The sequence below is a fragment of the Myripristis murdjan genome, chromosome 3 (assembly GCF_902150065.1).
Source record: "Myripristis murdjan chromosome 3, fMyrMur1.1, whole genome shotgun sequence".
NCBI classification, from domain to species: domain Eukaryota; kingdom Metazoa; phylum Chordata; class Actinopteri; order Holocentriformes; family Holocentridae; genus Myripristis; species Myripristis murdjan.
The window spans coordinates 40,804,155-40,875,898 of NC_043982.1; the positions used below are offsets into that span (position 1 = coordinate 40,804,155).

A 71,744-nucleotide genomic window follows, 5' to 3' on the forward strand; every position below is an offset into this window, starting at 1 on the left:
GGCCAGTGTGTCCAGTATTGTGATGTCTTTTTCCTTGGATCTACTGGTGAAGCTTGAGTTGCTCTTTTCTTTGTCTCCAAACTAACTGCTGTTGCTGCTGCTGTAAAACCAAAAAACATCACCTCCTGTGCGCCAGAGGATTAAGACCTACCTGCCATTGAGTGTTTAGAAAAGCAAATATAAAGCCAGTAAAGCCTTTGACTGAAGTGCTGGTGCCTATATCGATGTAAGATATAGAAAACTGAGCAGCTGCACACTCTATCTACACTGTCTATGCAAATGTCCTCGTTAAATACAAGATTGACAGCTTTACATTTGATTTTCTTAAAGCTTTCATGAAACAGATATCGGTTTAATCAGTGTCCACATAAATATTTTGGACTGTTTAAAGCAAATGTTACAGTAATTCATTGGTTTAAACATGAATGCTCATTTTTGACCACTCATCATTCGATTGCATGTGGGTTGTGATTCTGCAGAGTGGGAGACATTTTTCTATTGCAGTAACAGCGATCAAAACTCAGCCGTGCACAGCTCTCTTCAGCACGATCAATAAAACATCTGGCCTCTCAGCTCACTCTCTCCTCTTCTCTGTGTGTGTGTGTGTGTGTGTGTGTGTGTGTGTGTGTGTCTCCCTGCCAGGCTGCAGTCTCTTTGAAAACTGCAAAACGTGCCACAATGGAACTTGGCAGGCCAATGATGACTTCTTTGTCAACGGGAGATTTTGTACAGAATGTCGCCAAGGCTGGAGTGGAGGCGACTGTCGAAGTGAGTTGTTTGGATGAAGGCCTTTTGATGCTATGGAATAATATTCTCAATCCTGTTGTATATTATGGTTTAAAAATAAAATATGTGGGTGGATATGCCACAGTAGCTGGCAGGATAAAACATGGATATTAATATACATACATAATTGTAAACAATTCTCTTGGAAGCAGCTATAAACCTACAGTGCTACTACCTGGCAAACTCATTGCTATGAAGTAGTTATGATACATGGCCACTATTTGTATCTTCCAGTACATTCAAAATGGATTATGCACTGAGCAAGAAAATTCTCCATCTTCTCTAATTTGTCCAACACAGACATCTGTTACTTATATTTCATACAGAAACACTCCTTCTTGAAACCTCTAATCTTTCCAACCCCAACCCTTAACCCTAATTTCCTCCTAACCCAGTTTGTAATATTAACCCTTTGCCCTGGTCACTTTCTGCAGTGAGGTTTGACAAAACTCAATCTGGAGGATTTTCTGTGTCTCTCTAATCGTGTTCTGATCTGCTCCTTTGAAATACACACACACACACACACACACACACACACACACACACACACATGCATGCACGCACACACATCCTGCAGAACAGACGAACGTAGCATTAGTAATCATGGTTATTCAAGATGTTGCATGGCTGGGTGGATCGTGCACGAGTGATGGCTTCCTGTCATGTCATCATTTTATTTTGGAAGTTGTCTGCTCTTTTGCATGGGATGTCACGCTACAACAACAACAGCAACAAAAAAAAATAACCCTGTGTTCAACTCAGCTCTGATGAGCACATCTTTCACAGGAACGTGCACTGGCTGTGTCAAACTGATTTCCTTGTGGTCTTGTGGTTAGCGTGTGGAGGAGTCCTCCAGCGGGCCCAGGGTCACGTGGCACTCGACAGCTACCCGACTAACGCCCGGTGTGAGTGGAGACTGGAGGTGCCGCGAGGCCACAGCATCGAGCTCCGGTGGGTCCTGACTTTCTCCGTCAAGACATCGAGTCAGTTCCTTCACCTGGAAGGGGGGAAAATGTTCCAAAGAGGAAAAAAATGAATTAAAATCTCAAGAAGAAGGCATTTTCACTGATTAGTGAAAGATTCTCCTTGTGGCTGAAGTTGTGAAATCACCTCGGCGCTCATTTATCAACATTGCATATACATCAAATGATCTCTGACAAGTAAAATTTTGAATGCTTGCATGTGGAAAAAAAGGAATTTATGTAATTGTGCCTATACAAACACCTGTAAGTAATCAGCCTTGATAAATACCACACCTTATAAAGCAGCTGTACACTAGAGCTAGATGATACGGATAAAACCAAACATCACGTTATGCTTGACAAATACCTCGAAATCGATACTGTGATGGTATTTCGGGGGTGACTGTTGGTGTTTTCATAAGGTATTTAAACACAGGAGATTTTCATTAGTGATGTGGATATGATGAGTAAGCAGGTTAAGGCAAATAACAGGAAACAGCCACAACAGTCAAATAAGTTCAGAAAATGTCATTTCCTTACTGTGTTGCAGTCTTTAAAACCAGGACAAGACTTCTGTCAGATTGTTTTACAATGTTCAAAATCCCAGATGATATCTAGTCTCATATCATGATATATCGCCTAGCCCACTTTATGCTCATGCACATCCACTTATTGATATAAATATGTGTCCCCAGTTGACCGTATATGGTGAGAACTTTCTTCTATAATGGTGCAGGAAACCCCCACTGTGCTGAACATGGCTCAGGTGAAGAAACTGACCAGCAAGTAATACAGTTTTTTTTTTGGCAGCAAGTTTCAGCAAACTCCATTTCAAAAAAGTTTTGATATTACATTTGCCAAAAAAATAGACTACATTCAACATGAGGGAATTGCTGCAATAGGAAAACTGACAAGTGAGACCAAATGTGGACGAGGCACTTACCTCCTGTAGTGATAACTAATTATCATTTAATTTTTTTTTTTTTTTTTAAAGCTTTGTGCATCAAAATATTACAGGCATGCTAATTAGTAAGGCATCCACAGCTCCTCCACAAAGACAAAGCCGGGAGCCAAGGTCCAGCAAAACAGGCGTTGGAAAACAAAATCTTCTGAGGAGCAACCCAACACTCGATTATGAAGTTGGCACACACTCTGAAAGCGCGCTGCAGGCAGAATACACTTTCGGTCTCAAACACTGGAGCCTGAGCACGTTTATATTCATCATGAAAAAGTTTATTTGATTGTCGGTCCCTGTCTCTTTCAGTGGTTTGTGCACAAGCTTGGTAAGAGCTGCCAGGCTCAGATCCACACTGATCCACCGCTCCTCGCTAAGAATAGTTCTTACAGTTTAAATACATTTTTGTATTTATGCAACATTGAAAAGTGATAGCCCACATACCGTGTTTGGATCTAAAATACAGTATGAAACACTGAAATGATTCATACTTGAGTGATTCATCACAGAATGAAAAAAAGAGGGTAGCACTCGACTGGCCAATAGAGTAACCATCATTAACAAATGGTAAATTATAATTTAGTAAACTTTAGTAAATCATTATTATACAGTTAACAACAGTATTTGGATGGCAATTATAAAGTTGCAACTGATGACCATAATACCTTATTAAATGGTTAATATTTGGATGGCTATTATATAGTTGGATATTTTTGGGATATTTTCAATTAAGCGGTTGAAGCTTTCAACTTCTAATGTCCGATATAGTTACAACAGCTGCTTATAATAATTAGTTAATGAATTCAGCGGTGATTCTGGCTTCAAGTCGACACAGACATTAGAAGTTGAAAGCTTCAACAGCTTAATTAAAAATATCCAACTTTATAATAGCCATCCAAATAATGTTTTTAGATGGTTTACAAAGCACTTATTACCCACTAACAAAGTTTAATAAAATGTCTGTTCCATCTGTCTATGTGATGTTTGTAGATGTTTAACAAATGAATATTAAAAGTTTATAAACCATATCATAATCACTAACAAATGTTTCATATAGAGTATAAAATGTTATAATGTGTGCAACAATAAACTGTTAATAAATAATTTGCTATACATATAAGCAAACATTATTATCATTTCTTTGTTAAATAAAAATACGTATTAACTAAAGTTCACTATCAATTCACCATTTATTAATAATAGTAATTATAATGTGTTACCAAAAATTTTATAAAAGCTTCTTTTTGCTTGTGCTGCAGGTTTTCGAAGCTCAGCTTAGAGCCCGTCCACAACTGTCGCTACGACTACGTGGAGCTGCGTGACGGCGACAGTCTGAGCTCCCCTGTGATTGGCCGCTTCTGTGGCGACCAGCTGCCTCCTCCAGCGAGAAGCTCCGGGAATGTCCTGCACGTCTTGTTCGCCTCCGACGGCTACAACAACTTCGACGGCTTCGTTTTCACTTTTCAGCAGAGCTCAGGCAGGTACAATGACGGTTAGCATATGGCACATATGTGTCTAAATATCATTATAACAGTTATGAAGAGATGAGAAACAAACTAACCACACGATATTTTCAACATATACACTTTGTTTAGATCATAGTAACTTGATTAAAATTACAATACATATATGTATATGTATATATATATATATATATATATATATATATATATATATAGATAGATAGATAGATAGATATAGATAGATAAAATTATTGAGTTATTTGGCCTTAAAATTAAATTTGCTTGAAATGCAATGCATAAAAATTGTTATGCAATGCAAACCTTATTGTGATGTGGAAAGATGTATCTCTTGATGTCAGAGTGATATATGTGATGATGCAGATGATCTGAAGTCGTGCTGTTCTGACACAGTGTGCAGCCCCTCGCCCTGTTTGCACCAGGGCACCTGCATCCCCGATCCACGTCATTCGTTCCGCTGTGTGTGTGCAGACGGCTACGCAGGGCAGCGGTGTGAAAAAAAACGGTCAGTTACACATTTTCACACAGATACACACTCTTTCATTGCCATCTCTGATGCTACTCCCCCATTAGGTAACAAACTGAGCACCTCCCTTTGTTTTCCATCCTTTTCCCTCAAACACTCCCGTCCACTAACTTAAGGACATAATGTTGATCTGAGGCAATCACATCCTTGAACATGTGCTAGGTTATGCGATCACACATTTAATTCTGGCCTTTCTTCCCTTTTATCAACAGATTAGAAAATATCATGCATAGTCTACATACATGATGATTTCTGAAATCACTAGTAACCAATAGGGGTGGGGCAAAAATCGCTTCACTTAAGTGTTGTGATTCTTTTTCTTAAGTTTTTTCTTCAATAGTTTTTTTTTTTCATTCCTGAATAGATTTAGGGCCCTATCTTGTGCCACCCGCCATCCGCTGCCACTACCCGCTACCCGCAAATTGCGGATTTAGGAACTTCCGCTATCCTTAAACGGTATCTTGCGCCACCCGCTACCCGCTATCCGTTATGCCGACTCCGTCATTTGCGCCTGGAGGTGTGTCCGTGGGCGTGTTTCATGCGCTATCCCTAAAGTTGCTATCTTGCGCACACACTTTAGGGAAAGCGGATAGCGGGTGGTCCTGACCACCCGCTATCCGCTATCCCTAAAGTTTGGGCTGTTAGGAGAGCGCGTCCAGGCGGCTTCAACGCGCGCCCCGACGGAGCCTCGCCACACACACGGTCGGACTGATACCGGGACGCCGCCGGAATGAACTGAGTATATTACTCATATAGACTGTTTAGAGGAAAGACTGTTTTAATTGGACACTTACGCCAGCACGTTTTATTGTTTTATCATAAGCCAGCAGCTGTGCTATTTTTTTATTTTTAATATTTTATTTGCCCAATCTACCTTGTCAATAAATTAGTTTACACATAGTTCCACCTCTGCCTCTTGTGTGTGTGTGGTGTGGCCCAGGGATTTTACTCAATCAGCACAACCTTGTGACACGTCCACTTGGACACATGTGGACGTGCACATGTGGCTCCACCTCCCGAATTAACTCGCCTATAATATAATATATAATATGTATATAAAGCCAACTTGCTTTAGCCTCAGTAAGCCCTGAGAAAATCTACCTCCCTCTCTTCATCGCGGGTTTAGGATTTAGGATTTAGGATTTAGGATAGCGCAGCCTGGTGTAACTGGCGTAACGCCCAAAACACGCCTATGCATAATATAGCGGGTAGAGCAGGTGTTTTGCGGATAGCGGGAGGTGCACAAGATAGCAACTTTTACGGGGGAACGCCTCTTCCTAAATCCTAAATCCGCAAATAGCGGGTTTAGGGAGTCTGGCGCAAGATAGGGCCCTTAGAGTAAAGATGCTGGTATCATATCAAACAAGACAACCCAAGGAATCATTTGGCGCCATTGGTGTATTTCATGCTTGACTGCTGGCAAGATGGCAAAATATCACTCCAAAATTAGGCTAAATTTTATCGAGGGAAAAACTGGCATGGTCATTTCCAGCAGGGTCCCTTGACCTCTGACCTCCAGATGTCTGAATGAAAATGGGTTCTCTGGGCAGCCACAGCTCTCCCCTTTGCAGACATGCCCACCTTCTGCTAATCCCATGCAGTTTGGGCCACAAACCCTGCAGTCCACATGTGTTCTTGTGGCCTGTTGTAAAATGGTGTGTTTGTGCAGACTGGAGCCTAAACAGTCTTGGAGTTGCATCAGTTGGCTTTGACTGGAAAGCTGAGACTCTTGTTGATTCAGTGAGCCACATCTGATTCATGTGTGATGATGGAGTGAAACTTGACATCACTGTATAAAATGGCCTATAGTGACCTCTAGGATAATCACAGCCTCATGAAACTTTACAACCACAAACTAGAGGAGAATTCCAAAAACAGAAATCGCAATAAATCATACTGCATTATAGTACTTGTAGAATTGCAATACTAAAGAATCTCAGTACATATCAAATCAGCAGGCAAGTATCGTGATTGGGAAATAATCATATTGTCCCAGCCATAGTAACTAATGTCGTCAAGTGTGTGTCACATATGTAAAGTGGAGGTGTGTAAACTACTGATGTAAAGCTCACTCTGCAAATGTACTTAATTACTTTCTCAAAACACTCTCCGGACATGTGCTGTTGGTGAATGACAACAGGATTAATCCTCAGTGCCACACCCTGTGACTCTGTCTGCCGTCTGATTCAGTTTTGACCCACCAGTGCAGGACTGAGCCATGCACAGCTGCTGCCAATAATGACATCATCCAGTCCTCCTAATCCAGTGGCTCTCAGATGAGGGTATGTGCACCCCTAGGGATTTAAAAAATATGCATAATTCCTAAAATCATTAGCCTATGCTATAATAAGTTCAATAACAAGTGTAAATGTTAAGTTTGATTCAGTTTTCCTGCCGGGTTTCCTGTTTGTAGTTTAAATCTGCTGCGAGGACGTTTATTCACTATGACCGGGAAGCCAAGACAAAAAAAAAAAAAAAAAAATCCTGAAAATGGATTAGTGTTCAAAACGTAGCAGCGATGCAGCTGAACACAAGGAGGAAGAAGAGAAAAAGAAGCAAAAACAGAAACAACAATCTGTTGTTATTTCAGAGGGGGGCCATTACTGACAAAAGTGTGAGAACCGCTGTCCTAAACTTTCTCACAGTGAAAATCACCGATCACATCTTTTGCTGTTTGCAGTCATGATCACAGATTGAAATTTTGGCCTGATAGCGGCGCTGGAGAAACGGTGATGGGGTCACCAAAATCAACAAGGCTCTTCCTCTAGGGATCGTAAATGCACAAATTAAAATAATTGATAGCACATTTTTAAAATCTACCACGAGCTGAAATTTTCTCCACAGTTGCTATTGTCGGGAGTCAAACCTGTGAGTCCCCGGAGAAGCCGGTGAACGGGGACGTCCTGACGGTAAACGGGCCGCGGGGGGAGCTCGTATCGGTGCGTTACCGGTGCCACCCGCCCTTCACCCTGACGGGCAGCCAGCAGAGGAGCTGTCTGCCCAATGGCACTTGGAGTGGCACAGCGCCCGCTTGTGTTAAAGGTATTTTTCACTGGTTTTGCCTGATGCTTTCTTCTTTTTGCTTCCGTTTCTCACTTTGTCAGTGTCCATTGGGTCCATTTTCCTTTCAACTCTCCTTTCTTTCTCTCTCTCTCCCTCTCTCTCTCTCTCTCTCACACACACACACACACACACACAGTGAGTAACACTTCCAAAGTAAGTAGAGTGCGGTGTTCCCGTCCACCTAAAGTGCTCCACGGCTACCACAAACCTGCTGCTGGCGCCGTCGGCGACGCTGAGACGATTGAGTTCTTCTGTAAAAGCTCCTACATTTTGAGTGGAAACACTCAGAGCACCTGCCTGCCCAACGGATCCTGGAGTAGCAGGCCGCCCAAGTGTGTGAGAGGTATTTGTTGCCCAAAATACTTTCAAGCTGGGAAAAAAAACACTATTAGGCACCAAGCAGCTGCTTTTTCCATTGCATCACCATGTGGGGTTGCGCAAACTGTTTCTAACATATAACTCCCACTATTTGTTTGTCTACTTACCTGGAAAAATTCCCTATTTTGACCACAAGATGCAATTGGAAAAATTACAGATTTGGGAGATTTGGTGGTATCATGAGTGTGCAGTAATCTGGGCAGTTTGCTTTTAAATGTGGAGTGGTAATGGTTTTGAATTATTCATGATAATTGACATGGCTCTAAATAATCTTTACTCTCACATTTTATGAATAGTCTATTTTAATAACTATATATTTTGCTCAAAATTATTCACTTTCCTGTAGCCCAGCTATTCCAGCGGCAGGAGCTCAGGTGCTGATTGTGCTGTATTTGATCCTCAGCTGTTTGATTTGTCTCTGCAGCCTGTCGAGAGCCCAAAGTGTCTGAGCTCGTGAGGCACACGGTCGTGAAGCCGCCCCTCACATCAAGGTATGCCACTATCACATTGTATTGTGTGTGTTTATATGTTTGTTTGTTTTTTTATTCCAGTCAACCGCCAAGAAATAAATATATAGGCCTGTTAGATCTGAAGGTTTTCCTTAAAGCTAAACACAAAACACAACAGGGGAGAATTATGGACTGTTTTTTGTTTATAATGTAATTTAGTTATAATGTAATTTTCTAGCAGCGTTGTGAACCACTTTCCTATCCACAAGGTCACAGTGAAACTATTACATTATAACTGTGGATGTTGCCAAGCTGTCACTCCAATCAAGACTGGCCAATAGAGTCGTGTTTTACATAGTGCTGGGCGGTATACCGGTTCATACCGAATACCGGTGTTATTTATTTATTTTTTTTATGATATGAATTTTTCAGATACCCCAATACTGGTGTGTGTGTGTGTGTGTGTGTGTGTGTGTGTGTGTGTGTAGCGCATATAACGTTGAGAACAGCATCGTTGGAGGGGGGACTGTTTTTGCAGTTGCACTCACTAAAGCTGAAGAACTTTTACCAAAAAGAGGAGCTGTGTTGGCTGATTGGAAGTTCTTCGGCTTCAAAAAATCCGTCTGGCAAAGGCAAAGAAACTTTCCAGGCTACAGCAGCGCATTGACATAGATTGTGTAACAAAGTGAAGAGTTGCCACTCTGCTCTATTTTCACTGGCTAACAGCAGCACACTGGCTTAGCTTGTCTATTCAGAGAAGCGGTATCACTTTGGCTTATTTTTCAATCTATGTTATCACATGCATACTACTGCTCATTCATTGGTAGCTGAATTGTAATGTCTATTTGATAAGTAATTCACATTTTTAAAATAATAATACTATTTTAACATATTGTTAAATCAGTCAAATCAGTCTGCATTTTAATGCAAGTGGCCTTAAATTTGCATAATAAAAAGGTTCTGTATTTTGATTGCAGCTGTCATGCATTCTGATTCCTTCACTTCATTAGAATCATGAGTGCCACCTCTTTGCATCATTTTGTGTTGCCATGTAAACCTGTATTAATATTAGGGTGGACAACTTGGACATTAATGTCCAGTTGTCTGGACATTAATGTCCAGTATTCATTTCTCATGACAGTAAAATAGGTCATTCTAAGTTAATTTACTGCAGTAATTCTTCTCTAAGATGAGCCAACCCTTTGTACTTTAGCAGCTCTGTTCAAAATGTGGTCATATGTTAGGGAAAAATAGTTAATTTCCTTTCATCTCCCCCTACATCTGAGCTGGAGTCATGCTGGTAAGGTCCTACTGAAAGGACTAAAAAGCACAGTGTGTCATTGCGCTAAATAGGCACCCATTTATTTGCTGCTGTGATTCAAAATGTGAAAAACAACTCATTTTACTCTGATGTGAATTTTTATTAGCCTTGTTACACCTTCAACCAACGAGGAAGAAAAAACGAGCAAAATCAGCTGCTGTAGTGTTTAGTTGTTAAACACTGTGGAGTTAAATTCTGCATACTAATGGATCTTTATGTCACAAGGTTGAGAAACACTGACCCAAATGTTTATTTACGCAATATCACTTGTTATGGCTGTGACTCAGTCGTGGTCGTGTTGAAGATTATCGCAGCCGTACTGATATTCAGTCTAACAGCACAACCTCAGGTGTGATATTGCCTTTATACAACAGTTCTACAAACAACATCTTTCAAACAACGGAAATGAGACACAACAGATTATGATTTACTCATTTAATCCATTTTTCAGCTCCGCCGACACACGTAGTTCTGTCAGAAATCAAGCAGAGCGCTGTAGCTACGTGACTCGTTCCTCCCGCCCATCGATACTGAGCATGTGCAACAAACATTTGATCTGATAAAACCCTCAACAAAACAGTGAAAGCCTGTAATCTGCCTCTGATCACCATTCACATTTTAACTCCATTTATTTTTAGAAACGTGTCCATCTCTGTGCTGACACGGTGCGAAATCTTTGTTAACATGACATTGCAGATCCCGGGTGGCAGAGTGATTCATAATGCTGTTATATATATCAGCATGCATGGCACACCTCTTCAGAATCAGAATCAGAATCAGAAATATTTTATTGATCCCTGAAGGGAAACTGGGTCAGCTGCAGTTGCTCAGATTCTCAAGAGAAGAGTTAAATTATGACCATAAGTGAAATTATAAGATATAGAAAAAGAAGTAAGTAATATAAAGATATGTGCTTTAGAAAAAAAAAACTATGTGCATTATGTATGAATATGTGTATTAATCCTACAAAAATATTACAACAATAAATACAAGAAGAATTGAGCATTTGCAAAAAGTATACCTACATACATCATATACACACAGGGGTATTGTGGTGTTGAATAATTATAAAGTCCTACAGGTGTAAATTATTGCACAGTTCTCTTGTCCAATCACATTGCACCACAGAACTAACTGCTGTATGCCTCTAGTAAACTTTCTTGTTAGCTGGAACGAGTATGAAGAGTCATTTTGATAAACCGTACGGGTTTGCCGCAGGGAGAGCCTGGAGGGAAGACTCCACCTCTCGTCCAGGTATAAGGCGTACGATTTGTTGGTGCCTGGCTTGATCCCACACACACCGGACAGGCAGCCGGAAAGTGGCACCGCGGCCTCAGAGGAGCTGCCTCGTGGTTTTCACCGACTCTACACAAGCATCGAATACAGGTGTGCCTCCCCGCTGTACCAGCACAGCGGCAGCTCCCGGCGCACTTGTCTGAAGAGCGGCAGGTGGAGCGGCCGTCATGTCTCCTGTTCACCAGGTGAGCCGCTCAGAGCCACACTGAGGTGAAGCACTGTTTCCCCCATGGTCGCTTTTTAAAATCCCTTTTCACCTTGTTAGCCAATTCTCCACATTACCCCACTATATTTACCTCCTGGAAAATCATGGTGTTCCAGTAGGCAAACCTAAAAAAATGCAATCAATAAAGCCATCACAGATATTCTGTTCCTTTTTAAACTTTTGAATGATGCCTCCCTGCATTATGATTTGTCATAATATCCAGTTTCATCCAATATCCAGGAAATAAGTCAAACTAAGGAACTGAGCTTCTTCCAAAATGCTCTTTCATTATGACTTTCAGAGGATATTTGTATCCTATTTTGCAGCTGGTCTGTTACAGATTTTTCTCTGTCAAGGTTTACAAAAAAGGAACATTTAAACACGATGCATTGGCTCAATGTTTCAAAGAAATGCTCCCATTCAGATATCCTTTTCAGTCTCTGAAGATTTATCAAGTACTATTGAGGCGGCTTGTAAAAATTCAAAAAGATATGAAGTGTCTTTTCCTTTTTTTTTTTTTTTTTTACCCAAGCCGACCCCCTCCTTCTCTTGCTTTCTCTCTTTTTGATGCATTCTTACTCCCACTCTTCCACTCTCCCACAGTGTGTGGCAAATTTGCCACTTTCAGCACACACAATCTCACAGACACCCAGTGGCCATGGCATGTGGCCATTTATATCCGCTCACCCTCCAACAGCCGGAGGGACCGTGTCTTGAGCATGTCTGACCAGCAGGGGGCCTCAGAGGAGTCTGGATTCTGGTACCTGGCCTGCAGCGGGGCTTTAGTCACACAGCGCAGCGTCCTGCTCCCAGCTCAGTGTGTGGCGGAGAGGGACAAGCAGCAGCCGCTCAATCCAGAACATGTGAAAGTGGTGCTGGGCATACAGCAGCAGACGGCCCAGGCTCAGACCAAAAGCCTGCAACACCTCAGGGTACAATAAGACTTCCCACCAAGCAAAAATGTCATGCTTTGACTTTTAGAGTTCAGTGTCACAATCCATGATACTTGCTTTTAATTAGCTGAATCCATAGAACATTGAGTCTAGTGTTTTTTCACTGTGGTGAAAAAATACTAGCTACATTTTTTATCAGTTTGCTTAATGATGTTTGTACATGTGGGTCATCCCCATTTCACAGCTTTTACTTTAAATAGCATCGAACTCTGCAGCCTTGAACGATATGATTAATTGGTTGTTAAATGATTTGTAGTCCCACAGCACCAACTGGAGCCCGGTCTGTGGGCGGAGTGATAATTAAGGCAAATGATTCAGCATCACATGCATCAGCATGTTCTCTTTTGGTAGAGTTTGCACCGGTAAAACAAGAAATGATCCTAATAATCAGTTAATGATGAGGATGAATGATTGATTTTGGTGCAGGCTTCCTCTTTTGATTTTCTGACAGTGGCTCTGTTTCAGATAAAATGAGTGGACATGTTTGAGAGTTTCCAGACCTGGGGACAAAAAGGTGTTTGACTTAAGTTTGAATTTGAGCTACTTGAGGTGTGTACTTGGTTGGTCTTGACAGATGTTTCAGCAGGATCAAACGTGGGCGCATCAAGTGAAATAAGATCAAGCTTTCTCAGGTATTCCTTTGCTGTTTTGCCTGCTAGGCTGCCACTAGCTTCCATCTTACATCGATTTTCACTCACTGTCATTTGTCTCTCTCTCTGCCTCGCCAGGTTTCAAATATTTTAGTGCATCCGAATTTTTACTCCAGGATGGACTCTGATCTGGCTCTGCTCAAGCTGACGGACAAGGCCAAGATCAGCGAGCGTGTGCTGCCAGTGTGTCTACCCAGAATGCAAGGTGGAGAGGTGACGGCACGAGAGGCCTACACGGCAAGGTGGACTCCAACACGTGACCAGCAGCGCCCGAGTCGCTACGGCCTCTCAGGCATGACTGAACTTGTTGAGTTGGCTGATGTTTCTCATTGTGAAAGAGAATTCGCTCAAAGAGGAACACCTACAGCCATCACCGACAATGTGCTGTGTGTCGTTATAAAACCATCCAGTCCTGACGGCGCCTGTCCCGGAGATATCCCAGGCATCACAGCCATACCATCTGTGGCCTCCTCCACAAACACTTTTGGGTCGAGTCCCACAGAGGCACAGGAAGCTTCCGGCACTGTCTGGCAGTTGCACGGTTTAGAGAGTTTTAACCACGAGGACAGGAACTGCCATCGAGATACTTACACAGGTCAGACACGAATAATCAACTTCCGAAACTGGATCGACGAAAACATGAAGTAGATGTCTTTATTAAAATGTCATGTAAACAGGATTTTTCAGCTACTTTCATCTCAAATGTTTGTTTATTTTTAGGTGCACTAAATTTGCATTGTCAAGTTTTGATTGGATTTATTAAACTCCAACATCTTTGGCAAAATACCTTTTTTTTTTTTTTTTCAGACTTATCCAGACTGAGAGAAGATGTTTGATACCATTTTCACCTCTGTATGTCCAGTTGTCTGGTTCCTATCTGTAGCATTTCATGTTAGTTTGCATGAAGACTTGAAGTCTATGGGAGTCATTAGCCTGGCTCTGTCAAAGTGAAAAAAATAAACCTTACAGCAACTCTGAAGCTGAAGCTATACACAGTGTATCATGTGGATTTGATATACACATATTGGAATTGAAAGACAAAAAACAAAAGTCATTTCAGGAGAAGTTAGATGGTGGAAGGTGTGTTCAGACCGAACACAAAGTGAGCCTTTAATGTGGCGTGATTACATACAAAATTAATGCAAAGATGTGAATAGACGTGAATTCGTGTCAGACAACATAAATGACGCAAATTTCCGTGTCGCAAATGAGGAGAACGTGAAATTGGCATCATTCACATATCCGTGTCAGTTGAAAATTTTCAACTGGAGCGAAAAATTTGTGGTCGTGTTCGTGCAACTCTGCGATGCTTCGCACTTGGTCAGAACATTCCCTAACCGCTGAACACATTTATCCTTCCAGCACAAATCAACTTCTCCTAACACAACTCTAGTTTTTTTTTTTTTTTTGTGAATTTTTGTGAACTTGATATGTGTATATCAAATTCGCATGAGACACTCTGTCAATAAGACAGCTTCGGAGTTGCTGTAAGGTTTATTTTTTCACTTTGATGAAGCCAGGCTAACGACTCCCATAGACTTCAAGTATTTATGCTAAGGTAACACAAAATGCTACGCATAGGAACTGAACCACTGGGTGTACAGAGGTGAAAATGATATCAAACATCTTGTCTCTGTCTGGGTAAGTCAGAAAAATGGTATTTTACCGAAAACGCCAAAGTACTCCTGTAAGGAAGGGGGCCTGTTTTGTACCTAGTGCTGTCGGTGCCGTATGATGTGTGAATAGCACATAATGTGTGAAAATGATGTGTAGATGTTATTGTACTGCATGTACTTGCACCATCTCAATCATGTGAGCTGCAGAAAAGATTTTCCATCTGTGTCAACATTATAAAACTAAGAGGTGGTTTTCATGTGCACCGTTGCATTGAGGCTGTTCTCCGTGCCCACGCCATGATACGTCCAGACAAGTCACTGTGTGTCGGCTGAAATACACAACAATGATGTTTTTTTTTTTTAGACTTCAGATTCCAATGTAGGCGGTAACTATATTGCATTTGCTCGATATAAAACATTCCTACAATGTCACCACTGGGAAATCCCTGGAAAGCCTTTCTTTGCACATATTTACATGCATGTTCAGAGCTGCATGAGCGCATGTGCATATTCAAGTACAGCGCGTTCAGGCCGCAAGTTCGTATGTTCTGGTGTGTCTGCGGTGCGTTTGCATGTGAGGTTATACGTTCGTGAGTTTCTCTGCAGACTGTCCAACATGTGCTGTCATTGAGAAACACACTGAGAGGATTTGCTAAACATAGCTCTTACTCCTGAGACGCAAACGCTCGCTGTGCTCTCTTGCAGCTTTGCTCAGGACACCTTTTAATCCTGGCCAATTAAACAATGAGTAGCACAGTAGTTCACCTCTGCAACTTGCAAACTGCATCAGGAACAAAGCGGGTGATGAATGGCAGCCCGAGTTCATTATTTCTCATATAAAAGAATGACTTGGCAATTGCAGGAAATCGTGAGTGGAGCTGGATTTTAAAGGGCAGCACATTGCACACCGTGAAAACAGAGACTGGAGCCACATCAGCAAACACAAATAAATGCCATCGGTGGACATGCAAGTGCATTCAAAATGGGTGTTTTTGCTATTTGCAGGTGAAGGGACTTATTACCTGTGGCCCAAGAGGAGGCCTCCATGTTACTTTATGATGTCATGATGACCAAAAACAGTGGAGGTGAATGTGTACTAATCACCACTCCCCCCCAGTACCTGCTCCACAGCACAGAGGATGCACTGACCTCTCATCTCCAATCCCCCGCCCCACCCTTTTCTCTCTGTGTGTGTGTGTGTGTGCTGTGTCTGCCCGTCCTGGCTGCAAGGGGGAGGTGCAAGGATTTCCATGTCTTACAACAGGGCAACACTTGAAACCTGCTGCAAGACCTGAATGACTGGCCTCCCAAAACTCATGTAAAGACTTTCAAAAAGAGACTATTATAAAGCACACGTGCACTTGATTTTGAGGCAAAATGGCATTCTCTCCGAGTAACAAAGCCCTACAAATGTACGGAGGACAGGACTTCCACAGGTGAGTACCATTCGATTAATACAAGGACACCGATACTGGATAATCACACATTATCCCTTCATTAATATATTTGTAGATATCTTAATGGGTATAGATTATTTACAATTTTAAGTAGAGAAAGCCTGCCAAGGATTTGAAAGGTTGAGATTTCCCCTTCATGGTGAAACAAACTGCATCTTCATTAGTGTCATATTTATATTAATATTTATATATATATGTATTGGTGTGGCAGGAATTCCTAGAAGAAGCCCTTGGCCTGTCGAGGATAGTTGGTAGTTCAGTCATCGTAGGCAGCCATCTGTTGAAGTGTTAAGTTGTTACAGCGGCGTTGGTGTGACCTAGATCTGAGCATACCTGAGCATAACATGGCCGCTGCTAATAAACCCACGCAGTTGTCCCGTCCAAATGGCTCACAGGTCAAACCAGGATTCTGGCAAAACGCCTGCCAGTGAAAACCATTAGCACACAAACAGTTGAACTCCTGTACATTAGAGTTGGTCCATTTCCACTTGCATGTGTTATTATACGGCAAAGGCTGCTGATTCTGAGGATGACGACGTTTATTTGAGACGCCCTGTTAAGCGTCTGAGTGCATCTCAGGACAGGAGCAGCTGCCCTCTGACATGAGACAGCGCGGTTTAAATTATTTTATGGACGTGAGAAGTTTTCAAAGAGATGAAACCTCGACTATTGCCCTTTCATCACCGTGCATCAGTGTAGAAAGAGGGGGGTTGCTGTGAGATTCAGCCTCACCGTGGACCGCTGAAAAGCAAGAGGATGCAGTTCAGATTCAGAGGAATACCCCAAAGGGCTAAAAACTCTGAGTAAAAATTAATTGGACGGGTTGTGCTTGATAGTTTCCTGGCTTCACTATAAACTAACTCATTCTGACATCCATGCATTTAAAGTTTGCACATAGGGTAAAAACAAACAACTTTGATGAAATGCAGTAGAATACAGCAAAGTATTATGCTCGTGTGTCATATTTGCTGTATAAATTTGCAGCTCGCTGTGGTTGTTTGTTTATAGTGTATTGTAAGGAGAGGAATAGGATTAGCGTCAAAACAGGGTCATCAGGCATGCATCATGTTTGTAATCCATGTCTCGGTGATGCTAAGCATGGCTGCTATTGACCCGTGAGAACAGTGGCTGCTTTTTTTTTCTGCCTCACCGTGTTCAATCAGACTTTATTTGCACGGCACTTCAATGCAACTCAGCGTTTTGCGCCATAAAACAGAAACACAATAACTTACAGGAATAATATAACACAGACATCATTTGTTCATTTTATTTCTGCAGAAAACTCAGTTCTTATTTACAGTATGGCGCCATCTGCTCAAACACTTGTTGTCCCACTACCACCATTAACCACACTTTGATTTGTTGAACCGTACATCTGTTTCAGGCTGTAAAGGAGCTGTTTGTGCTGTGCTGAGGTAAAACAGGCTCATTATTGGGTTTATATAATGTCTTATGTTTATGAAGTTTGCAATAAACACATTAACAGAGAAAGTTTTAAGCTCATACTGTATGCAATTAGGGTTGGTTTTGTTTTTAATTGGCTTTTGAAATTGGATTATTTCCAACAGTGAAGGTGGAACAAAGTTGTTTTCATCTCTTAATCTATTTTCATATATATTTAAAACAGAAACACATGGATTTAGATGAAGTTTGCCGGGCGGATGGCTCTGGAGGGAGTGATCACAGTTCGAACCAGAATGTTTTTACTATTAAAAAGAATTCTTACAAAATGCAAACGCAAATGCAAACCTGATACTCAATATTTTTGAGTCATGTGGGTCAGGACTGAACAAACGGGAAATCTAAATCTCTTCCTCCGAAATTTCTCTAATGCAGAGCTTCTCACTCTGGGTTTTAATTCTGCATTCATTTCAGGCCGAAACTTGGATTTTCAGACTTTTAAATGTCTGACCCGCATAGCATTGTGTCAGCTTGGGATGCTAACAAGAAAAAGAAAATCTATATTTCGCTGCAGGGGGAACATCAGCAGTGTATGCAGCTAAATTAAATTAAAAGTAGTGGACTCTCTCTGATTCAATTCTTACTGTAAACTGCGACTGGTGCTTTGTTTTCATGCATTTCTGTGTGCTCTGACGTCACTCGAACTGAAACCGGAGAAACTGGAGCTCTGAGGTGATACCTAAATTCCTGAGGTTGTGAGTTTAAATTAACACAGCACAAGGAGCCGGAGCACTGCTGGGTTTTCTTTCACACTCCCAATTGCACTTAACTGCATTCAGCTTGCATCCCAGGTGTGTCTCAGTGTCTGGCTGGAGGCGAAAGCAGCAGGACTCCTCATCTGTAGGGCTGGAGCTCAGATCACGGCACTGCTACTGTGTTTCTGTGCCAAAAAAAAAAGGAGAGAAAAAAAGGACCAACCTTGAAAAAGAGCAGCCTGGTCTGGTGGCTTCATTCTCTTTTATTCGGCGTATAAATGGGTAGATACTCAGAGTAGAAAAGCCCCAGTTACCGCAGATGAAGCCTCAGCTCTCTGTGCATGATGACAATTGCTTTTAAAATCACACTGAGTTCAAGAAAAGCCTCAATTTCACAGACATTTTATTTCATCTTTTTGTGACAGCTGGCTTGTAGGTCTGGCTCCCTGGTGAATGGCACCCTCAGAAAACCCTATTAATCCTCACTGTTTTGGGCTCCTGGATTACCACCATTTTACCCACTGGGATTGTGGTCGCTCCCTACTGTGGAGCAGCCATGTTGTGTAAAGGGTTAGTGCATGATAGTAATTTTATTTGGTTTTAACTTGGATGTATGTAGAAATGTAGGGCAACTCATGAAGTATCATGCAGAATTATTTTCTATTTGGTCAGAGTGAGTTTATGGTTGGGATTATGACTTTTAGGGCATGAGGATAACTGAGAGGCTGGAGTAGCCTGAGATCAGCAGCAGGCATGAAATGCCATCATAGCTGACAAAAGGATGAACTATGGAGATATTTTCCAATACATCACAGCCACAGTCTTGTTTAGTGAGGAGTAAGTGTGTCTGATCCATCTCTGTGTGTATGGGTGCTGGATTAGCATGGCTCAGAACAGATTAGTTAATTATAGACACCTGCTGTCTAAGCGTGGTTTGTGTTGTCAGGTGGTGCGGCATGAGGTCGGCTTGGTCAAGAGGAGAGAAAAGGCGGGACAAGGTGTGGACTTGCATGAGCAAGGGATAAATGCTTTGCCATGTGCCCTCAGATTGTCTCACTTTCCCTGTCCAAGGACTGAGAGCAACTTAGAGACGGATCAAGACACACACACACACACTCCACAGATACAAGATATCGCTCGCCCGTATGGAAAACAGGCACATTTTGCACAGCGGGATCGCTGTCCTCAGCCGTTATTTCCCCTCAAAAAGACTGTAATCAAGCTTCTTTTGATTCTGACTGGACAAAACTGCTGCTTTCCTGCCATGAACAGAAAATGGTGCCATGGCCAGGATGTTGCTAAATGGCATTGTGGCCACCTCAGTGTGAGGGTAGATCATAAATAAAATGCTTTCATGCCACCCCGTCAGAACATAATGCATAGTATCATACCATCACCAATAGATCCTCTGCCGCCGCACGATCTTGACCACACAGAGCAGGGTCTGGGCCTCGTGTGCTGCGGAGGGCCGAGGTTTTCGCCCCAGCTGAACGCCGCCGCTGCCACCGCTGATTTCTCTGAACAGTTCACTCTCTCTGCTTGGAGGTGAGCCAATCAGCAAAATCACTGGTGCGGAGTTTGGCTGGGATGTAAAACCTGCACACTCTCTCGGCCCACCGTGGCACATGATTGCTCACCCTGGTACAGAACCATGGACGCCCTGTTGTAAACAACCGAGTGCTACCATGGCAACAGCATCATTATCATTATTATTATTACACAGTGCCACGGCCATGCCAGCAGTAGAGACAAAGTGGTACCATGCTTGTCCCCTGTAAAGCCCGGCAAACAGTAGAAATGTAAAACTACAATCCTAACATATATTTTAACTTAATTTGCCACTTGTAAGTGAAAATTTCGGCTCACACGAAAGATTCAAACTCATAAATGTCATCTGCACTTTTCCACTTTTGCCATTTACTATAATAGTGTACATTCTATTTAAATGGAGATTTGCATGCTTTATGATTAGCATTATCCAAATGATAATGGAAGCTGGACATTAAAATGCATTTCTCAAACTGCATGATATGTTTCATGAAACTACACTATAATGCAGTCAGAATAATTAAAATGTCATTAATTTTATATGCTTTTGGACCATAGAGGCAATTTGAAATGTCATTATCAAAGACATGCATTGCTATAAGGTAAGAAAACTCAAAATGGTCATCCAAATGTAAACAGTAAAACATTTTGTGTATTTGCCGCTACACTGATTTCCTGGAAAAATGGATTTGTAACATTTTGACGACCTTGGCCTGTAGCTTGGCATGTCTTTGGTAATGACATTTCAAATGCCTTGTTAGAGAGAGCACAAGCATATGAGGAAAATGATGGGGCAGTTTTCACATAATGGCAGTGACTGATCCCAGAGAGGTTGGTGATCACAGTCTGGTGGTTGTACATGACCAGGCAATCACACATGCTCAGTCCTGTAAGTGTACTGATGTCTTTAATGGTAGCACTTTAACCTGGAATATTCTTGTTTTTTTAGAGAGTGCACTCAGGTGGGGAGCCTTGCTGTGGCATCAAAATCACAGTTATTGTTTAAAAAAAAAAAAAAAAAAAAAATCATCTGTACAAAAGATTATTATAACCTCCAGTTTCTATTTGACCAGTGACTTCATCAGGCAAAGACAATCCTCTGTGATATTTCCCATACTCTGACCTCTCAGTATGACCTGCCACCGATGCAGAGCTCAATTTAAAACTGTGGCCCAAAATAATCAGAGGTTACAGACTTTAGAACGTCTTCTGTTTGCAGGTGCTGTGTGCCCACATGTGTTGACGGGTCTGACTTTATCAAATTTCCCTGTGGGGATCATAAAGTAGATATTGATCTGTCCAATTACATGAAACACATCTGTGCAGTTCAGGAAATGCACTTTAATTTTGCCTTATCTTTTGAATAAGGCTAATCGTAACACATGCAAATCTCTGCTTAAATAAAATGTCAGGGCTATTAAATGCAGCGGCAAATGCAAATGAAAAAATTTAAAAAACGATTGAATTTGAACGTTCATGCTGCGCCACAAATGGCCTCATGAGTGACAGTGAAATTCAAATGTGGGATTACTTTGGTGTTACACACATTGTGTTTCTGTGTCTATTGAAAATAAAGGACCATGTCGCAGCACCAAAGCACATTCAAATCAAGGCCTCGCTCACAGTGATGATGATGTTGCTCTTCGTCTCTGCTGAATGAACTGGGAGCTGAGATACGAACTGCAGCAGAGAAGTATGGAATTCGTCGTTCCCATTGTAGGTCATGTTATTTTAAAGATATTCGTTATTTTAAACAACAGATACAACAGATAGATGTTAGTCTATAATAATCCTAGACAAAGATGAGGAGCAGAATCCAGCAGCGTGCTCACATCTGTCAGAAATGAGAAATCCTGACTGAAAATCAGACGTAAATTATGTGATTTCACCAAACAAACTACTGGGAGTTACATTCACTTCAGTTTTGCTCTTACTCAACTTTTCATTTTTTCTTTTCTTTCATTGAAGTCTGCTTTCTGCTACAGAGCTTAGGTGCTAAACATCTGCCTTTACTTTACCTGGCTCCCATATTAATGAAGGCAAGTTAACTCAACCAAACTCAACTCACTTTACATTACGATCACACTGAGCTCATCTTTTTCTTGCATAATGCATAAGCTCACTGATGATCTGAAGACCTTTCATTTTTGGATTGCAGATAATACACAGGAGGGACAGGACACATATCATCAGCCTTTTTTTTTTTTTTTTTTTTAAATGTAACCTTAAACAAAACTATAAGAGAGAAAAACAAAACGGTAAAATGCTTGCAGCAGCTGACGGGAGAAGGAGGGAAGCTTGTTTTGCGTGACGGTGCCTGTTAGGAACGCCGAGACAGTCTTGCCTGGATTTACTACTTTTTCCCCTTTCATGCTGCTGAGCACGTGATGCTGGTCACTGGTGTTTGTGTGCACATCTTTGTTGACAGCGGGCGAGATAATCCATCATGATACACTCTGTGTGTGTGTGTGTGTTAAAATGTGTGTGCTGTTGGTAGTGATTAGCTATTGTGAGTGAGTAGCCAGGGCACTGCTGAACTTCCAACAAAATTTGAGAGAAGCTTGTACAAAATCCATCCTCGACGATTCTTTCAGGCCCTTATTAATCATCTGGACTCAGATGCTGCGAGTGCAGTGCTTGAACTCGGATAATAGGCTGTTAAGCATTTGCCTAATGAATATGCAATCATTTTTTTTTTCTTCTCTGTGATAGTTTTTCCACACATTTATCACCGCACAATTCAAGCTATTTGAAATGTCACCAACGTCTGTTATCAAACACACCCATGACTTTGTTCTGCCATGTCCAGGCTTGCGTTCACTCATTAAAGGGCCTTTTGAGTCCTGATCTTGGTTGTGCATTCAAATTTATTCTGTTTGAAAGGATTACACAGAGAAGTAAAAGTAAAAACAACAACAACAGCAACACACAGCAACAAGGATTTTCACTCCCTGCTCACCACTAAGCCTGGCCGGGTGACTCCTCCCTTCTAGCTGTGGGAGTCTCCAGGTGGACCTGCAGGTTGGTCAGTTGAGCATTACACACACATACACACACACACATGCCTGGTGTTGAATGAGCAGCCGCCTGTGATCGTGGAAACTGTTGACCGGTTGCCGAGGAAGAGCCTCTCTGCAGATTTTTGACGTTTCTGGAGCTCCTAAAGGGGACGAAACACGCTTGGACTTCTTTTTTTGGGGGGGGGGATTCTGACTGGATTTACAAAAATGGATGAGTCATGATTTTTGCTTTTACACTGAGGCCCATGGCTGTGTAGCTTCTCTCCAGGGAAAAAAAAGAAAGAAAAACACATTTGGACCCCAAGCAACATACAAAATAACCGGTAAGCAATTTTTCAAACACTCCAGTATTGCTGTGATGTGACAGTAGCTTTCCCTGATCTGAACTGGGACGAGTGCAACAAATTATTCTGCCGTGTTCAGAAAGTAGTAACACTTAACCTTTGTGAATTTTTACATCATTAGTTAGTGCCGCATTAGAGGAGGAAGGATGTTGTCATTCAGAATTAGCTATCACTCCTCTTTGGTAACAGCGTACTTGTACACTCGGTCCTGTTCTGCCCTTTGACCCCTTTGCATCCGTCTTACTGCCGCTTCGCCCGCAGAGGCCTTTATAAAGCTCGTCGACAGGGAATATGGCGAGGCCGTTCGTGCATTTAGGAGATAGCATTACTTGCAGCAGAAAAAAAAAAATCCTTCACCTCTTTAAACATTTCCTTTGTTTGGCACCAAACTAATTATACAAACCATAATGCTCAGTCTTTAACATTCACGACTACTTTTTTTTTTTTTTTTTTTTTTTCATCTGCCGCTGGTTTTGAGTGATTTGTTTCAGAGGCTTTCGTGTCCTCATCTGTAAAAAAAAAAAAGCAAAAAAAAACTTGTGAATCAAATCTGTAATCCTCTGTCTCGAAGTGACGTCTGGCATGTGGTGGTGACACCTTGACTTTTCATGGGAAGCCCCTTTGCCGTTGCGTAACTCAATCAACTTCTGTGCTTGGAGCGCTAATTTTATCCTCTTTAAAGGGCTTACGCCTCATTACTGCAGAAGCACAATGTATCAGACACTCCTGATTGACTTGGCAGTCCTTCTTTTGCCGACTTCTAACCGCTCGCTTGCGTGTCTTGCATAGCAGGAAATTTAAATAAGAAATCGTCAGATATGATTTTGAAGACATGAGGGGAAGCACGCCAGGCTTTATCGGTCCTCAAACACCACGTAGAATTAAACTTTTCTCTGAACTTTCTAAAGTGAAGAAATGCATGTTGCAAAAACGTGCTGTGGAGGAAACTTTTCATTCATCTCCTGATGTTTAGCCGAGAGTCTCCGGTGCTTCTTCATTTTGTGTTGGAAGGAAAATGATGTGCCAGGTGGCCAGGTCACAAAGGTCAGCTCAGACACTTGATCTGGGACAAAGTGACAACAGTTCACAGGACACGAGTGTGTCCAAACGACAGGGGCGTTCGGAGTTACATAACTGTGCACGTCTGTGTCCTGCAGGGGATTTAAAGGGTGCACGGGGGAGAGCTGATCTTTAAGTCAAAGAGGCTTTAAGCCAGACCACAACAAACCTCAGGTACTTGTTGCTTCAGTGACGTGATGATGCAGGAAGATGAACGAGCGGATCGGAGGATGAATGAGGGGAAGGCCTCAAAGTGCGGTGTAGCATCTCTAAGCACCGAGATTATCAGAGAAATCCGCAGATCACTTACGTGTGCGGACTCACTCAAACCGCCGACACTCAAACATGCCTGTGCAAATACACAGCAGCGAAAACACAAATCCACTGTTTTCGATGTGCTTAAGACACAAAAGCACACGCAGCTTTAGCGGCTCACGACTCTCATCCTAAACAAAAACTGATCACCCAACACGATGCTAAATTATCGTGCTTATACAGTCAACAAAAGCAGGCATAACAGAAGGGAAAATATACATAACAAATTCAACTGTAGGAAGAAAAGAAAAGGAAAGTGGAATAATACTTACTGAGTCTTTGGTAATGCCTTTTGAATGATGGCTTTCTAATAATGAAAGGCCACTCTGCATTGTGCGTGTGGCTCCATTTATTGTTAATGACACAATAAATAAAAAAATACTAGTCTAGTAAACAATATTGTACAGTGTTTCACAGGGGAAAAAATCATTATTATGAGCTGTTATTTATTTAAGGTTTGTAAGGCCCTACTCCAGGCAATGTTGCTTCATAATGCCTTCAAAAAGCGAGCATCATGCAGCAGGTGCGTGCAAGGCGGACCAATAAAAATTTCAATTACGTCCTTGTGGCCCGGCTGGTTAGGCTGTTTTTTTTTTTTTTTTTTTTTTCCTGAAGCTGCTCTAAGTTTGAATCTCGCTCTTGACCTGCTGTCCTTCCTGGTTCTGTCCAGTGCATAATTTCAAAAAAGGTAGAAATGTCTTGCTCCTTTAAAAAATAAAAAGGCAGATAATGTACAGATTTGATGCTTAAAATGCCTAAATACTAAAAATAACACCTGTCAGCAACATTCTGACTCTTTGTGTATTTCGATCTGATTTTTTTTTTCCCTCCAGTATTTCCTCTGTTTCCCTTCAACCTGAGCTATTTTCTAAATGGACTCTTGTCAGCCAGCGGCATCGATTAATTCCTCTCTCACTTTCACATTGTTTTGATGACTAAACTGTCTTCCGCAGAGAAAAATCTGTTACGTAACGTGGGGAGCTGTTTTCACTCGTCAATAATGTTTCCCACCTTGTCCATCCATCCGTCTTTCAGTGCCAACAAAATGCAGAAGCAAGTGGAGGTCAGGATACATGAAAGCCATCTGGAGCCCATTGTGGACGCTCCCGAGCAGCCGTGCTGGGGAGTGTGTGATAAAATCATGAAGAATATGGTTCTGACTCTCACCATCCTTGGTAAGTTGCAGGTCTGCTTTCACTAAGCATCAGTTTATTCACATTTTTTTCCTTTGTGGTCATATTTAAAGGCCAGCATTCAAAGAAAATCATAGTAGCACACAGTCCTGGCTCTGTGGCCTCACTGATCCTCAAAATCTGCCATTAGATCCCCTTTTATTTTTTTATTTGCATGTGTAGAAACAAGTAGAATTAGGATGCATCTTCATAATGTGCAACACCTTTGCTCTCAGCTGTAGTGAACTGGCATGTGTGGACAGAAACAGTTCAGGAAACATTTGCATCAAAGGTGTTTTTATCCAAAGCAAGTTCAGAGATTCAGTCAAACTAATCTGAGTTGAAGTGTAAGGGTGAGTAACAGTTTGCTGTAATTACCTCAAACCTGAAGGCGCATGTGTTTTCAGATGTGAAAAATGTGTCTTCCTCAATAACCATTTCAATTTATTCACTGACTGAATTCAAGAGTGTGGCAGTGTGATCCTCAAATGATTTTATTTTGGAGCGACTGTGAGTGAGAGGTGAACTTATGTTTGACACGCTGTTATTTTTTCATATTTTAAGTCCCCGTCTCAGTCATGACAGTGTTCACCGCTGATGTGATGAATCTTTTCTGGCTCAGGTGTGTTTCTCGGTTCCGTTTCCGGGATGCTGCTGCGGCATTATTCGCCTCTCCCTGCTGATGTGATTATGGTCATCGGCTTCCCGGGAGAGATCCTGATGAGGATGCTGAAGATGCTTATTTTGCCTCTCATTGTCTCCAGTCTGGTCACAGGTGGGTGAGAGATTCTGCACTGGGGCCGTTGCTTTCTCTGTCAGTGATTTACAGACACGGGTCATGAAAATGAAGCTGTAGGTTTATATTTCCTTCAGGCAAGTTGCAAAAATGCATATTTGACTTCATGTTTAATATGAGACGTGGCCCACAGCTGGCTTTGTCCCGCCCTGTTCCTACAATGGTTTATATATTTTTAAATCTTTTTTATGCAGGGAAATAGATTCAAATTTGCCTTTAAGGCTATTTTCCCCCAAAAAATTATGTTCAGGGGCTGACTACTTAAAAAACACAACTCAGACAATTAATTCTATTCCATAAAGTTAAGCCGGCATGCTGCCTGTAGTTTTGGCTTATGGAAACGGGATATATCATATTCTGTTCTAATTAAAATCATCTATCGAACCGGCTCCGGCTGCATTGCTGCAGTAGCACCTTCATCACGGCCGTGTTGACCCGCCTGCGTCTAAAATATCCATGGCAGTAGCTCTCATCACCGGACACAATCCCTAATAATCATTCCGAGGCGGCCAGCGGCACAAAAGCAGCTGGCTTTGTTGAAAATGAGTTTAATGCCTTTGCCAGCTTCACTCGCCATGCCTCCAGGGAAACTTACGGGGCTTAGTAAATCATACACAGCGTTTCATTTGATAAGTGACACATCGAGAATACTTACGACGTTGAAAATTCCGCGGCTCCGTTCTGCAGCTCAGCCCATATTTCATGTTTAGTTTGGATGTCTTCCAGGCTCCACATCATTCAGTTCTCACAGGATAACAACGAGATTTTTTTTTTTTTTTTTTTAATAAATGTAGTTTAGTTAGTTCAGTAACTTGAGCTCTGGACCCTGATTGGCTGACAACAGCAGGCCCCCTAATTCAAATGACATAAGCCTGCTGATTGGACGGTTTCCAGCCGGTTCAGATACAGTAAAGTTGCCTGATTGGAAGGATTTCAGTGATTCTTCAGTGAGGAGAGCCAATCAAGTGCAGGTGTGTTCTTGTCAATGTGCATCTTTTCAATCTGGCTTTTATTTTGCAGTAATGCAAATGATTGGCTTTCATATTTATTTTAATCCTAGTGTTTAATTTATTTTTTAAAAATGTTATTTCATTGACTTATTTATTTGTTTTTAAAAATTTATAGCATTTATTATTGCAATTTTTAAACTAGCATCATTTTTATTGTTGTCTATTGTTTTTGTCTGTTTTGTTTTATTCTTGCAGTGTGAAGCACTTTGGGCTACATTTTTGTATGTAAGGTGCTGCATAAATAAAGTGTTGCTTGGCACTAGTATGAAAAAAAAGAAAAAACTCACAAATTTATGAGAAAAACCCAGAAAATCTTTGATTATACAGTCACAAATTTATGAGAAATAAAATCAGAAAAAAAGTTCTTCTTTTATATTGTTTTTGGTAAAGGAAGCACGCGGCTTCACTCTGCTGCAGCTCGCTGTCTTTCAGGCCTGCAGCTGCTTCACAGTTAGATTTAGTAACAAGGAAATCCTGGTGATTTTTAGCCCAGAATCACAATATTGTAATAAGCATGCAACTTGGACCTGACCTGAGGAAAACAACATACTGATAACAATTATTTTTCCTCTGAATATTACCCCCCGTTTCGCCAGCTCTGTATTTTTTCCTCAACAATGGACCTAATATGCCGTCATATGTTTGAAAATGCTTTAAATCTAAACTTTTAAATTGTACACATATGACTTTGACCTTACAAGCACAGAAAAAACGGAATCGCTGTAAGACGAACCCTTTGGCTGTATACAGTATCTTACATCTTCACTGTCAGACTCACTGTAAAACCTCCCCTGCCGACAGGACTGGCTGGTTTGGATGCCAAATCCAGTGGCCGCCTGGGCACGCGGGCCATGGTGTACTACATGTCGACGACGGTGATCGCCGCCGTGCTGGGAGTGGTCCTGGTGCTGCTCATCCACCCGGGGAACCCCAAGCTCAGGGCCAATCTGGGCCAGGGCAAGAAGAACGACGAAGTCTCCAGTCTGGACGCTTTCTTCGACCTGATCCGAAACCTGTTCCCGGAGAACCTGGTGCAGGCCTGTTTCCAGCAGGTACGGCCGCCATCGTGTCTCCACTCACAGGCTCATTCGTCTCCTCACTAGCTCTTCACTAGCTGATTTTTTTTTTCCCTCATGTCTTTTCCAGATCCAGACGGTAACCACCAAAGTCCCGGTGCCCACTAACAGGACAAAAGCGCCTCCCCAGTTCACCATCAAGAGGTCTCTGCAGTTCAAGAGTGGAATGAACGTCCTTGGTTAGTGAGGATTTGAGTAATAATCACCCTGCAGAGCTGCAAAGAAAGAAAACAAACGCTCTTTTCATTTTCCAATGACGCCCTCAAACCAATGCATTACTAATCGCACGCTTCTCTACCTTTACCCTCTAAATTGATTTTTTAAATGCTTTCATTTAGTTTTACCTGCCACCTACAGAAGAATATTATCCCTCACAAAAGGCTTTTATTTTGCTTTTTCATGCACAGATAGATTTTTTTTTCCCATCTGTTTGTTGTGTTAGCCTTGGGAAAAAAAAAAAAAAAAAAAAAAAAACCTTGCAGTGACTATTAGTTATTTGATTGTTTAAGACACATGAATGACAGTTGTTGTTTCTTTTTTTTTTAGTTGCTTATTTCATACTGTATGCTCTTTTTTCAGGTTTGATTGGGTTTTTTGTTGCTTTCGGTATTATTATGGGCAAAATGGGAGAGAAGGCCAGGCTGATGTTGGAGTTTTTCAATATCCTGAATGACATTGTTATGAAGCTGGTCGGCGCAATTATGTGGTAAGTCCACTGCAAACACTGGCCCATATTCATTCAACATGACAAATCACTCCCTGACTTTGTTTTATTTTATTTTTTTACCCTTGATTCTCTTTCAAAATTACATACTGTACATGTAGAATAGCCCAAACCTAACAGCTCCCCAGCAAACTAACCGTCCTCAAGATTTTTCTCAATCCAGGTGAATCTGTTTTATACACATGTAATTATTATATCTGATTTGATATTTTATGAACAACATGGTGTATTTCACTGTTTTCACATCACTGAATGGACGTTATCAGTCATAACCCCCACCCACAAGTTTGGGTTAATACAGTGGTTCTCAAATGAGGGTATGCATCATACCCCTAGGGGTACGTTGGAGTACCATAGGGGGTACGAGAGATTTTTTTTTAAAGTGTTCATTTGAAACAAAAGCCTGTTCTGTAATAAGTTCAAAAAAAGTGTCACTGTAAGTTTGATAAACCACATTTTACATTCAGTTTTCCCTCTGGGTTTCCTGAAGGTGTGTTTGTTTGTGGTTTAAATCTGCCGCCGTGGTCATCAAGCAAGGTCATTTGCTTGCTATGACCGGGAAGCCAAGACCAAAAAAAAAAAAAAAAAATCAGGAAAATGGAAACGTAGCAGCGATGCAACAAGGAGGAAGAAGAGAAAAAGAAGCAAAAACAGAAACAACAAAATATCTTCAGTATCAGGTTGTTTCACACACTGATGGAGCTGGACTGGACATTTTTACATAGGCTTTTTATTTTAAAAGTTTTTTTTTTTTTTTTTTTTTTCACACTGGTCTGGGGGTACTGAGCTGAAAAAATGTTCCAGCAGGGATAAATTACTGAAAAAAGTTTGAGACCCATTAACCCACACCTGTTTGAGTGACTATCACTGATAAAGTCTATTCAAAGGTGTGGTAAGAGTCAAATCAGGTGATTTCACCACGTACAATCAACAATATTTGTTCAAAAATGATAGATAGATAGATAGATAGATAGATAGATAGATAGATAGATAGATATACTTTATTGATCCCAACCAGGGAAATTCTGGTGTTCCAGCAGCAACAGTAGAAACATATAATAGAGTTAAATAAAATAGAATAAAGGCTAAATATGTACAATAAAGACTATAAAGACTAAAAACTAAGGAGAGTTAGTATGAAACCACGAAACCAAGAACCAAGTGGCAGAACCCGACGCCCGGTACTGGGATTCAGGAACTAACTGACTTGATTCGACCTCTTAAGGAATCACCACTTCCCCTCCAGTCTGAAAAACAGTGTGACTGTATATTAACCTAGGATGTAATATATAGATAATAAATAATAAATAAACAGTGAAGGTGCTGGGTGATGTATAATAAAATGTATAATAAAATGTAACCCAAAGTGCATCTTAGTGTTTGTCGATAAACACAACCTTGTATTTGTGTGCAGGTACTCCCCTCTTGGTATTGCTTGCCTCATCTGCGGAAAGATCATCTCCATCAACGACCTGGAGGTGGTTGCACGGCAGCTGGGCTTGTACATGGTCACCGTGGTCGTGGGCCTGATCATCCATGGTGGCATCTTTCTGCCGCTGATATATTTTGTCATAGTCAAACAGAACCCCTTCACGTTCTTCATGGGGATCTTCCAGGCGTGGGTCACCGCTCTTGGAACGGCATCCAGGTGGGTTTCTCCTGTATTCACCGCTTTGTCTCCGAGGATTATTACTCTGAGACGCTGGAGAGCAAAGTCTGCTTCTAATTAAGATTTCCCTTCTAATGTGCCGCTCTCACTGTGAACGCTCTGATTCCCCTTCATACGCAGCCATATGGTGCATAACAATGAACAGTAACTCTTATTTCAGCAGAAACTATCAGCAGTTGGTTTCTAGGCATCTTTGTTTGTTTGTTTGTTTTTTTTATTTTGTCTCACATTTACCTCACTTTTATGCTTTTTTAACGACATGAGATGCTCTCTCTCCCTTCCCAAGGTGAGCTCACTTGTTTCAAGTTCAGCTCAATGGTCTGTGAGAGACGCTTTTTAATTATCCAGCGAAACAAACAAAACAACCGCTGAGTCACAGATGTGATTGCTTCCTCCAGTTTTCAGCCTGGAAGTGAATTCAGAACAGTATAGGAGGTTTCCCCAGGCCCCCTCCTGTAGTAAGGCTTCATTCATCAAAGGCATTAGCCTATCTATTTTAATAAACTGATAATGCATTTATTAACTCAGCTCAGAATGAATATATTTCAGTATGAATAGTAGAACTGTATAATTACGTTTCAGAACTATCAGAGTGTGATCCAGTCAAATGAATCCTCTCCAGACAGTCATTAGAATCCGTTATAAGACTTTTTAATGTCTGTGAGATCTGCCTGAACTGGACTGGGTGTGAAGTTAGAGAAGTTTTTAATGAACTTCATTAAATGCGTGGCTGTTTCCACTATATTAAAGCACTTATTGTCTTTCTTTCTCATGGCAGCGCCGGCACCTTGCCTGTCACATTCCGATGCTTAGAGGATAATTTGGGCATCGACAAGAGAGTAACACGCTTCGTACTCCCGGTGGGTGCCACCATCAACATGGACGGCACGGCGCTGTACGAGGCCGTGGCGGCCATCTTCATCGCTCAGATGAACGGCATCGAACTTGACTGGGGTCAGATTGTCACCGTCAGGTGAGAACAAGTTGTAAGAGTGCACTGTAAAAAAATCTGCCAATCTTCTTTTGTTAGGATTTATCTCTCAGTGTCAAATCATTTGTCATCATCATTCTCATCAGGTGCTTGTATAGTGCAGTTTCAGAGGGCAGGCACACATCCTTAAATGATAATCAACACATCAGTCATGGTGTTAATTAACACTATTGGTTGATAAGGAATTATCACATTATAACAAAGATTATTAATCTTTAGCTCAGGTGTGAACATCATTAATTCTAGACCATTCAGTCATTAGTATATACCTGGGCTCATCTTGATTCATACACCAGCTAAAGCAGTAGCATGTTTAATTCATGTTATAACGTTTTGGGCAAAATACCGTTTTTCCAGTTTCCCCAGCCTGAGACCAGATGTTCAACACCATGTTCACCTCTGTGCGCCCAGTGCTTCAGTTCCTATGGGTAGCATTTCATGTTAGCTTAGCATAAAGACTTCAAGTCTATGGAAGTGGTTAGCCTAGCTCCGTCAAAGCGATAAAATAAACCTTAGAGCATTCCTTTAAAGTGTTACCTATTATTTATACTATCATTGTCAGTGTGTGAATACATTCAAATTAAACCTATAATGCATGAGTGCAATAATGATACTATCATGAGATGCTTCAGTATCAACATTAAAACCAGTTGCAGGGCATTTAAATGCACATATTAACAATAAAACTTCAATAATTTCACACAATCCATACATTATAATATAACATTAACATTAACAATACTATACGTTGTTTCTTTTATGCTCATTTTCATTTTTCATTATGTCACATTTATTAGAAACCGAAGAGCCAATGAATTTTGCAGATATTTCATACTGGTGAGAATATGCTGGTGGCTCCTCCAGCTGACGTCTGACCTTGTCTCTGTTCCAGTATGACGGCCACGCTGGCCAGTGTGGGAGCAGCCAGTATCCCCAGCGCTGGCCTGGTGACCATGCTGCTGATCCTCACGGCCGTGGGACTCCCCACCCAGGACATCAGTCTCTTAGTGGCTGTCGACTGGCTGCTGTGAGTACACACACACACACACACACACACACACACACACACCTGTCACCTACACACATGCACGTGGACTCCAACAACACTTTACACCCCGGACGGCATGATTGTAGTTGTGTGTGTTCAAATATAATCCACATACCTTTAATGACCCCACGACTTGACATCTTACTTCCTTGATTTTGTGTATTTTGTGTTATCACAGGATGTTTGGGCGGGACACAACATGGGAGTGATCATTTTACTGGGTAAATAGGTTATCAATTAAGGAAAGAAACACTGCTTCACTGGATGGGATGGGTGGAGGAGTAAGATTGTTCAAAACTGTGTGAAGGTCTAGTTTTTTTTTTTTTTCCTATTTATGCCTACACATTGTTTTCCATTAAGTAAAACTAATGGGAGTTCATTTTATGGGCATTATAATATGGTACCCACCGCAAACTGTGGTGCTCAATCTAATTAAAGTAGTAATCCACGGCATTTTCACACGGCGTATGTGTATCTTACTATGATTTATGGCTTCAGTGATTAACACAATGGTGATTCAGCCTCTCTGCGTCGTAAAAGCTTTAACGTGTGCCGCTCTCAAACACTCGTCGGCGGGTAGGACCGTGACTCACGAGGAAGTGATGCAAATCCCAGCAACCCTTGATACTGACTGTTGCCTACACACCCCTTTTTGTGTCTGTATTCACACCCCAGCCCAGACACGTACCAGGTGAGTCACCAGGACGCCAACTGGCTGCATGAGAGCGGGAGGAAAAAAAAAATGCACCTGAAGAAAATGTGGAGTCACAAAGGGAGAGCCCAGTGTGTTCAGCTAAACCTAAAAAAAAATGTCCTGAGCTTCCCAGCTTTAAAGTATTAAAATAAACTGTTTCACCAGACTCTAATGAGCTGGTTCACGACAGAATAGTTAATTATTAATATATGTTGCTTATAAGGTGCAGCCTGGATAGATAGATGGACTTTACTGATCCCAAACTGGGAATTTCTATATGGCCAATGGGCTCTGACCAGTGGATATTATAACATGACTGGTGTGCATGCGGTCAGGCAGCTGTGGAGGTAAAGCAGCAGGAGTTCAGGTAAAAGTCTCCTGTGATGAAACCAGCCGGCCGATTCCTCCGTTTTTAAAATCACACCGCTGTGAGGGGGAATCCTGCGAGCGACTGGCGACCGGATGAGGGTGTTTCCCTGCCCTTTTCCCGGTGCATGCTGGGATAAGCTCCAGCCCAAACCTCTCCCCCTGCCTCAAACACAAAAGGAGCCAGTGGTAATGGAAAAACCTGCTCCACTGTGTGTTTATTGGACTTTGAAAGGAACATTTGAAAGGAACAATGCAGCTTGCTCTCATTTTCAGAATCACGCTGATCAGCCGCTGCAGCATCTGCTCAGTGATCTGTGTGTTTCTCATCCTCATCTGATCCTCAGATCTTGGCTTTGTGTCCATCCTGCGCTCCACATGCAAAACAAAAGATGACCTGCACGGTCTAGGCCCCAACTCCCTGGAATCATCTTTTAAGATTAATTTTCATAGGCAAGCCTTTCCATGGATCTCCACTGAAGATGTTTGGATTGACTTAGCATCTCCATGTCCTCTCCATTTGTGCTCTTTCTTTTTTTCTTTCTGTATTTTTCAGTGTATTTGTTTTTATTCTCCATGTGTGAAGCACTTTGTAACTGTGTGTTTTAAAAAGCGCTATGTAAGTAAAGCCACTTGCCTACACAGAATATCTCAGAAACTACAGACCCAATTTTGACAAAAACTTTAAAAAAAGAAATGATGCATCTCATTGTTTAATTCATGCATTTAAAGTTGCACTTGCATTCGCCTAAAAGGGGGAACTACAATTACAGCTCAGTTTGTTTCCTGTTGTCTTTTCCTTCACATCTTTGCACTGCAAAAACTCAAAATCTTACCAAAAATATTTGTCTTATTTCAAGTCAAAATGTCTTATTTCTAGTCAAAATATCAAATTACACTTAAAATAAGACATGATCACCTCAGAAATAACTTGTTTTTAGACAATTTTAGACAATTCGCTTGAAACAAGAAACAAATTTTGCCAATGAAACAAGCAAATTTTCACTTGAAACACGTGAAAATTGTCTAAAAACAAGTTACTTCTGAGGTGATCATGTCTTATTTTAAGTGCAATGAGACATTTTGACTAGAAATAAGACATTTTGACTTGAAATAAGACAAATATTCTTGGTAAGATTTTGAGTTTTTGCAGTGTGTCCATGTGTCATCACAGACAGAGGGAGTAACAAACGCCTTGAGGAAGACATTTATTTGGTCTTGCTAAACATTTTGTCTTGCTGACCTGCAGGGATCGGTTTCGCACCTCGGTCAACGTGGTCGGCGACTCCTACGGCGCGGGAATCGTCTACCACCTGTCCAAAGACGAGCTGGACACCCTGGACGCCCAGCACGGGCTGGGGGGCCGGGTCGAGGAGTTTGAAATGGCAAAGACACAGTCCTACTATGAAAATAACACCAACCAGAATGTTTATGCGAGTCACCACAACTCAATCTACATAGACGACTGCAAGGTACATTTCACATTAACGGATATAGAGACTTGTATGTAGCGAGTCCTCTCCTCCCCAGCTGTGTCTGTGTTTCTCTTCGTGTCTGTGGTCGTGGTTTGTTTTCGATGTGACTTTTGTGCATCGACATCCGTGTGAATTTACGGATAGGAAAGTTTCTATTTTCATCGCAAGAACAGAAAAAAAAAACAACAGTGTTAAAGGGTGAACAGACTAAATAAATATCCCAATATTTATTTACTCACCTGTTAATTCTATGAAAAAGCAGTTTTTGTGATACCAGTGTAAATTCAAGTGATTTTTCTGGCTCCTCTATACGTCTGCTTTTGAAAATATGAATATGAATAAGATATTTTCCCCCCCACATGAAATCCTCATGAACTGCCTAAAGGTGTTGATACATTTTTAAGCATCAACCTTCTCTAAGCTCTGTCTTGTACCAGCTCCTATTTGAATTTGTATTTTGCTTTGCTATGTCTTAAATTATTTTGTATGGAAGGATGTGTGTTTATTCATTCATTCATTCATTTATCTATCTATTTATTCATTTATTTTTGTTAATTGGACATGTATTTGTGGCAGCCCTGACCAAATTACAGTTTTTTCAGTTTTTGGTCATGATTTTAAAATTAAAATAAAAAAATCAGTGTTTTTATCGTCAGTGGTACGCATAAAGACTGCTATTTCACTGTGTTTTAATCCAGAAGTGACACATTAATGCCTATCTCAAGTCTTCATTTGCTACCCGTACTGTAGCTAGCTCTCTCTGTAGAGTACAGCAAGAAGGTGTTTGCTGTAGCTTTTTAATCGACCGTCACTGTAGAGTATCGTCCAACACTGCATTGCCTGTGTGATGATGCAACTTTTTCCTCCCGTATTAAAAGTTGCATGTTTTCTTTTTTCACTGAAAAGTGTTGTAATTCGGTTGGGCAGAGAAGCCATAAAATACATGGCCAAGATAAATGACAGCAATAATGTAATCTGTCACTGAGCAAACTAAAAAAAAAAAACAGCATCACTGTGTTATCAGTGTGTCATATTCAAAGAAATCTCGTGTTTCTTTGTTTTTGGAAAATAAGGAAAATGAGGTTGTGTGTGTGGGGGAGGGAGTGGGGGGGGGGATTCGGCCTCCAAGGTCACTGGTCTGACTTTAACAGACCGACAACTGGTTTCTCTGCTCTCAACCCTTCTGATAGTTTGCATGTGACGATGCCTTGGCCTCATAGTTAGCTGTCCTTGATAATTGCTTACAGGACACCATGGGCAAAAATGGCAAGACGGGAGAGTTCTCTCTTGTTGAGGAGGAACCATGGAAACGCGAGTAAAGCAGATCCAGATGCTGCTGCGCCTTACCCTGAGTTCCACCAGCTTTTCCTTTCTGCCAACAAAATACCAATAAAATAAAATAAAAAAAAAAAAAAAAAACAAGAAAGCAAAAAAAAAAAAAAAAAAAATCAGTGTTAGCAGAGCCGGCTGTTAGCTCTGCAAAACAGAGTCGGACAGTTTTCTTTTTTTTTTTTTTCTTTTTTTTTCTGGATCTGGATCACACCTGGGATGGCTCGGTCACAGACTTGCACTGGCTCTTGCACTCGCCCTGATCTGCTGCTGCAAGCTTTCTGCTGTGTGACGGGAAAAAAATACCACATCTCATTTTCTTTTTCTTTCTTTTTTTTTTTTTTTTTTTTTGTTTTGTAAATGACTGCTTTTCTGTGTAGCTCGTAAGCGGCAGAGGTGATGATGTGTGTACTTTTGGATCATGGCCTTGCTGATTGAGTACAACACAAGGACCGAGCGAGGGGCAGAGCAAATCGACCTTGAACAAAATAAGTCAGAGGATCAGAATTTCACTAAAAACCATTCCACTGTTTGACATTGTTGTTGAAGCTGTTGTTTTATTTTTGTATTCATTAATTATCGAATGGTTGTCACTATCCATGCTTTTGTGTATTTCAGTGATTTCTGAAACATTATGCCTTCTCATAAAACCTTCATAGACACTGAACCATTCATTTTTTTTTTTTTTTTCAAAATAAAACAAACAAGGTTTATTGCAGACAGATGGGAAATGGAATCCAAACAAAACACAACAAAATCAGAACAGCGCCCCCTATGGCAGTGCAGCAAAAGGGGCCTAAATCTGCATTGTCTTTGACTGTTTGACTCAGGGGGGGGATTATGGCCCTGATGTCGCACACACACGTGGTCAGGCCTAAGTAGCGGAGCTTAGCCGAGGACTTAGACCATAAGAGGGTGAAGGTGTGGCCTCCAAATGTGGCCACGTATTTATAAACGCTGGTGGATGCAAACCGCCGGGCGAATAGAGGACTTGTTCAGGCTCCTTCCCATCGCATCACCAGCGAATCTCTTCTGTTTGCATTTATTCTCCATGTGTGTGGAAGCGCTGACTGGAGTGTGTGTGTCTATACTGTGAATGTGTGTCTGTGCTCGTGTGTGTTTGTGGCTCGGACAGAGAGAGAGAAAGATGAATGTTAAAATAAAAACAAAAAAAAAAAGGAGAGGAAAAAAATTCAAATGATTCGGTGGGGAGAAAGCTCGACTGTCTCTCGAACTGTCGGCGGGCCCCGTGCGTTGCTCTGTGTTTTCTTTCAAACTGTTTTATTTCTTTGCTGAAACGACAACCTTGCCTTGAAGATGTCAACTGCAAAGTGCAGTCCGTGTGATGATTACGACACCGCTGGATAAAAGTTACTCTATCCATTTCACCGCAGCAATAATTACACTAACAGTAATAATAACAATAATAATAATAGGAGTCTTATTGGATTAGAGGACGTAAAACAAAGGTCTGTCCATCTCTCCACCAGCTCTTTGAGCGAGGGCGGCTGGGCCTTCCTCGCTAAGATATATATTTTTTCTTTACTCTTTTAATGTGTAGATATGTTGCTTTAAAGCCAGATATAAATAAGCTTGTAATTAAGTGTAAGGTTAATCAGCTTTCGGCGTGTCTGTTTAGCGCTAAATTTCTGCCTCTTGGACAAACCTGATGCTGTAACAACAAGGTCGTCTCGTGTCGGCTCACGCTCTTTAGGTCTTTGAGTTTTCCCATAGAGACGCAACTCGGTTTCAAACCTAGCAGAAAAAAAAACTGATTCTGTATTTCTCTCTTTATTTTATTTTATTTTATTTTTTTGCACCAGCTTATATATTTTCATATTTAAAGTGCCTCCTTGCACTTTGTGTATATATTCTAATCTAGCTCAAATGTATATTTCAAGTGTATAGATTTTTTTTTTTTTTTTGTCATCTGTCAGAACTTTTTTTTTTTTGCTATAAGTTTCTATAAAAAAAAATCACCATATAATAAAAGGTTAAGGTTTTTAGAATAGCATGGAGTGTCCTCCTGTGGGCAGCGTTAGGTTATGTATGTATAGTTATTTATTTACCGTAGGAGAGAGCTCGATGCTGTTTGTACTATCACTTTGTTACTGCACAGTTTCAAATTCAGTGATTGACAGAAAAGAGAGAGAGAGAGAGAGAGAGAGAAATGAGGGGGGGGAATCTCACTTGTGTAAAAAAAATGAGCGAATGCTGTTATTTACTTGTTGTGACTTTGGTTATTTTAGCTTGAGACGAGAGAGAAATATCTGCAGCTACAGCGAGTGTGTTTGTAGCTACGCCCAGTGGTTCTCTTTCTCCAAAGTGGAAAAAGAAAAAAACAGATTAAACATCAGAGGTCATCAGCATATCCTGAATGAATTTCAAACCCATTATGTGTCGATTTACAACCACTAGTTTATCTTATCTTTCATTTTTCCACCTAGTCCTTTGCTTGTAAATGTGTTCTTAGCGGACAGGCCCGGTGTACCAAGGGTTAGATTTTTTGATGCATATTTATGTCAAAATGCACCTTTAGTTCACAATGCATATGTATTTTTTTGTTTTTTTAAATCTCTGCTTTTGATTCCCATACGCGTTGGACCCAGAGTGTATTTGTCATTTTCCTGAAATTCATTGTAGCCGAGTTCTTCCTTTGATGCTGACTGGGTGAATGTGAGCGGGACTGAAAGGGGTCATAATAAATAAATGATAAGAGAGCGCAAACCTATTTGTCAGACAAATGGACTGAAAGTGTGTAAGCATTTTAATATGTGTGTGTAAATATTACTGGAAACAAATAAATGTTTATTGATGAGCTGCCTGTGCTTTTATTTTCTCCAGTGAGTGTAGCCGGATTTCAGAAATCACACAGAAACGACACAGTTATTAACATTCCAGTGCTGCATATAGTAAATTATCTCAGTTGTACAGTGCACTATATCAATAAAACTCCCACAGGCAAACGTTATTCTGTTAAGTTAAAGGCACACACGGTGTAAGGGGAAATCCACAGTGCATGGTAGTATAAGTTACAATAAACATCATAAAACAGACTCACAAACAAACGTTTTAACTGTACAACAAAAAGCAAAGCGCACACCGCCCGCAAACTCAAAGCCTCGGCGCCCGACTCGTGATCGTCCATGAAATGTGAAAAGAAAAGTCTGCACTCCTGAGTCGGCTCCTCTCTACTGTTTGCCGCCACAAGAAAGCAATCAGTAACCGGATTGGACACAAAAGATCATGGGACCTTAAATTAAGGCACGATCAGTCTCTAATATTTACAACGTAAAGGCAGAAAATGAAACACTGCAGAGATGTATCTTTAGATGAACGACAATACGTGCCTCTTACCTGACAGGTGTTTGTATTTTTACAGTAAAGAGAACAGTATACATAATACTATGGCAATAAATACATCTACAAAGATAGTCCTGGAGTTTCAGAGTGCAGGTGTGTCAAGAGTTTCGAAAAAGTCGGCCCAAAAAATGCAGGCCGGTGGTCTCGTGATGACTGGAATCAGAGACTTTAAAGTCCAGGAGAAAAAAAACAAACTCTGTTCTGTTTAGCAGAGTTTTTTTTGTTTGTTTGTTTGTTCTTTAGGGTTCCTCTGATAAAATAGATGTGCTTAGAATACAATCGTGTGGTTCTGTCACACGTCTCAGGCCCTGATCCGCTGAGGGTCTTGCTTCAGGGTCTCAGGGCAGTGACTCTCCCTCGGGGAGCTCGTCCAGCGGGATGATGGTGTACTCTGCCGCCTGCCCGTTTTCCGTGGGATTGTCTCTCGGCAGGAATGTCTCCATCTCTACCTCCATCTGCTGGTCTTTAGAGTTTTCCTTGGTCTCCATCAAGCCCTGCGATGCTTGGCTTGGTCCGTTCCACCTTATCAGAAAGAAACAGTGAGGGTTTAGTTTTATAAATAAACTGTAAAAACAAAAAGAAGAAAGAAATCATAATCAATAATTCTTCTATCATCTGTTGCTGAAGTCTCACTTGTCTCTGGTGGCGATTGCAACGCAGATTATGACCAGTGCTGCCACGCCAACCACAAAACCAACGATGATCATCCAACCTAGGGATACAAGAGAGATCAGGGGAGTCAGCACAATGCGCCACAGTCATTTTTTTTAGTCATTTTCTAACCCCGTGAAAGTTTCATGGTGACTTTACAGATAACTAAAAGCCTTTATTTCTGGACTCACCTGGTGTAGTGCGGTCTTGCAGCTCGGACTGCGGAGGAACTTCTACCTTATGTGCATTATGCTCTTAAAGACCAGAAAACAGTGAGAGTTAACAGCAGCATTTTTCATGGAAAACCAGTTAACTTTTGTTCCAATATGATAAAGGATTGGATAGGTCTAGACTATTTACCTGAGTTAACTGGTGGTGCAAACCCTAACCATAACCTGGGTTGGTTCATGTTAGTCTTCATCCGTTTGTCCTCTTGACCTTCAACAAGATTTGAAGAATCGTCAAAGTGCATAGTTCCAGCTCCGTGTACAGCGGTGGATGTTGACGCCGTGCTACCGACGCTCATCTCAGTGGTGCTGTAGAAGTCATTGTCAGGTCCTAAGCCTGACATTTCCATGTCCTCTGCTGCAGCATTGTCCATGACAGAAGCAGCTGTGGACGTTGACGCCGTGGTACTAAGGCTCATTTCAGTGGTGCTGCTGAAGAAGTCATTGTCAGGTCCTAATCCTGAGTTTTCCATATCAGTAGGAATGTCTGTGACAGAAGTGGCTGTGGACATTTCAGTGGTGCTGCTGAAGAAGTCAGTTTCAGGTCCTAAGCCTGACATTTCCATGTCCTCTGTTGCAGTACTGTCTGAGACAAAAGCAGCTGTGGACGTTGACGCCGTGGTACTAAGGCTCATCTCAGTGGTGCTACTGAAGAAGTCAGTGTCAGGTCCTAAGCCTGAGTTTTCCATATCAGTAGGAATGTCTGAGACAGAAGTAGTGGTGGATGTTGACGCTGTGGTACTGACGCTCATCTCAGTGGTGCTGAAGAAGTCATTGTCAGGTCCTAAACCTGACATTTCCATGTCCTCTGCTGCAGCATTGTCTGAGACAGGAGCGGCTGTGGACGTTGACACTGTGGTACTAAGGCTCATCTCAGTGGTGCTGCTGAAGAAGTCATTGTCAGGTCCTAAGCCTGACATTTCCATGTCCTCTGCTGCAGTATTGTCCATGACAGAAGCAGTTGTGGACGTTGACGGCGTCGTGGTCGGCTCAGATGGTGCCTGCTGCTCCATGTCACTGTCGTGATGGTGGGCAGCCGTAGTGCTGGGGCTGAGGCTTGAGCTCGGGCTGGACGTGGTACTGAGGCTCGATTCAGGGAGGAGGCCGAGCATCTTCTCATCTCCAGACTCTGAAACGGGGCTGTGGCTTGAAGTGAGGTGAGAAACGGAGCCCGCGGTGGTGAAAACAGGAGACGCTGTACTCTGTGAGAAGGGGCTGTGGTCCTCATCAAAAAGGTCGTCTGCAAGACTTGGCACCGATGAGGAGCTTTGGGTGGAAAATGAAGCGGCGTCTTCACTCTCCCTTGGCAGCACAGTGGGTGCAGGGCTCTGAGTGGCCTGGGGGCTCAGAGTCGTGCTTTGAATCTCATGGTTGCTGTCGGCATCCTCATCTTCACCGTCTGCAGTCATATCAGGTTCATAGGCTTCAGGGTCAGACTTCACCTTCTCGGTGTCTGTTTCTTGAACGGTTGTGTTACTTTTGGGTGATTCAGTTGTGGTTTGAGGCAGGAAAGACGAATTCACAAGGAAATGCTCTCCCTCGGCCTCTTTGGCGGCAGCGTACGGATCTTCGGTAGGAGCCTCTGTTAGCGCTGGAACAAAGAAGAGGAAAAATCCACACATGACCACGTGTTTACCTACTAGCACCGACATGACAGAAAAGGAAATTTACAGAGCCTTTCAGTGTTAGAGAGCAGCGTAACCAGGCAGGGATTACATGCTTCGCCCCAAAAAGTCTTGTATAAACTTGCTGCGGTCCCCTGAAGCTTTTGATGAGGTGTGTCGAAACACAGGGCAAGTAATGATTAACTGAGGTGACTAATTGTGGCTCAAACACAAAGGTGAGGCAGCTGCATTAAATTATTTATTTTCATTAAAACATACAGCACACCTTTTAGGCACGCCCAGTGCAGACAAAGCATGACTGTTCACTTTCCCTGGAAGAAAGCCACAGTCAGAGTTTTTTTTTTTTTTTTTTTTTTTTTGTATCACATGAGCTCTCATTCTTTTGAAAGAGGAAGCGAGAGACAAATAAGGCAACAAGCAATGATATGAGTCAGTGGATGCAGGGAATAATTGTTGGAGATGGCTTTTCTCCAAAATAAATAAAGAAAGAAAGGAAAATTTAACCCTCCTATGATGTTTGGGGTCAATTTGACCCCAGCCAGTGTTTAACGTCTCTAAATAAGTGATAAACATCTTTTTTTTTTTTTTTTTTTTGCTTCATATTTAATGAGTGCTCCTAATGTAATGAGCACTACCGGGTAAAGATGAAATTGACATGATGATATGTTTTCAATGTCCTGTACACACTTTGTAACGCATCGGTTATAAATAACAAAAATCTGTACTTAGAAATAATATAAAGCCATTAAAACACCAAAAATCAATATTTATTTCCAGTTTTAGGTCAATCAGTGAGATTTTATGGTGACTTGAATATTTTTCCATTGTCACCTAATAGGAATACTGGATGTATAAATGGGGGTGGGAGGGAGTTATGTTTTATTTAAAGGGCTATTTAGGTAATCAACAAAGAAACAAAGTACCTGACACATAAACTTTGATAACAATTTTAGTTATAATAATTTTGTGGAAGTTTAAACTGCAGGGGTCAAATTGACCCTAAACATAAAAGATGTTCAAAATGTGAATGTAACAGGAGGCTTAAAAAAAAAAAAAAGCTGAAATTTATGACTGCACTTTCACAAATCTGGATTTTTTGTGAATTCCTTTATTCCCATGCCTTTATGCCAAACAGAGCCATCCGTGTTATCCCTGTGTGGCAAAATCCTAAGAAACTCTAGAGGGAAGTTGTTCAAAAATCAAAAACACTCCAGAATCACATCATCCATCTCCATTCCGCCTTTCTGTCCAGTCATGTTCAGTCCCGGCGATCGCTATGAAGTTACCGTTTGCCCGGACTTGTGTAACAGCCCCTCGCTGCTCTTTGGTTTCACCTTATTCAGGATCTACGCATTAATGCACCTCCTGGAGCGGCTCAGCACATTTTACAAAGACCTCTGTGTGTAGCCGGCAGGGCCCATGAAACCCGCGCACCGGCGACGAAATCCTACTCTGCAATTCCTCGAGATAGAGCCGGGGCCACGAGCGAGGCCTGAAACTTAAGGAGCATCTTAGGTGAGGCTGAGAGGAACGCTGACTCACAAGGTAAGCACAAGGTAAGCGCGCAGGGACAGTGTGGGCATGATTTAAATTCCCAAGGTCTGTGCATCTATCTCGATCGCTGGTTTGACCTTAGTAAAACCCGGGGCGATGTCCTGAAAAACCTACTAAACACTGCAAAGCGCTGCATTTGTCATTAAATTGCACATCAGAGAGGAAAATGCTGTGACGAGGCTGTGATTACACTTCTGTCAGGATTGCATTTTTGTAAGAAAAGACTGAATCAGATGGGTTTTAGGATGCCTAAACATCGAGAGTGTTAGTGTGTTTGTCAGAAATAGAGATAGAGAGAGAGATAGAGCTACTCACCATTAACAGGTATTAACTGAACAAGGGCCAAAAGTCCAAGTATAACTCCAAGAAGGTTCCTCATCTTGACAAAAAGAAAGAAAAAAAAAGGGGGGGAAATCAGTGCTGGAGCGATGAGGTGTGATCAAGCGGCTCGTATCTGGGTCAATGACCTGATCTTGTGAAGCAGGTGAAATATTTGCGCCACTTTTTATACACAGCGGGGCGAGGAGGAGTGACATCAGTGCAACAATGGCTGGCGACATGTTACAGGAGGGCCGGCGCACCTGGGGGACACGCCCCTCCTGCCTCACACACACTCACACACACACACACACTCACACACTCTCCCAGGCGCTGATAAGCATGCTCCCAGGTAAACACGGTGGAGATAAGTCACGCCACATGAAATATAGTTTATTATTGTTGTCGGCTGATGAGGGCTCGTTTTCAACATCCAGCATTTACACTTACGCTTCAAGATTAAAAGATTAACTACAAAACGGGGATTAACCACACACACACACACACACACACACACAAATGTCTAATTTGGAGTGAGTGAGTTTTTGAACTAATGAGCTTCTGGATGCCTAAATTCCCTTAATAAAAAGTTTCTTTCTTTCTTTCTTTGTTTCTGTAATACAGTTTTCACAGCGACAACACAATTTAACAGCGATGGTGCTGGAAATTTGTGGCGTCCTCCTCCCTCCCTCCTGTTTTTTTTTTTTTTTTTTTTTTTTTTGATTTGTTTTGTTTTGTTTGTTTGTTTTTCCCAGGACTGTATTCTTCTTGGGATCATGTTCGAAATAAGCGTTTTCACTTTTGCAGAATATGTTATCTCCTGGATTTTAGCGTCTGATCGTCCATAAATAAAATCTCTCTGCGTATCTGTTTATCTGTCCACATTTTATTTCCTCAGAATGGTGTCGTCATAATCCGGGCATGCTAACAGGAACTCACAGAGTCAGGAAACTAAACAAGAAAATTACAAAACAGAGCCACAAGTTAAAACAAGCATTATTGTGTTTAATGTTATTCATGGTTGAATCTTATATTAAATCCTGTGTAGATAACTTTGTTTCTTCATAATTTTGACAGATTACCATTATACACACTGTGCACACTCGCTCCCCCTCCTTCTACTCCAAAAAAAAAAAAAACAAAACTCCACCAAGCCTTGCATGGCTATGATACTTTTTTTCTTACATTTTCTACATTTTTATTACATTTATGTTGTGTGATCTTGACTTGAGAGAGAGAGGTGTTTTCACACTCCTCGACTGAAGGTGGAGGTGAGTGTGTGTGTGTGTGTGTGTGTGTGTGTGTGTGTGTGTGCGTGTGCCCCTAAAATCTGAGATTCAGACCGTCCCCGGGCCGGCTGGATTTGGCTGCATCACAAATCCCACAGCCAATCAGCCGTCAGCGGATAGGGCGCTGCTTTGCATATCGTCAGAGGCTGTGCAGAGGTGTATTCATAGAGCGGTGCATTTTTAATGAGGGCAACATTTAGAGTTACATTTAACCTCACATGACCTCTACCTCCTGTGAAAGCAGAGCATCTTAAACAGTGACATCATCCTACACTGGTGGGTGTAAGTTCATATTTCAACCAATCAAACCTTCACGAATCTTCAAACAGCTGACCTCCTGTTGGTTTGCTCTGTGAAGGATCCCTCCCCGACCGCCTGCTTCGACAAGGAAACACATCAAATCAGGAACGTAAGAGTCCATTTCACGGGGTCTTTCAGGCACTAAGGCAGGGGCGTTGAACCGTGTGCCACGGAGAGCCAAGAGGCTGCAGGTTTCCATTCCAGCCACCAGGTGATTTCACCGATCACCTCACCGTCAAGCAGAGAGGAGGAACCAGTCCGTGAAACCGCCTGGTGGAGTTTTTGGCTGGAATGAAAACCTGCAGGCTAACTAAGGCGAGAAGACTAAGGGATTTTTTTTTTTTTAATTGGGAAAAAATACTTTTAAATATGTAATACCGATGAAGAGAAATTATTTTTAGGAGCCTTTCAGGGGCTGGAGTGGGACTTTGACTTCCTGTAGCCCCAGAGGGGAGGCGGCTCACCAGCTCCTGTTCTTCCATTGCATCATCAGAGTCACACACACACACACACTCACACACATGTGCGCACATGAGGGTGGGAGTGGCTCTCAGGTGGTCGCTGACTGAGCTGTTTGAGCTCAGAGCTTCAACAAAAATCTGCCAACTCTGCAAATTTACCCAAAGTTACACTGCACAAACTCAAAATCTTACCAAGATTATTTGTCTTATTTCAAGTCAAAACTGTCTTATTACTAGTCAAAATATCTCATTACACTTAAAATAAGACATGATCACCTCAGAAGTAACTTGTTTTTAGACAATTTGTCTCTTGTTTCAAGTGAAAATTTTCTTGAAACAAGTGAAAATTTGCTTGTTTCATTGGCAAAATTTGTTTCTTGTTTCTAGCTAATTTTCACTCATTTCAAGTGAATTTTCACTTTTTCCACTGGCAAATTTTGCCAATGAAACAAGCAAATTTTCACTTGTTTCAAGTGAATTTTCACTTGAAACAAGTGAAAACTGTCTAAAAACAATTTACTTCTTAGGTGATCATGTCTTATTTTAACTTTAATGAGATATTTTGACTAGAAATAAGACATTTTTGACTTGAAATAAGACAAATAATCTTGCTAAGATTTTGCGTTTTTGCAGTGTAAAGTTACATCAGCATGATCAACAAGAGGAAGACGACCTCCAATGTCCATCACTCTAACTTTTTCACTGCTGTCCTCGAGCGCTGTCAGCACAAACCAAACCAAAGAATTAGAATCTATATTGATTATATTGATCGCTGTAGAAGCAAAGCTCTGAAACACTGACGCTGTTCTGGTGGCTTTAACGGCAAACTAAGACACTTTATGTTCGTTTTTCACGTTAATTTGTGGCTTCAAAAAGCAGTTTAATCACACGCTGCGTGTAATGAACTGAGAAAGACCTCGTTATGGCTCGACTTCCTTTTACAGACGATGGGAAAGTTAAAGGGGAAAATCCGAGATGGCAGGAGGAAGGGCCGGTATTTCAGGCTGCAGCGCCGCTTGAAACGAGGTCAGGCTCATGGTTAGACTCGGTCTAAGAAACACTGCGGTGCAAAACAACACACCCTTTCTCATCCATATTTTCTCATCCAGTAGTAACCACAGGCTCATTTTAAAAAAAAACAAAAAAAAAACAATGATAATTATTTGGCTTGTGTAATTGCTTTAGATGTCGGTATGTTTACATGTCACCACAGACGAGGTTTTTGCTACTTTGTCAGCCCTGGGTCAGGTTGTTACAGGTGTGTGTGTGTGTGTGTGTGTGTGTGTGTGTGTGTGATCGTTGGCATGACGGCTGTGACTCGTTGGAATTTGTCGGAAACGGATGCGTCACGACGTGGGTAAAGCCTCGGGCCGTCAGGCAGGTTTCACTATTCAAGAAATTCGTCACGTACGGTGTGACTCAGATGGTCTGATGTTGATTAACAATGTGTGTGTGTGCGTGTGTGTGTGTGGGTGAGCGAGCGCCTGTCCGGTCTTGCGCTCCACACCCTGAGGAGAGTCGAGTGTTGCGGTTTGCGTCTGAGAGGGAAACAACGGAGCCTGACTGGACAAGCTGCTCGGAGAAATCTGATGAACATTTCACGCTCTTTTGGAGCTGTGAAAGCCTGTTCCACTTAACTTCAGTACTTCAAAAGACTGACGGGTCTAATTCACTGTGTGGGTGTGTGTGTGTGTGTGTGTGTGTGTGTTAGTGTGGGGTCTGACATGAGAAGTAGATACTAACCGACTCTCTTTTTTGTTTTAAAATACTTTAGACATCAGCGATATTCCACTTTGGCTGAACATTTTAAATTTTTGATAAGAAAAGAATTGATTTTAGACAATGGACAGCCTGAACACACACACGCACACACACACACAGTGCACATACACACATACACATTCATCTCTGGCTTACTTTACTTCTCAACTCCAAAATGGGACACACACAGGGTCTTGTGTGTGCGCATAAACACACTCAGCACACTTTTGTTCTCTATAAGCAACAAAATCAGAATCAGAACCAGAATCAGAGATACTTTATTATTTATTTATTTATTTATTTATTCCCCGAGGGGAAACTGGGTCAGCTGCAGTTGCTCAGATTCTCCAGAAAACACTATATTATAAGCATAAGTGAATTTATAAGACATAGAAAAAAAAGAAATATATAAAAACATGTGCATTCAAAATTTGTAAAAAAAAAAAAGAAAGAAAGAAAGAAAGAAAGAAAGAAAAACATATGTGCATTATATATAAATATGTGCATTAATCCTTTAAAAATATTACAGAAAAAAGAAATTGAGAATATGTAAAAAGTGTACCTGTATACACCATATATACACAGTACCCCTGTGTATATATGGTGTATATAGGTAGACTTTTTACATATTCTGAGTATTGTTGAATTTTCATGGAGTCCTGCAGGTGTAACATTATGGCTCACTTAAATAGTGAAATGAACAGTTCATCAAAAATTTAAACTGGGTAGAAGTTGAATCATCTGGGCATGTGCAGACCGATCAGCGGGCATCATAATGAACACATTCACGGCTCAGCCCAGAATTAAAGTTACCTCAAAAGCTCTGAGCCAGCAAATCCCATCGATGAGTGCCGTGCACAGACACCACACACATCTTATTATCATCAAATCGAGTGTTTTATCATCGAGCCCTAACCGCAGCTTTCTCATCGCGGTCATGTGACAGAGCTGTGTCTCCAAAATGTCAGCGTTTGGAGAGATAAACACTTGTTTTTAGACCGCAATGCAATTCCGAGTGTCTCCAGCGGGGTTTGAAAGGGTTTTGGGACGGTCAAATCTTGTGAAGCCATAGAAGGAGATATAACTTTTCGTCAACAAGATTGGACTTATGAGGATTTAACACGAGACAGGTGTGACAGGTGTGACCTCCGAGCTTGTGGCCGACGGGCGGCTCTGGGGCTCACAGCGCTGTGGGAAAACGGCTTCTACCACAATCCCAGCTGCAGCCACACCTCTGCCACACTCATCTTCATCACTGGAGGGTAACACTCCTGCATACCTTCTATACACCCTAACTAAACCCCGTGTAGCCAAGAAACAACTGTAAACAGCCACCTCCTGTACGGATGTGCCACTTTAATTAATTTTAAATTTATGTTTTGTGTCATCTTTTTGATCTCTCGGCAGCCTAGAGGAGGTTATGTGTTTGGTCCTGTGTGTGTGTGTGTGTGTGTGTGTGTGTCTTGCCATGCCTAATCTTGCAACCACTGCACCTATCAGCCTAACATTTTTTTGTGCACAGTTGATACATTTATGATGAAGAACCTCTCCTGGTTGCGGTGATTCAAATCCTTTGCAAACTATTTGTTGTTGCTACTTGTGCTCTCTCGCTTCATTCACTGTCTAGCTCATTCATTTTTTTTTTTGTATCCTAATTTCATGGGTCGATTGTGGGTGAAAAAAGAAGTTTACACACCGCTGAGAAGGAAGGAAAACGTCACTGAAAAAAGAAAGTGTCAGAACGGGGGTCAGCAGAGATTTCATGGCCTGACGGCTTCACGACTGTAAAAAAATGACGTGTTTAACCGATGACGCCATTTCATACGTCAGCGGACCATTCGCCTAATCTTCACGCGTCTTTTCAAAACCTTTGCAAACCATTTGCTTTTGCTATTTTTGCTCTCTCACTTCATTCACTGTCTAGCTCGCTCTCTCTTTTTTGTATCCTATTGTGGCCGTGTTTGCTCAAGTCGTGGGTGAAAAAAAAAAACAGACACACACACACACGCAGAGGGCAGGACACAGCTGAACTTGAGAGGCTCTGGGAGTTTTACAGTGTATTTTCTATATCATACTGTAGTACATTTGAATTGTACAGCACTTTAATTTATAATTTTCTAAAGGCTTAGACAGCACAGTCGGCTGCTGAGCACACAGGGTGGCTCATCATCCAGGGGGGGGCAATACGCCTGGTGGAGATCTGCACTTTACTGAGAGCACTCAACATATTTATTTTTATTTCATTCCTTTAAATATTTTTTTCTGTTTATTATTATCAATTTATTTTTTTATTTCTTGTTTTTATTTAATTGTGGTATTGATTTAATAGCACTTCATGACTCAAGAAACGTGCTCAGTAAATAACATTATTATTGTTGCTGTTCAACTGAAACATTCCTTTGAAAATATCATTGATCTGAGTTGACTTGTCTCTCCTACAAGTCGGCAGAGCTGTTAAAATGACTACGACTAGTGGCTCTATTACAGAAAAATAATAAATCTTATATCAGCTATTCAATTAATGCTAACTGGAGAAGTCACCCATGACATTTTGAACTCGCGTAGAAGCAGGTCAGTGCTTCTACGCTTCATCACTTGACATGTGGGTGGTTGGTGATGTATTTTGTAACCACTACCAGTCATTTTTCTCTTACATCAATGGACATTGCCATTATATAGGACCTTTTGTAAATTTGTGATTTATATCAACTGGCCCCTCCTGTGCAGCCACATCGTGAATTGCATTCAAGAGCGACGAGAAAATCCTTGATGGTTGATGAAAGTTGCCATGTTTTTTTTTTTTTTTTTGTATGTGTATTTGAGAGATTGCTGTTTGATGCTCAGGGACTCTTTGGCCTGTTGGCAGCGCTGTGTTGGGCCGAACAGTTTAAGTTTATAGAGGTTGGATAAAAATGTACAAATGCTTCATCCCAAAAAAGGTTCATAAAATTGGAGCCGTGTCCAAGACTTTGCCCGTGACGCTTGGAGCTCTGGTTGGCCTGTTGGTGGCGCTGCAGTGGGCCAATCTGATTCATATTCAAAATGCCAGACTGAGCAGTCAAACGCAATCATTGCTGTAAATTTCAAAAGAAGCCTTGCGCAACAGACAGACAGACAGTCAGACAGACAGATGGTCAAACAGACAGACAGACAGGGCCGAAACCACAGTGATTCATCAGTGGAGACAAAAACTAGATGGAATTTCGCTTCTAACTACACTGAGCCGACCTTCGTTGCTCATTTTAGGATGAGAAGAGAAACATTTCATGTGATGGATCTGCTCTCTGCTGTGTTTATGCACCTCTTGTGAGCTGAACTATCAGTTAGACGTAGACTTACCAACCATTGTTTAGAAAATGGAATAAAAGTGTTTTTTTTTTTTTTTTTCTAACCACTGTTTTAAGTTTTAAGTTGAATAAAAGTTGCCATATTATTGAAGAAAACCAATCATCTATGTCTGATCTATTATCATACTTACCACATAAATCATGTGCTTTTACCTCTTCAAATGATGGGCAACATTTGAAGCACTGGGTACACTTAAATACTACCTTGGAAGCCATAATGGAGCACTGCCGTTTTAAATCGCTGAGGCTTGAATACAGGCTGATGCTGATTGGATAACACCTGTGACACGCCCACAAAACGGAGGAAAACTACCTGTGAGGCATGTTGCTCTCTGTTACAAAACGGTACGACCAAACAGATCATTCAACGAGACGTCACACAACGTTACGGATCGTAACGTCGCTGAATACACCCATGTTTGGTTAAAGTCCCCATGAAATGACCTCACATGACCTCTACTTACTGTGAAACGGAGCATCTTAAATGGTGACATCATCCGGCACTAGTGGGTGAAAATTAAAATTTCAACCCATAAAACCTTCAAAAATCTTCAAACATCCACTCTCATCCACCTCATCCCTTCAAAATAAAATTGTGTTTCTCTCCCAAACTGAGATCCTGCTGGTTTGCACTTGTGAGTGATCCTTCCCTGCTCCATGTCCCGCCCAAACTTCCTGTTTCAACAGGAAATACAATTAATCAAGAGAGTAAAAGTCCATCCAGCCTTTAAATGAAATCTTTGAGGGTTTTTTGTTTGTTTGTTTTTGTTTTTTTCTGGAGCAACAAGTTTGTATCAACACATCATGGCAGTTTAACACTCCACTGTATCCAATGAGTCACATTTTACAATTAAAAACAATTAATACATTCGAAAACACTTCTGACACTTACAGCAATTTTGAAAAAAAAAAAAAAAAAAAAAAAATCTGTTGAGACCCTAATAGACATCATTTCACACAGAAACTGGCATCATGCTTCTCTTAAACACCATCTTGACTGAACTGCACTGAACTTGCTCTCAAGTACAGACCAAATGACAAGCTGCAGTTTTTAGCCAAGGAGGTAGAAAAAGTTGTGTCCTCTCAGATTATATTGTTCATGAGTAAACAACAACAGTGAACAGAAACTGGTCACATTGTTAACCATGCAATAAGTAACTATTTTTATTACCTCATCAAAGTATTGTAAGTTATTACATTTGATTACTTTGGATTACTTTTCTAGCAAATGTTTAAATTGGGCAATAAAGCTGAAAAGTCCTAAAACACCAGTTTAAGCCAGGCAGTGTGAATCTCACAGCAGAGCTCAACACCACCTGTCATATAAATCAAAAAGTCTTGGTTTTAAGCTCAGCCACCGAAACCAACCACAAGCCTGTAGATCACAAACAACAAACCGCCTTGATGTGGTCTGCTGGTTCCAGGCTTGGCAGACTGGTTCATTAAAACAATGTGCATTAATTTGAGTGGCAGATGAGAAGAGATGAGAATCAAAAAACAACTCTCAAAACTGGAGCGTCTGCTGCCAGGTGACTGGAGACGTAGAGACGCTCCTGACTTTGATGGTGTTGCTCTCAAAGTTGTCCCAACAGCTTTGCTGACCCGTGTTGTCTGGAAATCTGACAAAAGAAGACATTCCTGCACGATGAAAAGATGAAAGCCAACAGAATGAATGTGATTTTCTACATATAACTTTTTACCAAAAAGAATATATTCAGATGTAACTGTTTTGTAATAACCAACATTTTTATTAGTAACTGTAATTTAATTGCATGTTTTTTCCTCAGTAACTGATTACAATTACATTTATTTTGCAATTTAATTACATGTAACTAGTTACATATGACTGGTTATTTCCCAACACTGAGCAAAAATCAGTCAGGCATTGCTGTATAGTAGACAGAAGACCTCCTCCTTGCTGTTGATAGTGATGACCTTAGCTCTGTTCCTCTTGATCACAGTGCAGCAGTAGTCACGGCTGATTGCAACACAACGCTTGGATCACCAAGAACATTGTGTAGAGATTACTGATATGGCTTTGAATTTGTTTATATCTCATCTTCAGAACATGATTTGTGAATTTGCAATATTAAGCAACAGCACTTCTTTGTTAGCTGTTTTTAAATTTTGGTGATCCGCAAGGTTCAGTCTTAGGCTCTCCATTATTTTGTTTTTATATGCTGACACGATTTTCACTTTCACTTTTATGCAGATATGACACACAAATATACTGTACATATCCATTAAAGCAAGGGGAGGCTCGTACTCAAAGGTCACTTTTCAACGCTGGCACAAGGAATTGTGACTTGCATGTATCGGTGTCACAGATAAGTGGACATCGGAGCCCTGCAGTGTGCAAGCTGTTTATTTGTTTATTTCATCATTTGCTTGCCTTCAGTCCAGCACCTGCCCTCCTTGGTTTCAGTGTGCGTGCATACTCCTATCTGGCACAAAGAATAGTGCCACAAGGAAATGCGCCAGAACTGAGGAGTGGCTCATTTCCAGGGATGAGAGAGCGAAAGTGTAGAGCATTCCAGATAAGGTTCCCAGTTATGCAAACCAACAAATAGCAGAGCATGTTGAGACGAGATGACCAAACCTCTGTGAGATGCAAAGCTTTGATTTCAGGTATGATACACTGGAATTCCCATTAAAATTTACAACCTTAGGCAGTTGCTCGCAGTAAGGTAGCTTTACTCCCACAGCTCAAGTACAACAAAGGCAGTGTTAATACTGGCTTGTATATTAATACTAGTGTGATCGATCTGTCACACTCCTGCTTATGATTTATATCCCAATGTTACCCTGACAGTCACCCCACTAACTGTACTGGCACTAACACTACAATAGATTAAACGATTGAGAAGAAAAATCCTCAGGAAATTAATAAAAAACGAAGACAGAATAGACATCCATGTTATGTTCTGCTATATTTTAATCATGGGCCATTTTTTTTTTTTCATCTCTTCCCAGTTTCTGTAACTAAAAAGTCTCTTCTGGCTCCTTTCTCTTTACAAACTCAGTCTTTAATATAAAGGTTAGCTGCTGATTTATAAACTATAATCTTATACTTTGCCACTGAAAAAAACATTATTTCTAACTGTTCTAATTGTGGGTTTAGTGAGTCATGTGAATATGTTTGAATATTTGCATTCATTGTAATAGATAATATCCTAAATAATTATTGACTCTTGATAGAGAAATCTCTAAATAAATAAAATAATTTTATTTGATATCCATTTTGAAAAATCATTTCATTCTGTTAAAGATTAAACAGTCTGGCCCTGTAGTACAAACACTGATTAGTCAGGGCTGAAGTGTGTGCTGTGTCCACTTCACTGAAGACAATAATACCGACAAGCATGTATGCCATGGTTCATGAATCAGTTTCTTTTGATCTTGCATTTGTATTGCTGTATTGTGAAATCATAGCCTATTTTGGTTTAAGCTGACTAAATTTTATAGGTTGCTGTAAACAGAAACAAGCATTGTTCGGTCCTGTGCTTTAAACAAGACGATTGCTTCAATCGGACTATTTTCTGTTGGAAGTGAAATGAAAAAGAAACACTGAACAACAATGGAGCAGACAAAAGTTCAGATTTTTTTAAGACATGGCCACTGGGTTGCCAGAGTCTTCAACTCAGACTGCAGATTAGCAGCAGCTGCCCTGTGTTTTTAATTCTGGGAAAAATTTGCTCAGTTCTTGGAATGCAAAATGAGGCAGAGAACTTGATAAAGACCCTCCAGGAAAGTTTCTGGGATCAAGGAGAGCCAAGTCTGCACTGAGGGAACCGTGGCTTATAAAGCTTCTATGGATTCTCTCCATGGTCTGGCCAACATGTTGTGCATGTAAAGCTCTCATCAGCCATGATCTGCTTTTTTCTCTTTCTTTTCTCTGGAAATGTTTTCTCCAGTTCAAGCACACATTCTTCCTCTTCACTGTTGCCATGAGTTTTGCCTTCACCCGCTGATCAAAAGCACCAGCTGCTACTCCAAATCTCTTGCCATGTGGTTCAGAATATCTTGAATGGTCACAGTTATTCTGCCATTTCTATTCCCTATGTCTGCAGATACCTTGATAGGAAAACCTTCATCTTTTTGCTAAATAACTAACGTAAACATAGCATAAACTACTCTGCTAAGAGCAGCCAGCTTTCATTCAAACAATTGGAGCCGGAGGTGTGTTACCAGAACCCTCCCGAAACCACACAGAAAAATTGGCGGGCAAATAAGGTGAATATTTCAACTTGGACCCCATTTGCTGGCCATTTTTTGAAGCGCATCCAATCAGATTCAAGATAGCAACAGCCAAACACAGCATGGAAACTATCAGCAGTCAGATGGTGCTGCTAGGTTTATTTTCCTGTGGGAGAGACTAAATTGAGATACTGGACCCACCCTTACTCTGCCCTTGATTGGCTAACCCTAACCCAACCGTAACCCTTTACCTAACCTTAACCTTAACCTCAACCTCACCTCACCTCACCTTCCCTGCCCACCTGTGATTGCTAGGCAGTCAGAGGTGGGCAGGGAATGGTTTGCACATCCAGTATCTCAATTTAGTCTCTCCCGTTTTCTGACTCTATGCCCAGCCTAGCAGGATGCACAGCTCAGACCTCTTATCATGTGTAAGGCCACCCTCATTAGGCCACCCAAATGATCAGCATCCACATGATCACCTAGTTTTAGTTTTTAGTTTAGTTTTAGGTAATTATAATAACCTTGATACTGGCTAGAATGGCTGTGATCTCTGAATTTCCTGAGTTATATAACAGCATTTTAAAAATGTACCACAACCTTGGGCAGAGAAGCATTTGATGGAGACATGTGAGCAATCAGACCGGTTAGGTTTCTTTATAGGGCCAAACTCTTCTATTACATCATCCGACCTATTACAGAATAAAACTCCATGGTATCTGGTTAACTGTATGAATGCAAATTAGAACTGTAACTTTTTCCAAAAATCCAGTTCAGACAGGTTTCTACCAAAGTGCTGTTTGTTAGAATTAATTCAAGCACAAACGTAACCCTCCCATTCTACCCACACACAACACACTTTCTAAATGTGGGGAAAAACAGGCAGTAACGTAAAAATGGCGAAGCTAACAGTGCCCATTTACCTCTGGTGCGTCTCGCCGTTTTGGAAGAACAGGCTTGTGCTGATTCAGATATGATCGCAAGGTACTGTATAGCAGCTGCTTTTTCACTAAATTGTTGATAATCTTGTCATCTAGAGTGTAGCATTCAAAATGCTTCCAAACATGCTTTTCATGTGCTTGGTTGTCATAACTGGCCGTTCAGCATCACTTGCTTTACTAGCCACTTTTTAGAGAATCTTTCCAAATTCAACACGAGGACTAAACGTCACTGTCACTCTGCCAACCCACTGAGCTGTCCATGGATGTAGGAGGAGGGGCCTACACTAACGGGCAATTTCTTCTGCTCACATGGTTTCCCGGAATTACGTGATACCTCTCCATGGGAAAATGTTCTCAACATGCACTATGTGCTACGTCGTTCAGTCATGAATAAATCACAGGTTCCACTCTCTGGATTACTGTCACATGAGTCTACCTTTGCTTTCCTTGGGAGCATATCTATGTTCCCAGGGTTCTAGATTCCCAAAGTCCTATATTCTCAGGATCCTAACTTCCCAATGTCCTATGTTTTCAGGGTCCTGTGTTCCCAAAGTCCAATGTACCTATGGTCTTAAGTTCCCACGGTCCTAACTTCTTAAGTTCCTATGTTCTCAGGGTCCGATGCTTGTACGGTCCTAAGTTCTCAAGTCCTATGAACCCAGGATCCTAAATTCACAAGGTCCTATGTTCCCAATTCCCAATGTGTCCAGGGTCCTTTGTTCCCAACACCCAATGTTCCCAAGGTCCTAAGTTTCCAAGGTCCTAAGTTACCCAGTTCAATATTCAATACTAAATGTTCCCAAGTTCAAACTGCTAACACTAACCCCCTAGCTGGCGAATATAACACCACACAGACTGACTGACCTTCATTTCTTAAAGTAATGATGGCCACTCGTTTTTCTTTAGTTAGCTGATTGGTTCTTGCCATAATATGAATTTTAACAGTCGTGCAATAGGGCTGTCGGCTGTGTAGTAACCTGACTTCTGCACAACACAACTGATGGCAAGAAATTCCACTAATTAACCCTGATAAGGCACACCTGTGAAGTGAAAACCATTTCAGGTGACTACCTCTTGAAGCTCATCGAGAGAATGCCAAGAGTGTGCAAAGCAGTAATCAGAGCAAAGGGTGGCTATTTTGAAGAAACTAGAATATAAAACATGTTTTCAGTTATTTCACCTTTTTTGTTAAGTACATAACTCCACATGTGTTCATTCATAGTTTTGATTCCTTCAGTGAGAATCTACAATGTAAATAGTCATGAAAATAAAGAAAACGCATTGAATGAGAAGGTGTGTCCAAACTTTTGGCCTGTACTGTATATATATCTATATATATCTATATGTATATCTATCTATCTATCTATCTATCTGTATATACACTATATTACCAAAAGTATTCGCTCACCTGCCTTTACTCATACTATGAACTGAAGTGCCATCCCATTCCTAATCCATAGAGTTCAATATGATGTCGGTCCACCTTTTGCAGCTATTACAGCTTCAACTCTTCTGGGAAGACTGTCCACAAGGTTGAGGAGAGTGTTTATAGGAATTTTTGACCATTCTTCCAAAAGCGCATTGGTGAGGTCACACACTGATGTTGGTCGAGAAGGCCTGGCTCTCAGTCTCCGCTCTAATTCATCCCAAAGGTGTTCTATCGGGTTCAGGTCAGGACTCTGTGCAGGCCAGTCAAGTTCATCCACACCAGACTCTGTCATCTATGTCTTTATGGACCTTGCTTTGTGCACTGGTGCACAGTCATGTTGGAAGAGGAAGGGGCCCGCTCCAAACTGTTCCCACAAGGTTGGGAGCATGGAATTGTCCAAAATGTTTTGGTATCCTGAAGCATTCAAAGTTCCTTTCACTGGAACTAAGGGGCCAAGCCCAGCTCCTGAAAAACAACCCCACACCATAATTCCTCCTCCACCAAATTTCACAGTCGGCACAATGCAGTCTGAAATGTACCGTTCTCCTGGCAACCTCCAAACCCAGACTCGTCCATCAGATTGCCAGATGGAAAAGCGTGATTCATCACTCCAGAGAACGCGTCTCCACTGCTCTAGAGGCCAGTGGCGGCGTGCTTTACACCATTGCATCCGACGCTTTGCATTGCACTTGGTGATGTGTGGCTTGGCTGCAGCTGCTCGGCCATGGAAACCCATTCCATGAAGCTCTCTGAGTACTGTACTTGGGCTAATCTGAAGGTCACATGAAGTCTGTAGCTCTGTAGCAATTGACTGTGCAGAAAGTCGGCGACCTCTTTGCACTATGCGCTTCAGCATCCGCTGACCCCTCTCCGTCACTTTACGTGGCCTACCACTTCGTGGCTGAGTTGCTGTTGTTCCCAAACGCTTCCATTTTGTTATAATAGAGCTGACAGTTGACTGTGGAATATTTAGGAGCGAGGAAATTTCACGACTGGATTTGTTGCACAGGTGGCATCCTATGACAGTTCCACGCTGGAATTCACTGAGCTCCTGAGAGCGGCCCATTCTTTCACAAATGTCTTGTTTCACAGTCTGCATGCCTGAGTGCTTGATTTTATACACCTGTGGCCAGGCCAAGTGATTAGGACACCTGATTCTGATCATTTGAATGGGTGAGCGAATACTTTTGGTAATATAGTGTATATCTATATATATCTATATATAGATATATATATAAAGTTCCCATATGTTCCCAGGATCCTAAGGTCCCAAGGTCCTATGTTCCCATACATAGAACTGGGAAACATAGGACCCTGGGAACACAGGAATGCCTCCCTTTCATCTATTGAAATTTCTAATATGCACATGCTCATCATCCAGGAATGAAAAATAGTCAGACCATTATGTTCACGAGGTTTCCTCTGTTTATTTCTCTCTCTCTCTGCCAAGTTAAAGCGGGTTGAACTGGCTACAAATCTGGCATTTCACAGAAAGCTCAGCAGGTGTCTGACCTGTAACTGTAAGTGAGGCGTGTTACGATACACGAGCAGGTTTGTCGAATGATGACTGAAAGACACAGAAGCCTTTCCAAAATCTTTCAGCACACTTCACATCAGAGATTGCTTCAGGGTGTTCACTGATCTATTTGCAAGCATCATTTGAGGCAGCATTGTGTGAAGGTGCTGTGGTGCGTTTTATGCCATTTCCTTTCAAGTCAAGAATGATTTCAGATGAAACCCGTTAAAGGCCATAATCTGACTCTTCATAGTCCATATAAAACAAACAGGCCTTATAGCACTTTAGCAGTATTGTGGAAAGCCTACCTTAGGATTCTCAATGCTGCTAAGGGTAGAATGGCAGAATGCAGTCGTGAGAGCGGAGCAGTGGCTTGTGATATATTATGAGAGTAAACTTCCTCTCTCACAGATTACGTAATTTCTTAAGATTGCAAGGACCTCCTTTTCAATTTAGGCATACTTTCTTTCAGCCACCAATACAGACTTAAATGCAAACACTATAGGCCTTTCATTTCAATTTCCATGCATGTGAGAAATCACAGCACCGCCAAACAATATGAAATAAACATTCAGCCAGATGTTCATTTGTCATTATTTGGTTGCTCTGACAGGACAAGAGCCAAAAACAGGCTTTCAACGCAGGCATGGTTGCTGCTACGAAAATTAATACTGATCAAATGGAAATCTCCATTGCCCCCGTGTTTCAGGATGTGGCTGAATGAAATGCTTTGTCTTTTGTTTTAGCAAAGGGAATTCACCAAACTACTTCCTGAAGCTGTGGAAGGCATTTTTGGCCTTGCTTGATGAAACCTAACTTGCTGCTATGTTGGATCTTTGTTGTGGGTAAACTCTTTTCTTCCTTGCTTGGTGTTCTATGTTTGTTGTGTACGTTTGTTTTTGTGAAAAAAAAAAAAAAAAAAAAAAAAAAAAAGCCCCTCCACCCTCAAAAAAAAAAAAAAAAAAAAAAAAAAAAAAAAAAAATCACTGCACCAACCTCATAGAGTGGTGTGTTGCACCAAGACTTGGCTCAGCTGCAACAGCTTTTCAGCCTCTTCAAAGGCTGCATTACACGAGGCGGTCCATTTCCACTCCACATCTTCCCTGCGACAACTGTGCAAAGGCTGGAGAGTGCACAGCAGGCTTAAGAGCTAAAATAACACGGTAGGCCTTAACTGACTCCAGCTCTGTGACTTTTGTATGATGGACACTTTTACACCAGCAGGCACCTTCAAACCTGCAGGGTCAGCCCCTCCTGGTCAAGATAATGACAAAGTGCTTGACACTGTTCTGGAGAAAATGGGACTTGGAGAGTTGTTGCTGGACCCCATACCTCTCCAGGCAGGCGAGCACCATCCAGCCTTTTAAGATGTTCAACCTCTGAAGGTGTGGTGATAAGGATATTGTCCAAAAACTAGGTCACACACCCAGTCCCAAGTATGTGGTCCATGACAGATTTTAAGATTGCATGCACGCTCAGAAGCAGCTCAGATTGTGGTATCTGTACCGTCCTCGATGGACTTTGATAACTGCTGGTAGATGAGCGAGAGGTCCACATCTTCAGCACTGGGTAGGAGATATGTTTTGTTTTTTCCTCAATAAAATGTGACTATGGATGCTGTCTGCTCTGTATCTTGGAGATCATTTTCTCCCAGCAATCCAGTTTCTTCCCTCCAGCTTCCTTGGGTACCAACAAGACCTTATTGCACATAGTCTGGGCATCAGTGCAAGGTTGGATTTTTTTGCTTTAGCTCTCTTTTTTTCAGTACACAGCCCGCAAATGTCAAGGTTGATCTAGCACAGGCAAATCACATGAAAACCCCTCACCTGAGTCGAGAATCTCAGTTTTTAAGGCTTCATTTGTTTTTAATTTGTTTCCTTTTTGTCTTGTGGTTTTCATCTGCCTGACATTGTGCAGCACTTTGGTCACACCTTTGTTGTATTTAAATGTGCTATATAAATAAACTGACTTATGACTGACTTATCCTGCAGATTTTTTTCTGAAGGACAGCATGTGAAGGTTGAGTAACGGTGGCAGTGGACCCTTTAGGAACAGCACATCATGTTAAAGTACAGTACAGGACTTGTTAACATTCGTTACGTTCACTCTAGTACCAAAAGAGTTCATATAATAATGGTTACGCCAATCACCGACTGATAAAACTCCTGCACTTTTCATTATTTCACACATTATGTCACTGCAAAGCTTGTTTCTCGCATGTTGGTGCACAATTCCCCTTTAGTGACATGTTTAAAGTCAACCACATTTCACAATTTCAACTGGAATTGTACAATTAAACATATAGCATTTCATATTTCATTGATTATAGCAACTAATGATAATTACCACAAAAAACCCCTGTCCTGCAGATTTGCTCTGAATCAGTTCAGGAGCTCGTCAGAAAGTCACGCCCAGTTTTCCAGCCTGTCGGTCTGCTGTGCACATCTAGAAGCCTACACTCAAAAAAAAAAAAAAAATGAAAATGAAACGACTTTAATTAAATTCATTTTGTCAACCAGTTCCATGAAAATGTATCAGGTCAGTTTAAAGCAAAAACATTACGCTCATCTAACTTCATGATCTTATATTGACTTAAAGAATGTATTTCCAGGCTACATATTATATATTTGTCCTTTCAAGCTGTATCTTATTTGTAGTGGTAAAATAACAAATATAAGTTCAATGAATTAAAACATTACATTCTAATCCAATTTATTTTTTACTAGTTAGTTTAACATAATTATGATTTCTCAACCGGTTCCACACAAATGACTTTGGTACACCCAACTTATCTTTGTTATATCTTTTATTATTATTTATGTATGTATTTATTTATTTATTTATTCAAACAAACAGATAAAATATATACATATATTCCAGTGAAACAACAGTTGTCATTTAGCCAAAATAAGGACTTTCTGAATCTTTTGAAGGCCATAGCTGTGTCCCAATTCAGGGTCTGCATCCTTCGAAGTCCGGGTCCTCCGAAGTCCGCGGCCTTCGGAGGACCTGGACTTCGGACGACGCGTCCTCCCCGTCAACCAAATGGGACGGTCTAGCCTTTGGAGTATTTCCTGGTCGGGTAACCGCCGTTCCCATGACAACAAACTCCGGAGACAGAAAGATAACGTTTCTTTCCGTCAGACAAGACAAAACAGTAAAGAAAGGGGTTTTGGTTTAACATATGGCGTTGGATGTTCAAATGAGTAAAAAACGAATATTTTATAATAGTGAAATCTGAATTTAGATGCCGCCATAGCCATTTCAGTTAACTTTTTTAGACTGAGCAGCAGCACGCAAAGCATCTTGCGATACGGGAGCCCAAGAAGGATAGTCGTGGTGCATCCTCCGAATCGGCTACCAACGGCTGAAAAGGAGGACACATTTGAAGTGCGAATTTGAAGGATCCTTCGACTTTGGATGAATTTGGACAGGCCTTCGCGCAGTGTTGTGACGTAACTGGCCTTCGAATGCGGACTTCGAAGGATGCAGACCCTGAATTGGGACACAGCTTATGTATTTGTTCAAATAGCACCTAACCTCATATTCTATTTCTATGAGGGAAATTATGAATGTAAATCCAAGGTTTGCATGGAAAATTCCAGAATTCATGTACAGAAAGTGAAGATGTAGGTATGCAGGCAACCTTTTCTGCTCGCCTTATTATTGCTGTGTGTAGTTAATGCATAAACTAACACAGCCAAGAAAGCATTAGTATACCTTTATCATAAAAATTTAGTTGATGATGAAATGCCCGTAAATGAAATGTACTTCCTCACACACACACACACACCCACCCACCCACCCACCCACCCACACACACACACACACACACACACACACACACACACACACACACACACACACACAGCTTGGAGACTGTCATGAGAATTAATATTAATATATTAATACTCTTTGCTCCTGCTTTTATTTTAGTGAAAGTCACTGTATCAGATGCAGAGGCTGAATAAATTCAAAATGAGATGAATGGGAGACAAAAATCAGGCTCTGTTTACTTTATTAGGCGTCTTAATGCTGGTGGGTAGTTTGGGGAACAGGGTAAAATGGCATGATGTAACACTCTTGGACAGTAGGTGGCGGTATGCAGCTTTGCGAGCAGTAAACCGAGAGGAGGAGAAGAAGAAAGAGAGAGAGAGTGAGAGAGAGAGAGAGAGAGAGAGAGAGAGAGAGAATTTCTTTTAATCCAAGTAAACAATAGCATACACCTGCTTTATCTTTATTCAAAACACCTTCAAATATACTAATATTTCAGACATGTGCTCAGCCTGATGTACAAAGAAACAGTAAGGTGACTTAAAATAAAAAAAGAAAAATGGTATCGACATTATCGGTGTAATAATAAACATAAACGTAAAATTTTCATTGAAAGAAGGAAAATGACTCCCCGAGGAGAAGGTTTTTACAGGTTTTAACTGGCAGAGGGTTATTTCCATATAAAATCTGTAATAAATGGATAAAATAATGTAAAATAAAATAAAATATAACATAAAAAATAATATATAAAATACACCAATGAAATAAAAGTAGACTTCAAAATTTTACACAATATATTCATCCAACAAATTTAAATCGAGATTTTCAGATATTGAAAACAAATATAATTTATGTAATGATGTACCTGAAACTATGAAGCTTTTATTTTAATATTGTGTGTGTATTCAGGTAGCCTACTTTTTGGACTTAAATGAAAGTATATAATGTAACATATAGAATCAATAAGTTTACCATGAAATCAATGTTAGCTTTATCAAGTCAACATAAGTGATGATATTTTAACATTCAATTTTTAACATCATGACTTGTTTTAGACATTATTTACTCTTTCCTTCTACTCCACAAAGTAACTGAACACACACAGTGCTCAAATAAAAGCCTCACAGTTTCAGGTTCATCATTACAGAAATTATATTTGTTTTTTCATTATCTGAAAATATGGACTATTAGATTTGTTGGATATAAACTGTATAAAAAATTCACGTCTACTTCTTTAATTTTATTGGTATATTTTATATAATATTTTTTATGTTATATTTTATTTTATTTTATTTTATTTATTTTTTTTTACAGAATGTATTTGGCAATAACCCTCTGCCAGTTAAAACCTGTAAAAAGCTTTTCCTCTTGGGCTAATTTTCCTTCTTTTACTGAATATTCTCCCTTTATGTTTATTATTACATTTAGTACTGATAATGTCGATACCATTTATGATCGATAAGGGATCAGTTCTCCGTGTTTTTGGAAAGTTAAAATGAATTTTTATCAGTTGGGAAAAACCATAGACATATATATGTATGTATGTCTATGGGAAAAACCGTTAGCATTAGCTTTTAGCGTGCAGGCCGGCGCACGTTGATGACGACATGTCGGCGACTAAAAAATATATATATCTAGTTAGTTGCGAAACCGTCACATTTTGTCAGGTTTAACCACACAGTCCGTGTTTTACTGAAGGTAAGTCAATTATTAAGGTGTTTTTGATTGTTTATATGAGTTTATAATCAGATGGCGAGCCGCGGTGTTCACAAATAATTAAACCAAGCCGTCATTTGCTCCCTTCGTCTAAAGTTACTGTAAGTAAGCTAGGTGAGTTAGCCGAAGCTGCTTGTTGGGTAAAACTGTATAAAGTTAGGAAGTCTTCGTGCATAAAGGCCTTTTTTAAGCCGGTGCTGGCTGCAAAAATACAAATTATTACTGTAAGCGGTGTAGTTTGTGTTGTTAGTAGGAGACTAGAGGCAGGAGAAACTCTGGAGGCGGTCTCTTTTTGTTTACTGACTGAAATAAAAATGAAAATTCATCCGACAAGTTGCTATGAACCACACATGCACAGCGTCAGGAATCAATAAAAAGGATGGAGACGACAGTGAGTTGTAATACATGCATCAATATAAAGAATATACACACTCACTGTCACTTTATCTTTGCCTGTCCAGTCTGATGTAGTTCAGTTCAGCAGCTCTGACATAAACTCTACCTTTTAACAAAGTTTATAATGTTCAGTTTGTGTTGACATTGTGGAGAATGTGTCACTTTAATTCTGTGTTTATTACTGAGGTTGTAGTCTGCAGAGGTCTTGTACTGGACTACATTATACTGAGAGGTGTTTCTGATTTTTTGACCTCTCGTATTGATATACAATAAGGGGGGACAGAATAGTGGAAACAGCTGTCAGTAAAATGCAGTCCAGTCCAACAGCAGCACTAACTATGAGCTCAATGCCAAACATAGAAGTGAATGAACACCTCTGTTACTGTGACAACAAGAAAACCTGAGCATTATAGGCAGCAGGAAAGGAAACTATAGCACAAATGTGTGATTTGGATTGTATTAGACTGGACAGGTGGACCTAATAAAGTGGACACTGACTGTACCTGATAGAAATAGAAAAGAAAACGAAAAAAGAAAAGTCAGTTGTAATGAGGGACACTTGAGCTCCTACACAATGGAATAAGCAGGCAATACAAGGGGTGGGAATCACCGATATGATGCCATCACCATACTTAAGTTATGATACAGTAGTATTGCGATTATACAGTAGTATTTTGCAATATGCTGAATATTGCGATAACATGTATTTTTCAAAAGCAAATTCTGTCCCCAAGGGAAAACTTTGTCAGCATCTGTTTTTATCTAATAACATAAAGTTTTCATTCTGTTCTGTCTCACCTCAGTCATTTTTACTGCAGCAAAATGGGACAGACTGACCAACTCTGTCTTATAAACCTGCCATAAATGCCTCATCAGTTCTTGCCGATGCAGTATTGATACTTGATGTCCGTGTGTCAGTGCCACAAAAAATATCGCAAAACTATGCTGTATGAATTTTTTACCGCACCCCGGGTAATGATAGATAGTTTGCAGGTGAGCAAGGGAATATTTGAGCGAAAAACATAGACTGTAGAAAAGATCTTAAAAAGAGACCACTTCATTATTATCTGCTACAATGCTCACACAAGGGAGAGCATTTTTTTGAAACTTGATGTCACTGTGTGAAATGACCTATAGTGACCTCTAGGATAATCACAGCATCATGAAACTCGGGGATAATTCAAAAAACAAAAATCACAATAAGTCATAATATTGAATTTCAATACTTATAGAATCACAATGCATATCGAATCGGCACCGTTATCATAATAGCATTGAATCAAGAGATAAGCATATCGTCCCAGCCCTAATCTTGTCATTATCTTCAAAGTCTTATTTATTGTTTTTTTTTTTTTTCTTTCTTACAGGAAATGTCTTCCGTGTGTGGAACTAGCAATGGTTTCCAAGACGCAGGCCAAGAGTCCACTGAGAAACAGGCAAGCATATTAGGTCAAGATGTCTCCATTTTTACTTGTTTTTTGTCATCTTAGGCCTGCAGCTTGGAAATGTACTTCTTTTTAGCTCCAGATCATTTTTTTACTCGGGTACTGGTAATAGGAGTGCTGGTTCTGGTGGTGGTGAGACATCTGAATACGTCTGCTGCTTTCCTGTGATTATTTACTGTCCCTGCGGCGGAGTCATCAGTCACAATGAAATTCATATGAAATCATGTTGGCGGGCGATGGAACGGCCTCCTTTCATTCGTTTGTTTGTGCGTCCACATGCCACACTAATATCTGAGGCACCACTGATTGGATTTTGACGAAGCTTTCATATGATGTGTCTCCTCAATTCCTTGTGGCATTTTCAAACTTGACTCTGATTGTCTGAAGGCGGGCAGCGCAGGTCCAGGTGACCACAGGGTGACGTGTTGTTTGTCACTGGCTGGCAGTCACACGGATCGTCTGGGGCAGGCGACATTTTTAACGTTGCTGGTCACATCGTTGATTTGGACTCTTTCAGGTCCGTTCAGGAAAGCATTTTGTGAAATAACATATATAAGCTATCCAGTTTTCCACAGTTAGATAATTTTATTCCTCTTCTATTCCCTTTGAATGAGAGAAAAAGGTGTCTTATTTGGTTGACAGTATCGTTCTGGTGATTAAAGGAAAATTTCACCACTATTTATGTGCATGTCCAGTCAGTGTTGATGGTAAATGTAGTCAATTGGAGTTATAAATTCCTTGCTGTATGCGTATTTGTGGGAAAATCAGAGTTCTCTTGCTTGCGGAGACGTGCCAGCAGTGACTTAATGTACCAGGATGCATTGCATGAGAGCTTCTGATGCTCATCGCCGAAATCCCCCCAGAATCTCACCCAGCTCACCCAGCTCTGTGTACATAATGTTAGAATATCATCTTAAAAACTTCATGCTTTGATAAATGATATAATATACAACATAAATTGTATTAGACAGGTTTTATGAACAATATAAATATGAGAGAGAGAGAGAGAGAGAGAGGGAGAGAGAGAGAGAGAGAGAGAACAAAAAAAATATGTGGACAGAATTTCATACCTCGATACTTAAGTCAAATACCTTGATAGTGATACAATAAATGATATAGCTGTGGGTTCACGCTCATTTGAAAATTCAAGTGTAGCAAAAGTGAAAATTAAGCATTTTTCAAAAAAAAAAAAAAAAAAAAAAGCATGTTAGTATCTAGATAATGATGTTACAATTACAGTTGACATTTGGCAGATGCTTTTATCCAAAGTGATGTACATATAAGATTTTTATATGATAACGATATACCATTCAGTCTTTCTTTCCAATGCATTTCGAATAAGTATGGCTGAACATCTGGGTCAGCCAACGCGCTGTATAGTGTATCCTCATCCATAAAATCCTCTGCACTGCTGTGGGAAACAAATATAGTTTGCAGTGCAAGCAAAGAGAACAAGGAAGTTTTGTTTTTGAGCTGCATCCAGACCGCGCTCCTGTGGCTGAACCCAAGCTGAGCCTGCCTGGAGTTCTTCCTCAACCAGATAGATAGAGATACGGTTGAAAATTAGGGAAGTGATTCGTTAATAAATCATCATTCTCATTTCTTTTTGGGACATGTTAGAGAACAGGCCAGATAAAGTATTTAAAAAATCTCTCTTCCTTGTGACTAAAGGTTTTAGCACCAAACTTAAACAGCTGACCATATAAACAGCTTGAAATGTACATCTAATTTTTCAGAGCAGGTTTTCAGGCAACACTTCCACTTTAATTGAAGGTCTGCCTCAAATGTTTGAGAAACCAAAATCATGAAGGTAAGTGCTTTAAATGGACTCAAAGGTCTCCCAGCTGAGAATAAATTATATCGTCTTCTTGGCAAAAAAAATGGAGCCGTTTCTTCCAGCTGCTAATACCACTGTGTCCTGACATGCAGTTCTTGTTGTGTGTGATTGCTGCAGGACAAGGAGCATCCTCGCCTGCTCATCCCTGAGTTATGCAGACTCTTCTACCAGCTGGGCTGGGTGACGGGGACAGGCGGAGGGATCAGCCTCAGGCGAGGGTTTGTATGCACATTTATTTTCTGTTGGAGGTCTTGAAAGATAGCTCCAGTATCACCAAGGTGCTTTTCTTTTTTAACTCCAATCTCCACAGCCAAGAGTGACATTTGACCCACTTCAAGATGCTTTAGCTTCATAAAATGATTTGCAACAAATGATTTATATTAAATTCCAGTGCCCTCCAAATTCTGTACTTCACCCCCAGCCAGTGGACACCAGTCATGTGGCGTAAATGCCAATGAGTATACATGTTTCCACTCCAGTAAAACACAAAACAAAAAACTGTTTTCACCAGCTGACACTCCATTTAAACCTCTGGTTGCATGTCAATGAAACAGTCATGGCAAAACCTTTAATACTGCATGGTGATAACCGCAGTGTTCCACAATTCTCCAAAAATGTTTGTTGTTGTTTTGTTGACTTTTGTGGTGATGTCTTGTGCTGGATTTGTTGTGTTGTATGTATAACTGGTTTGGTTTGGTTTGAAATAAATATAATTGATTGATTGATGTACTGAAGCTTCAACGTTCGCCTTGGCAGTGTGTTTTAGGGCTGAAATTTTGCCATGATCATTTGTGCAGGTTAACAGGGGAACATGGTGAAATAACTAACTATGACTGGAATTCCCCTGAGATGAAACACAACAGAGTAATTCAATCAGAAATGTGTTTCGCTGACATATAACCTCACCCATGCTGGTAAACTACTTTGAGAAATCATCTCCAAAAGCACCACATAACATTTTAAATGGCACCGTACCTCAAGATTATGATGGAAACACAATCACTTGAAAGCGTATTTGGCTCCATTGCAACGCTGCTCGCTGCATTTAAACTGGTTACAGCCTGAGCCTTTCTCAAACAGCTAGAGCCATTCTCCGTACGATTAATTACTACTCCAGTTATTCGAAGTAGTAATTATTTACTCTACTGCAGCATCCACCTTGGGTGTATTTTTATTGTGTTTGAGGGTATTTATTTAGTGCTCAAAATTAACAAGGACTAATATAACTTCTCTGAAGCTTGGTTTGTGCCAGTTTTAATTAGTGTCTTTCCAGGCGCCTGTTACGAGTGCCCGTCTCTGTTTTCAGTGTGGAGCCACTTGTTTTGACTGTTGCATTGGCCTTGTTGAAAACCTGTGAGTGGCTGTCCCAGACTTTCACTGCAGATCGATACTTCTTCAGAAACAAAAAGGCACCATGCCAGATTTCCTAAGTGTAATATGACATTATCCCCTAAGGCCAACAAGGAAAATGTGGAGGCTTTTTACCTTCAGACAAAAAAAGGGCTCAACCTTGAGGGGATCGAGCAAGGTCGGCTGTTTTACACAAAACTATTGATTTCTACATTGTTGATTGGTGGATTTTTTTTTTCTTTATATAAAACTCCTCTGGCTGGGGCTGTGCCGGTTACAGAACTGTCATACTCTGTTAACTGTGTTTTGGTCTTGTGGGTTATAAAATGAATTGTGCATGCCTACAGTTGCAGCTGTTTCCAGTGGAAACTGTTGACCAGGAAAATGGGGTGAAGTTTGCGCTGCACTCACGTTAACTTTCTGTGAGCGCTGGTTTACACACCTCCATAACTTCAAAGTGTCCACAACACTGTTATGGCTACTCTAAAACCTGCCAGTTTGGAGCAAATGGAAGAAAGTTTCATTTTCTTTTTAGGAGCGGTGAGCGCATTGCTCTCAGACAGAACATAATGCCATGTGCACCTGGTAATGATGGCATTTTTTCATCTCAGCAACGTGAAACTGTGGCGACACAAATTCGAGCGACACCTCAGTTTGATAAATGAACGGGAAACTCCTGGCTTTAATTGTTCAGTGCAAGTCCAACAGAAATGTCACTTGCCATTACGGGCAGTGCAAAAGCGGGCTGCTTTTTGCTAAATTGCTGCAGCCTGTGGCTTTTTAGAAACCACAGCCAAATAGTGGCTTTGAGGACTTTGCACTAACGTTTTTAAAACGGTGATAGCACATAGCTTTATCTGGATTCTCTGTCTGTCCTCGGTTGTCTGGCTTGAATTCAAAGTAGTTCCACTCCAGTTCCATGTTTTTTTTTTTTTCTTTTCCCCCTACTGACCTACCAGGAGGGGGCAGGCAAGAAGCATGAACTTTGAGGACGCCCCCTCTTTCACCCTCTGCACTCTCCAAGCACAAAACGGCTCATCTCTCCTTGAGAAAAAGAAAAAAAATCTTTCTTTAATTATTTAATTGATGGCTAATTGGTTTTATTCGTCACAGGGACGAGCTACTGCGGTTACTCGGTTGACCGAGGTTGGCCACAGCCCTGCTTGTGGCCGTAGCCTCACATGTCCAGACATCCCGCAGTGACCAGAGAGGTGTGGGCAGATGTGCTGCACTCACATATAGTCTTACATATGGTCAGTTTCAGCACCAGCTTCAATAAAATATTCTTGGAGAAATGTTGTCACGGAAGTATAAAAAATTCCCTATGATAACTGCCTCTGGGATTAGGTTCTTTACA

The 71,744-nt window shown here is 41.0% G+C and overlaps 4 protein-coding genes across 5 annotated transcripts in view; 3 read left to right on the plus strand and 1 right to left on the minus strand.

Annotated features, from left to right (window-relative positions):
• The window catches only part of pamr1a (peptidase domain containing associated with muscle regeneration 1a), a 16,386-nt gene extending 2,608 nt beyond the window's left edge, over window positions 1–13,778 (plus strand). The window contains exons 3-13 of the mRNA XM_030048655.1: window positions 643–768; window positions 1,623–1,737; window positions 3,963–4,180; window positions 4,578–4,757; window positions 6,954–6,992; window positions 7,555–7,752; window positions 7,910–8,116; window positions 8,576–8,642; window positions 11,140–11,402; window positions 12,026–12,354; window positions 13,104–13,778. Coding sequence (XP_029904515.1) covers window positions 643–768; window positions 1,623–1,737; window positions 3,963–4,180; window positions 4,578–4,757; window positions 6,954–6,992; window positions 7,555–7,752; window positions 7,910–8,116; window positions 8,576–8,642; window positions 11,140–11,402; window positions 12,026–12,354; window positions 13,104–13,673 — 2,312 coding nt within the window. The 3' untranslated portion in view covers window positions 13,674–13,778. The remainder of the gene's footprint in view (window positions 1–642; window positions 769–1,622; window positions 1,738–3,962; window positions 4,181–4,577; window positions 4,758–6,953; window positions 6,993–7,554; window positions 7,753–7,909; window positions 8,117–8,575; window positions 8,643–11,139; window positions 11,403–12,025; window positions 12,355–13,103) is intronic.
• Window positions 13,779–15,840: 2,062 nt separating this feature from the next.
• LOC115376665 (excitatory amino acid transporter 2-like) lies at window positions 15,841–37,040 on the plus strand. Of its 2 annotated transcripts, none has more exons than XM_030076404.1 (11): window positions 15,841–16,077; window positions 25,576–25,715; window positions 26,335–26,487; window positions 28,320–28,570; window positions 28,665–28,773; window positions 29,174–29,300; window positions 30,733–30,966; window positions 31,766–31,960; window positions 32,871–33,005; window positions 35,336–35,558; window positions 36,809–37,040. In XM_030076404.1, the coding sequence occupies exons 1-11, from the start codon at window positions 16,019–16,021 to the stop codon at window positions 36,878–36,880; spliced, it is 1,698 nt and encodes a 565-aa protein (XP_029932264.1). In that variant the 5' UTR covers window positions 15,841–16,018; the 3' UTR covers window positions 36,881–37,040. The 2 variants fall into 2 exon arrangements, with proteins under 2 accessions (XP_029932264.1, XP_029932271.1); XM_030076411.1 differs by lacking the exon at window positions 15,841–16,077 and adding an exon at window positions 22,500–23,145 and having other exon boundaries at window positions 36,809–36,880.
• Window positions 37,041–40,497: 3,457 nt separating this feature from the next.
• Window positions 40,498–44,757, minus strand: LOC115357238 (serine-rich adhesin for platelets-like). Its single transcript, XM_030048657.1, has 5 exons — window positions 44,626–44,757; window positions 41,265–42,722; window positions 41,096–41,158; window positions 40,887–40,965; window positions 40,498–40,775 (listed from the first exon to the last, which is right to left on the minus strand). The coding sequence occupies exons 1-5, from the start codon at window positions 44,687–44,689 to the stop codon at window positions 40,592–40,594; spliced, it is 1,848 nt and encodes a 615-aa protein (XP_029904517.1). The 5' UTR covers window positions 44,690–44,757; the 3' UTR covers window positions 40,498–40,591.
• Window positions 44,758–65,210: 20,453 nt separating this feature from the next.
• Window positions 65,211–71,744, plus strand: part of apip (APAF1 interacting protein) — a 12,660-nt gene continuing 6,126 nt past the window's right edge. The window contains exons 1-3 of the mRNA XM_030048620.1: window positions 65,211–65,341; window positions 67,123–67,191; window positions 69,155–69,255. Of these exons, the coding sequence (XP_029904480.1) occupies window positions 67,126–67,191; window positions 69,155–69,255 (167 nt within the window). The 5' untranslated portion in view covers window positions 65,211–65,341; window positions 67,123–67,125. The remainder of the gene's footprint in view (window positions 65,342–67,122; window positions 67,192–69,154; window positions 69,256–71,744) is intronic.

Bases quoted from the DNA above. Each gene is read 5' to 3' on its own strand.
- LOC115376665 (XM_030076404.1), top strand. From the start codon at position 16,019: ATGGCATTCTCTCCGAGTAACAAAGCCCTACAAATGTACGGAGGACAG. The intron at 28,774-29,173 runs GTTAGTGAGGAT...CTCTTTTTTCAG, and splicing joins GAGTGGAATGAACGTCCTTG to GTTTGATTGGGTTTTTTGTT. The intron at 31,961-32,870 runs GTGAGAACAAGT...TCTCTGTTCCAG, and splicing joins GGTCAGATTGTCACCGTCAG to TATGACGGCCACGCTGGCCA.
- LOC115357238 (XM_030048657.1), bottom strand. From the start codon at position 44,689: ATGAGGAACCTTCTTGGAGTTATACTTGGACTTTTGGCCCTTGTTCAG. The intron at 41,159-41,264 runs GTAAATAGTCTA...CTGGTCTTTAAG, and splicing joins TGCACCACCAGTTAACTCAG to AGCATAATGCACATAAGGTA. The intron at 40,776-40,886 runs GTGAGACTTCAG...CTTTCTGATAAG, and splicing joins GCAATCGCCACCAGAGACAA to GTGGAACGGACCAAGCCAAG.